Source organism: Arachis hypogaea, chromosome 3, assembly GCF_003086295.3.
Source record: "Arachis hypogaea cultivar Tifrunner chromosome 3, arahy.Tifrunner.gnm2.J5K5, whole genome shotgun sequence".
Classification (NCBI taxonomy): Eukaryota; Viridiplantae; Streptophyta; class Magnoliopsida; order Fabales; family Fabaceae; genus Arachis; species Arachis hypogaea.
This window is the reverse complement of record NC_092038.1, coordinates 122,052,794-122,124,882: the sequence shown is the minus strand read 5'-3', so window position 1 is coordinate 122,124,882 and position 72,089 is coordinate 122,052,794. Positions and strand designations below refer to the sequence as shown.

At 35.8% G+C, this 72,089-nt stretch overlaps 4 protein-coding genes and 1 long non-coding RNA gene across 6 annotated transcripts; 3 read left to right on the top strand and 2 right to left on the bottom strand.

Annotated features, from left to right (window-relative positions):
* The first annotated feature begins 16,454 nt into the window (after window positions 1-16,454).
* LOC112771232 (uncharacterized) lies at window positions 16,455-17,228 on the top strand. The gene is made up of 2 exons (XR_011878852.1): window positions 16,455-16,730; window positions 16,835-17,228. It is a non-coding gene; the product is annotated as an uncharacterized lncRNA (long non-coding RNA).
* Window positions 17,229-28,360: 11,132 nt separating this feature from the next.
* On the top strand, window positions 28,361-28,993 carry LOC140183854 (uncharacterized). Its single transcript, XM_072233424.1, has 2 exons — window positions 28,361-28,590; window positions 28,690-28,993. The coding sequence occupies exons 1-2, from the start codon at window positions 28,515-28,517 to the stop codon at window positions 28,866-28,868; spliced, it is 255 nt and encodes an 84-aa protein (XP_072089525.1). The 5' UTR covers window positions 28,361-28,514; the 3' UTR covers window positions 28,869-28,993.
* A 981-nt stretch (window positions 28,994-29,974) lies between these two features.
* On the bottom strand, window positions 29,975-33,933 carry LOC112791191 (ubiquitin carboxyl-terminal hydrolase 27). Its single transcript, XM_025833920.3, has 11 exons — window positions 33,690-33,933; window positions 33,279-33,541; window positions 33,039-33,156; window positions 32,740-32,840; window positions 32,425-32,655; window positions 32,028-32,093; window positions 31,778-31,906; window positions 31,534-31,671; window positions 31,370-31,432; window positions 30,889-31,209; window positions 29,975-30,746 (listed from the first exon to the last, which is right to left on the bottom strand). The coding sequence occupies exons 2-11, from the start codon at window positions 33,537-33,539 to the stop codon at window positions 30,474-30,476; spliced, it is 1,701 nt and encodes a 566-aa protein (XP_025689705.1). The 5' UTR covers window positions 33,540-33,541; window positions 33,690-33,933; the 3' UTR covers window positions 29,975-30,473.
* A 234-nt stretch (window positions 33,934-34,167) lies between these two features.
* On the top strand, window positions 34,168-39,144 carry LOC112791192 (26S proteasome non-ATPase regulatory subunit 12 homolog A). The gene is made up of 12 exons (XM_025833921.3): window positions 34,168-34,293; window positions 34,554-34,748; window positions 35,311-35,418; window positions 35,513-35,617; window positions 35,716-35,772; window positions 35,882-36,078; window positions 36,805-36,904; window positions 36,999-37,111; window positions 37,197-37,347; window positions 37,444-37,521; window positions 38,457-38,710; window positions 38,819-39,144. The coding sequence occupies exons 1-11, from the start codon at window positions 34,291-34,293 to the stop codon at window positions 38,673-38,675; spliced, it is 1,326 nt and encodes a 441-aa protein (XP_025689706.1). The 5' UTR covers window positions 34,168-34,290; the 3' UTR covers window positions 38,676-38,710; window positions 38,819-39,144.
* An 851-nt stretch (window positions 39,145-39,995) lies between these two features.
* Window positions 39,996-42,126, bottom strand: LOC112791193 (ethylene-responsive transcription factor ABR1). Of its 2 annotated transcripts, XM_072233426.1 has the most exons (4): window positions 41,829-42,126; window positions 41,418-41,723; window positions 40,348-41,007; window positions 39,996-40,238 (listed from the first exon to the last, which is right to left on the bottom strand). In XM_072233426.1, exons 2-4 carry the CDS (start codon window positions 41,668-41,670, stop codon window positions 40,219-40,221), a joined length of 933 nt encoding a protein of 310 aa, XP_072089527.1. In that variant the 5' UTR covers window positions 41,671-41,723; window positions 41,829-42,126; the 3' UTR covers window positions 39,996-40,218. The 2 variants fall into 2 exon arrangements, with proteins under 2 accessions (XP_072089527.1, XP_025689707.1); XM_025833922.2 differs by having other exon boundaries at window positions 40,106-41,007.
* Window positions 42,127-72,089: the final 29,963 nt, after the last annotated feature.

Here is a 72,089-nt window from a genome sequence, read left to right as displayed (position 1 = left end):
CGCGTTCTATTGAATCTTTTTTTGGGGCAGATAAACCCGAAAAAATCTACGGAAGAGTTCCAAGCAGCTAGTCAAAAACTTGGTGATGGCGTGAGTGTAAAGTCTTTAATGCAACTTGTGTTAGTGATTAGATAAATAAAATAAAATAGAATAAAAATTACTCACATAAATGTTTGATAAGAAATAAGCAATAAGCTACTTTAGACCTGTCTCAGCTGCCAATAAGGTTAGAAATCAGTATCGTTTGTCCATATATGTATTTGTTGCTACAAATCAATGGCTTATTGAATTCTATTTTTGGCTGCATTTTTTCTCATCAAATGGTTTTCCTTGCCCAAGTCTCCAGAATCCTCCTGATCACTTTGTAAAAATTATTAACAAGGATTTTGAACAGGTAGGTAGAATATGAATCACTCTAAGATCTTTACTGAACAACAATTTATTTTAAAGATTACAATGATAGATTACAAATAAACTTAACCAATTTATCTCTTTGTTTTAGGAGGATGATCCTGAGAAAGGATTAACTACAGGGCTAACCACAGAATAAGCAATTCATATACTTGTTGAATCATATGATTCATCTAAAATTAGTCACCAAGTTCATAAAGAAATAGCTTAAATGAATAAAAGGGCGAGTACAAATTTTTTGAAAATTGATCTGATGTCCATATGCAGTACAAATTGTACAAGTGCTGAAAGTCTTAATAATGGATGCAGGACTCAGATGCAATGGAGAGGAAAAGTCATGCTGATTTTTTAACACAGTGCATGGTCCTTACTAGGAGATCTTTTGTGAACATGTATCGTGAAGTAGGCTACCACTGGTTGCGCCTACTTATCTATGGTGGTCTGGCTTTAAGTCTTGGCACTATGTTTTTTGACATTGGCTCAAGCAGTGAATCATTTCAGGTACACAAATCTAACATTTATTAGTGTAAATGTTTTCTTCTTGAAGATTTTTAACAATTCAGGTACACAAATCTAACAAAAAATTGGCTAACAAGCAGTATATTATTGACCAAAAGCATACAGAAGTTGTTCTTCCTTGTGGAGCGCTGCTTTCAATTACATGAACCTGTATTGCTTGTTGGTGAAACGGGTGGTTCTGGTATTTTTTTGTTATTGTTAACCACTTGGCCTAGATGATAAATTTTAAGGTTTTGTTTTAATTATGTAGTAAGAAACATGAGACCTAGTTTTGCTGTATTCACATTGTTTTCTGCAATAATTTTATTTTCTGTACCCATTTTCTTAATCCAAGTCATTTGTAGCATAAATACTGGTTTCTTGTTCTCTTCTATAATTAGTTTCTTTTGACATAGAGCAAGCTGCCTCAACCCTTGATATGCTTAATGGCATGATAAGGAAATATAAAAAAGGTCAAATTCAGATTCCTGATGTTAGCAGGGATGATCTTTGTGCTTTTGAGCAGTTAAAGTTTGAGCTCGATGTCTTGCACAAGAAGTGGCAGAGCATATTTGAATGGCAGGATGGTCCCCTTGTAAAAGCAATGAGATGCACAAATTTAGATATGCAGATATTAATATTTGGTTTATTTGATTTATTTACAGAATTTTCAAGCTTAAAAATGTTGGAAACGTAAAGGAAGATTATCGTGAAAGGCTCCTGGAAGTTGTTAATGCTATGATAAGTTTTTTTGAGGTATATTATCTTGATATATGCAGTTAATTTTGTTAACGGTGTTTATGCCTTTTTTTTTCTCCAATCAATTCCATCAGATCAAACTTATATATAGTGTTATTTAACTTTTATTCATTACATAACTTTTCTTTTCAGTGGTTCAACCAATCACATCCTAGCAAAAGACTTACTGTGAGAGATCTCATTTATTGGATTGACTTTTTGGATGTAATGGAAGAAACCTTAGGTCCTGAATATGCACTTCTTCATGGAATCTTTCTTGTTTTGCTTGATGGATTAAGTCTAGGTATAGCTTGCCACTTATTTTATGCCTTCAACTTTCTCTGATTTCTCATTCAAATATATTATTGCCATATTGAATATTTTTGTGTTGCTTCTTTTCTTTTATTGCCATTATTCACGGAATGGCAAGAATGGCTGCTTTGATGGCTTCCACCTACAAGGCATATTTGGGTGTTGGTCTTGGTCCTTTAAAGGTAGGAATTTCTTACTAACGAGATAAGTCAGAATTCAGAGAAGTTGGCAGTTCAAATTGATATATATGCGTGCCACTTCTATCTCATTATCGATTTCAGTTCTTGACCAAGTTCTGGATACCACATCCTGGAAAGGTTGGAGGAAGATTTTTTGTCGACATCATGATGCCTACTATGTTGAGCTAGGTCTTAAGGGGCAACAGGTAATGCCAAGAGTTCATTATCCTTTTTCAAATAACCTTCACTTGGCGAAATCAGCATAACTACATGTTAGGTATACGAGCCAATTGAAAAACTTTATGGAATTACTTTATACAGTTCTTGAAGGGAGACCATTAAGCTATAGGCTTTCAGACAAAGTACGTTGCTCAAAATTTACTTTTGTACTTTTTCTACTTAGAAGTTTTTTTTATCTGGTAATTTATATAGTCATATCTATTAGGTTTGTTGCGATCTGGATTCTAAAGTGTCATTTGATTATCATGCAGGCAATTGGCTGTATCACCAACTGTTCCACAATTTTCTTTATATAGATTGGAGGAAAAATTTTCCAATTCAGAGTCTGAAAATCAAGTTCTTCGCCAGCAAGCATTGGCTGTATCACCAACTGGAAAAGCTTTGACTACAAGATTAATACCTAAGGCATTACTTCTACTTCAACAACTAACACATAATTTGATAATACTTTTAACTTTATTGTTCCAATTCATGTGAGTAAGTTAGTTTTATAAAGTAATTAGATTAATTTGATGAATGAAGTTGTATGAGACTAGAATAATGTAAATGATATTCATTACTTCTGCTTCAACTTTTTTTAATTATATGACGTAAATGAATTATATTGACTTGCTTGTTTATAGTATTTCTTTTTTCGCTTGATAATATGATGAACTTGTTTAAATTTATATTTTATTTGTATGAAAACAAGTTTATTTTGCAATGGAAAAATCTAAAAAAAATTATTTTACCTTATTGACAGATTTACAGACGAATTCTCTATCTGTATTTAGAGTGTGTGATGATTTTCCAAGGTTCTAATTACAGACAGAAAATCTATCAAAAAATCTATTGCCAATTACCGATGGAAAATCCGTCGAAAAGTTTGACGTTTCTGGGAAATAGAGTGGAGAATTTACCGAGGGAAAATTCCTCGATAACTGGTAAAAATTCGCCGATAATTTTCTGACGGAAAAAATCCGTCGGTAAATAATTTCTGACGAGGCTTTTATAGAGGGACAAAATCTGTCGATAACCAAAAATTCGTCTATAATAAAGACCAAATCTGTCTGTAAATCTGTCTGTATTAAGCAATTTTCTAGTTGTGAATTAAAATGTGTAGTTTAATGTATAAAATATACTTGTAATAGAATAGATAGCAATTTGAACTAATTATTGTCATAATCTAAATAATTAAGTTATTAAAGATAATTATTAATTAGGTTTTGCGTTAAAATATAATTAATTAGGACCATTTTGTTTATGCATGTGTGTAGGGTAAAGGCTCATTTATTAATTATATTTGTTAGTAGGTGTTATAAATAAGATGAATATGTTTGTCTAGATATTATTGATAAGAAACTTAGTTATGATGACAATTAAGTAAAAATTGGTTGTTCGAGTAAATTTAATGTTAATTATAAGTGTTTTAACTTATAAATGATTAATTAAATAAGACAACTTGAGTTATTATTTGTCTATATTTTGTAGGGTACAAGAACTTTGAGGTGTGTCCACATGAATCCACCGAATTCATACAATCTGATTGTCGAGCCTCTTGTGCGGGTCACTGGATTTTATCATGTATCCCAAATTGGAGTGATCTAAAGTCAGTCGGCTTTGGTAATAGCTCTAGTAGAGAGATGACACCCAGATACTCATACATTCCATCATCCGACTGGCGAGTGCACCGTTACGTTGGAAGATATGGCTCTAATCCTAAGTATTCCGATAAATGGTCTTCCCGTAACAGGAACAACCATGACTAGTCAGGAGGCCATGGAAGCTAAATGCTTACATCAATTTGGAGTTGTTCCTAGGACCAGTGATTGCAGAGAAAGTTACATCAAGATGACCTGGATTAGAAATGTGAAAGATGGATTGATTTTGAATGATCGAGTTACCATGGATAAGTATGTGAAATGGCATATATTGTTGTTTTTGGGTTAATCTTGTTTGCTGATAACTCTGAGTCAGTGATTCACTAAAAATTTATGTCATTGCTTCGTGAGCACGAATTCATGAAATCAGCTGGGGATCGACTTCCCTGGCTACACTTGTACAAAGCATTGTGTATAGCATCTCGCTTTTACTGTAAAGAGATTGATGATCCACTGATATTGTTGCATATCCAAGCTTGAATTCGTATGCCATTTTTTGTTCCGATTCTTGGTGCCCCACGACACTTCACACTGGCTAACCAGTAATATGAATTGTTATATGACTTTGAATAATGTTTTACTTTGTATTTCAATATCTGGAGAGAAATTTTGGTCATGAAAAAAATTGTAAACACATGGCGTAATTGGGAGCGTGCTAATCAGCCATATAGATATCACACTGTTCCTTATTTTAGGGGATTGCTAGATGAGGTTCAGAAAGGCCAGGTGTGTTCTCATCCATTGATATAGAAACATCTCGATATGCAGGTATGTTGATGCCTTCGTATTATGTAGTGTTTAATTCTCTCTTTTTTATTTCTATCCAATTTGTTTAGGAAGCTTACGGTATTGATCAAATAGAGGCAGATGTCACTCTAAAAGATATCTGTAGTCATTCCGAAATTTGGAGTGCAACAGTACCATTGATATCGTTTGAGACTCTTAAATGGCATACAACTGACAGGTGCAAGAGACAATTTGAATTTGTACAATGTGTCCCATATCAGGAGAGGTCTCTGGATGACCAACATGGTGAGGTTTTGACCGGACCTAAAAATTTGGATTAGTCCGTCACACACAGATTTTGGATAATGCAGTAGATCAACTGATATAGTCACGTCCTAATTCAGGAGCCGGTGCCTTTGCATCATCTATTATATCTTTACATGTATTGGTATCGAGAAAAATATGGGACTCATTTACACTTGTCAGATCTGGTCTTGCAAGAACATGTGAAAAGCTTTTGGAGATATGGTGCCTTAAATTTTTTAAAGAAGTTAAACTCTCGGAAGTGGCCAAGCCCCATTACTACGAGTCATGTTGTCGCAAGTTACTAAGAAAAAAACTGTCATACATTAGAAGTCTCACCCTTAACAATGGCAAATGCAATGGGCACGATATTATTGTTTCCATCTTGTAAAACTGCAACCAATAGTCAAGCCTGGTATTTTCATATAAATGAGTCATGTCTACCTGTATAACTGGTTTGTAGTGCCTGAATGATCTAATGCAAGAGTAATAACTCTAGAAGACCCGATGTAATACCTGAATATCAGAAACCAAGTCATTCTCCTCATATGCAGGCATGGTTTCAAAGTGGACGGCTACTGATGACTCCTTGTCACACATGATTTCAAACCATCTAGGCAAAGCTTCATAGGAAGCCTCCCAACCTCCAAATATTTTTTCGACTGGCTTCTATTTTACCAACCATGCTTTGCGATAACTATAGTGTAATTAAACTTATTGAACTTTAGCAATGATAGATTTTACTTTTATGGATGGGTCAGCTTCTACCAATGGCTTAATGGCTTCTGCAATTGTGATGGAATCTACCTTGGAATAGTCTTGAGAAATACTGAATCTAGTGCAAGTGTGACTACCATTATATCTCCTTATCTCCTAACAATACTTTATCTGGATCATGCTAACCATAATTAACCAATCACAACTTGTGCCACACTGTGTGCATTTGTCATAAAATGTTTGGGGTTCCGATTCATACACCCAATCGTCACGCCTCTGCGGATAGCATAATCTTTGACTGTCGCAATCACAGCTTTCCGAGAACTAAATTCTATCCCCACGATGAATACATCATTTGCCACAAATAGAAGACTCTGCTACAACAATATCATGACATAAACTTAAACGAGTACATATACAAGTATACATAAAAGACATAAAATTTAATTAAACGAATTATACATATATAATAATGTATTAATATAATAATACATTAATATATCCACGTAAATATATAATTTATATGTTAACAAAAGAATATAAATTATATATTTTGATAAACGTATAAAATTATATACGTATGTCATATATGGTTATCTAATAATATTAACATATTATCTAAATTTATTAAAATATATAATATAAACACATAAATAAATATATAAATATTTATAATATAAATAATATAAATATATAAAATATAAATAATATACACATATAATTTTTAAATACAATTTAATTTTAATATATATACTATAAATACTATAAATACATACATTTTAAATACATTTTAAATATACAACATATACAATAAAAATATATACATTTTAAATATATAAATATACAATATAATATCAACGACTTAGCCGTCGATTTTGCCGTCGATTTTAACGATGTTTCTTGTAGTAATAATAATATATAATCTAAATATATAAATTATATATTCATAATTTTTAATTTTTAATTTTTAATTACACACGCACACATATGTATGTATGTATTTTAAATACAACAAAAAGTTTTACAACTTTAAAAAATTACACATACAAAATAACAAAATAAACAAACACATAAAATCTAAAAAATAATCTGATTTATACTCGATATCTAAATAAATAATAGCAATTTTATTTTAATTCTACAAATTTAGTTAGACATCACTAATTGCATACAAAACCTAATAATAATTGTACTATTTTACGTCAAATTTAATTGTTTATATCATAAAATTACTATATAGTTATCTAAACTACGTACCTGCATTCAAGTATTTAGGATATTCTAGTGCATGTATAGCCTTCAGATCGTCCAATGCGCACATAATGAATCTTCGAATGGATGCTGGTTTGCTAGTACATTTACCACTTCTGTCACATTTGTCTCTATAGTGTCAACAATTCATCATCATCTTCATTTGGATCAACAACCTCATAGTTGCTTTTGAACTCATCATTGCTGTCACTGTTGTAATCTTTTCATTTGAAATTCGATCGGCTTCAAATTGTTGGAACTCAATGTACAGCTCGATAAACGACACGTGTGATCAAGTTTTGTAATAGATTGAAACATCTCTTGCACATGCTCACTTTATCGGTGACATACTTCGTTTGAAAATGAACGAACCCATTAAACACTGATACTGAATACCGATACAAAATACTCGATGCTGTCTTCGGTATATGCGGATCTACTCTTTCACAAATAACACTTTTTAATTCTTCAAATGGTATTGTAAAATGAATAATAACATCACATAGATTTTTGCATACAAATCTTACTTCCCTCAAGTTTTTATAATAATATCTGATCATGATAATATAATTTTAACATAATTCTATCCTCTATTTTTTAAAAAAATAATGTCTCTCCTCTCAGCATTAGTTTAAAACTGCAAAAATGAAAAGGGAACAAAGTAAAAACGATTGAGAGAACGAAAAAGAAGGAGATAAATTGAAGAAGATGTAGTTTGCGTAAGTGATCCACAAAGAGTGTGTGTGTCTATATATATATATATATATATATATATATATATATATATATATATATATATATCACAAATCTCACTTTTAGATTTGAATTTCTATGAATTAATTTTTTTTAAAATTCAGAAAATCGACAAACCAATTTGGATTTTTATTTTATGATTTATTTTTGCAAAACTTACCTTCCAATTTACTCCTAATAAAAAAATGTTTTTTTTTAATTCACACAAATCGAAGACTTTAATATGTGTACCTTTGAATTTAAATTTCACATAACTCAAATCAGACCATCCATTTTTGGATTTTTTTCATTTATAAAATAAAATAAATAATTATTTCCTCCAAACCGATTTTTCAGCTTTATTTTCATAAATACGATTTTTTTTTGGGATTTACAGCAAGTTTGCCGCACCCTCGGCGAACTCTATGCTAAGTTCGGAGATAAAAACAGGCCTATTGGAGATCAAGCATTCACAACTTCTCTAATTACTTTCTTCTTCCTCACTATTAACGTTATCGCTACGATGTTAGGAAATCCATTATTATCCATTCATTACGATGGTGAAATAGTATATGATGAAAAAGGTTCAATTGTCTTTAGATCGGGGCAATCGATAATTACGTATATGATAGCGGAAGTCAACAGTTTAACAGCTTTGAAAAATTTGATATTGTATGCCCTCAGACAGCAGGAATTTAAAAGGGTGAAAAAAATTTACTACAAATATCCGACCGAGTTAGATGGCAATTTGTTTTATAAAAGGTATATTATAGTTGTGTTGTCTTTGTCTTTGTTACTAGTATATTTATCAGACCATCGTTGTGAGCGATATTTCTATTGTTTTGAATTAGGTACTGGTTGCGCGACGACGAGGACGTACGGCTTATAAGGTCGTGACACAACCGATGGACCAATATTCATCTGTTGGAGTTATACGTGTTTCTTGTTGACTTTGGTGGCCGAGGATCATTTGTAGATACTGTCGATGATAGTCCGACGAGTGGCGTTGTTAGACGAACTATCAGAAGAACGATGGTGAATCTGAATATGCCACTTGAGGGTAGTCAGAAGGGGTCTAATGTTGAAGTTCGTAAAGTTGACTTAATGGATGACGGTCTTGAAAGTCATGACGGTTCTGCTATCAGAGATCCAATGATGGAGCAGTATGAAGTCAACCACGATGATGGAGACGATGTTGATGATGGTGATGAGGAAGAGGAGATGAACTACTACGGTGACACACAGATCGCTCTGACACAGCCTGCCATTTCTTAACCATATAACCGGCCGGATTATTTCACTAGGTTGAATCTCGATACAATGACTTCGGATTGGTCGTTTACCCAAGGAGGTCCTGAAGAAAACCCAAGGATGATGTATGGGCAGGTCCTCTGGCACCACCCCAGCAGGCACTAAGTGCTGGTCACCCAGACCGAATAACTCTGTGTGCGCCTACTACAGGTACCATGTCATATACGAAAGGGACGGACGCAGGTCTATATGATGATATATCGGCAGGCGATGGTCGGCCCGAGCATCCCACATCTCATGCCAGCCACCAAGCAGATGTGGGAACCACTCGCCGTGATCGAATCTCCCATCCAGCCTGTCCATGTCGTCAATGTTTAGTGGCCTAGTGGAAATGTGCTACAGGCCACCGAATTGACGTACTACCCGGTCCACCTAATGCCACTCGACGATAGCGAAGCATAGCAGTGGACAAACAACCGCTACCGAGGCATCCTCCTCTGCTATCGCCGGTGGAACAAGCCCAAACAGCTGCAGGTCAGCATATGGAATCCACTCAACTTGTTCACAGAACACAGAAGCACGCGAAATTTAGATTATCATATGCAATAGGTACAACAGTTAACTAAACTTTGATTTCTTAAAATTAAACATTAATAACTTACATTCAGCATCTCAATCTCGTTCAGCGTACGCCTGTACTGCCTCAGCCTGTGCTCGCCTGTGGCATTGTCCGACCGGTACTGAACTCACCTACACAACCAACAACCATAATATTTTAGCCTTTATTATTAATAAACAACTTAATAATGAGTTGAATAACTTTGGTAAGTCTTTATAATATCTCTCGACCAGGGAAAAACAACGAGCATCAAACCCATCGAGCCGTACTAATGGAATACGGTGGTAGGCCCAAGAAAGCATCAGGCTGACGCAACCTCCCAAGTTGCGCTAACCATGCTCCGTAGCCCAGCACATCTGGCGGTACAGTCATGTCAGCACTGCCGAACCCCACGACAACTGGCCACATGCATCTAGATCCTCCAACAGGGGAAGCCACCTGATATGCACCCGAGAGTCAGATGCATCGGGAAAGAGGATACCGCCTATCAACTGCATGATGTATCCTCTCGTATACCTCATCAGCCGCTCCTCTGTGGGCATCCTGCTCTAGCTCTCCACAAACCATGTTGTGGAACCAAGTGAGCTTGACAGTTCACTTCATCTGTGACTGTTTGTCCTCTGGGCCAGGAACAACACCCAGTAGCTGCTCACTTAACTCCTCAATAGTCTGTCCTTGGTGATGCTGCTCCCACCCACCTATGCATCCACTCACAGGATCACCATCAATCCTGAGTCCCAACTGATATGCTACATCCTGCAAGGTGATAGTCATCTCCCCACACGGTATATGAAACGTATAGGACTCAGGCCTCCACCTCTCTATCAACGCTGAGGCAAGCGACCAATCATGCTCGAACTCGACCATGTATGCGACGTACTCAAACCCGACTCGTCTTAGATATGGCCTAATCTGCTCCGGCGGTCGTGTCATCAAGTTCCATCTGGTGCGCAAGATCTGAGGCGCCTAACAAATGGTAAATTTTTTTTAATAAAAAACGTTACCGTGAATAAATACAATAGCAAGTTGACTTTTTCTTTAGTACAATAAAATTAAAAAAAAGGTTAAAAAACTATACCACTCAATCAAGCCTCCCAGCGATGTGCTCAACCTGATCCAATCTATGTATCTCATGTTCATAACCCAATAACTACTGCTCCATCGAAACACAATCTAGTAAAATAAAATCACATACTAGATTATTAAAAAATAAACTAAATGAAAAATGGCTTATAAACCTACTAATTTTAATCTTACCCTATTTAACTGACATCGTCATGTAAGTAATTAATTTATAACTAACTCAACCATAAATTTTATTGCTCATGTAATTACCTTCTAATTCACAATGCGATGTTATACATCTAACTAAATTATCTAATAATATACTTTCCTATATTCTTTAATATGTTGATAGACAGCCACTATACTAAAAAACGGTGATATCAAATAATATATCTAACATAACAACACTATAAAGTACGTCTAACTAACTAACATGTAAACAATAAATCTCTTATTCTAACTAACAAACGATCTATACCTAAGAATTTTATCTAACATGTAAACAGTAAACCAAGTTAACATAAAAAAATAGACTATTATTTACTAACCTGGAACTGAGACAAGCGTCCACATTAAACTTCACAGATGTCAAAAAGGCAGAAAAAAGTAACAAAGAAAATTTGGAGGAGTGAATGGAGGAAGAAAGCGACAAATCAAAATGGTCCCACCCATATATATACTCTGCCGAACTCATCATAGAGTTCGCTGGGGGTGGCGAACTCTAAATAAATTATAGAGTTCGTCGGGGGCAACGAACTTACTATAAATCCCAAAAAAAAATTCGTATTTCTGAAAATAAAGTTAAAAATTGTTTTAGAGGAAATAATTATTTATTTTATTTTATAAATAAAAAATCCTCAATTTTCTATCCCATCTAAAACTGAAATTTCGATTTGTATTTTTGAATTAAAAAAAATATTTTCATATTATTCAAAAACACACCAACTGGAGTATATACATAACACATCTTCCAAATTCATAACTAAAAAATGAGCCCTAAGTTAAAAAGTACAACTCATCAATCCCTTTTGGAGTATAATGTCTTATCAAAATCAAAGTCATGTTTTAATATAAGTTCTTATTCTTCCAAAATTATAATTACACAATGATTTATAGACTTATAAGGGGGTCAAAACTCAAAAGCCACAGTAACGTGTAAAGTGGCGCACCATTCTGTACTTGCATTTAGTCTAAGGTATTACACATGTTAAATGCTGTGATGATATGATTAACGTATGATTAGGTAAGGATAATCATAGAAAACGAAAAGAAAATGACCTCAATAATTAGCATGACACATGTCAAGTGATGTGATCTACATACATTGTTTCTGGTAATAGAACAAAGATCCTCCTCTTCAGATACATAATACAAGCTTCAAGCGTGATTTATAATAGTATTTATGAATATCTAATTAACTATCAAATTATTTCTTTTGATATAATATATGCATCCATTGGTAGAGTTGTGGACGCCACGTAGACGTAGGTGGAAGTAATGAGTTTGATGAGAAGCAAAATCACGTGACTTTGTGCCCTCGATGGCCTATTAGTCTCATTCAAGCGTGATTATGTCTTCCTAATCAACACGCTAATACGCAATCGCTTTGGGAAGCACGTGACGGCCCGAGGGCCTCCAAGAAAAGTTCTGATGGGCCCATGGCCCATACCATTTGAGACCATTCTGTTTATCAATCCCAACCATGGACCCTTTTTGTTTTGACGTGACTCCAGTCTACGCACATTGATTAGACCAATGCAAGGTCATTATGACCAACCAAAAATTACCTGCGTCTCCCACAATAATTACGTTAGATTTGGCAAAATCACGTGCTATACAATGCGGCCTAGTTTATTATTTCTTAAATTTATTTTTCACTCATAGGACTATAAAATCATTTGACTATCTCCAAAATTATGTACAGAACATATATATGATTCAATTACATACCTAGAGATATGAAGAATATAATACGCTAAATAATTCCTTTGGACATTATTTTAGGGTCTGAAGTCTGAACTGTACGAGTGAGGGGGAATTCTCTTTGACAAATGGCAGACTTACCTGTTTCATTGAGAGTTGCGCTAAGGTTCGAATTTTGAGTGAAGAAATAGAGCTCATATACTAACTGTGGTAGTGTATGTGAGGGTGAGTGTTATGTAAGACCAAAAAAAAAAAAAAACTCTCCATGTATGATATATAGATATGAAAAGAAGATACATCAAGAAAAATGTGTTTTTTCATGAATTTTTTTAATTTGGAAAATGGATATATTTAGTCGGGAAAAAATATCTCATATTATTACAGTATTTTCTGTGTAGACTTTAATTATTCAGACTCATCTTTATTTTTATTTATTAAAATTTATAATAATTAAAATTTGTACTAACTTTTAACACATAGTTAAATATAAAAAAATTATCTGGTCTTTTTTAGATTTAGATCTTAATAGTTATAGTTAATACTTTTTTGTTTATATCTGCAAGTGCCGTTGGACTTCTACATAAAAAAAAAAATTCTTCCGTCAAAAGAAAAATGTAAGTATGGATATGCTAAAGTTCACTTGCGACAAAAAAAACTTTTATTTAGTGACTAGTTATTATATGTTTTTATGCGTATTATTTTTTGATGATTATTAATTATTATAAATGAAATAAAAAAAAACCAAGTGATCATAACTATTCTAAAATGTTGAGGCATCTCTGAAAATTTATAGAAAAGTTGCAAATCAATGAACGGGACCCACCCCGTGATGAGTTCTCAGTTCTCACCCCTCCAAAAGGGCTGAATTTTCCGAAACAGGGGAAACAGCAATATGAGAAGAAAGAGGAGGGAAGGAGCAAAAAAAGAGGGGGAAAGGGGGGGGGGGGGTTGTTCTTTAACGATTTTGAAGCTGCTTTCACTTTGTCCTGTATCTGAATTCATCGGCCATTGTCCTCCACTACTATGCAGTATATTTTAGTATTTTGGATAAAGCTACACGCTTCTACCATCACCAATGATGAGTGATCACACAATTCGCAAATCTTGTACATTTAGTAGCTATTCCGTACAAGATTAGAAGATCAATAACATATCTTATTGAAAAAGTATAAAGAGACAACGAGTTTAGTGTACAATTGTATATAACAGAAATAAAAAGAAAATTAAGATTAGATGATAATTAATTTAATTAATTTTTAATAATTACTCATTTTAAATTTAAAATAAAATAAAAATTTGTCTCAGAGACTGTTACGGAGACCGTAACTCTTTTTTCCGCATGTGATTTCACTTTTTCTCGTCTATTTTCTTTTTTTTCTTACTAGTCTGTCGCCGCAAACAACACAAGCCATTGCCGCATAGAGCAATAGCCAACGCGGCCCTGCTCACCGCAGATGGCCGAGCACCCCCTTCGCGCACAAAAAGTGATTTGAACAGCCCTCAACACGGCAGTCGTGCAGCTCCCCCAACAGCCGGCGGGTTTCACCATCCCAGTGTCTTCATCCGCGATGTATACGGTGATTTGGAGTTCATTGAGTTGCATCCGGTGAATGTGGTGCATTTGATTGAAAAGATATCAAGAAGGGGAGTGCTTTGTTTTATGGTGTTGCGAAGGTTCCAGCCAACTTGGCTTTTTTGGATTTCGCTCCCCTTATATCTTTAAGGTATATACATTAACGGACGAATTTAGATGTTGGATATTCAATTCACTAAGTATGTAGATAGTTATTTTAATTCTTAATTGGATGGTTATTTTGTTTGATTGAGTTTAATTATATACAATTAATAAATGTTGGATAGTCATTTCACTAGGTAGTCGGATGATTATTTTAATAATTACGTGGATAGTTGTTTGATAGCCGATGAAAAAACTTCTAACGCCGGAGAGGTGGGATGATTGATGAGGATGGGGTAGTAAACGCCAGACGGTTCAGGAGGGAGAGAAAGAGGGTGTTTGGATAAATTTCTTTGATAAATTAGGATTATTTTTTGAAATAACTTTTTAGGTTTCTTTTTTATTCCTTGTATTGGGCCAAATTTAAAACTCATTATTTATATTGTTTAGATTTTTCATTGTCTTTTTAGCGGAGTTTTTTAAAATAACTTTTTGAATTTTTTTTCCCTTATATTAGGCCAAATTCAAAGTCTATTGTTTATATTGTTTAAGTTTCTCATTGTCTCTCTAACGAAATTCTATTTTATTTTATACCTTTAAATATTGATAATTAACTAATGAATAAAAATAATAAATTTTAATAATTTTTTATTATTTTTATATTATATTGTTTGTTTTTAATTTTTTATTTATTTAAAATTAATATATTTTTATCAATCATATTAGATGTATATTAAAATCAACTATTAATATAAAATATTTGTTAATAAATACAAAATATATATATTAAAAATTAGTTAGACAATCTATATAGGGAGTGATTTCAATGTATAAATAATATTTTTATATTTTTAAATGGTGCTACACTGCTACCTAATTTTCTTTTACGATTGCTTTTGTCTCGAGACTTTAGCATCACTCATCAGCCATAAGGCGTGAAAATTAAATCAATAATGTTTCGATAACAATGAGAGATTAAGGGAGAGGGACAAAGCAGCCCCACAATTAGATAGATCATGTGATTTTTTCCATACACAACATTGTTGAAGGCCTTATCTGAAAACGATCGAAGCCCCATCACTGTCGGTTATTAGCTACTTAGCTACATTCGTTCATTAATTAAATGCATGGTTTTCCATACGATATATATAACCCCTTGAAGTTTTATAACCAAGAAATTAAAGTTGCTATGATTAAGAGCGGCACATACAGGATGCATGCAACTCCTCCGATCCGATCCTAGTTAATTAATTAATTAATTAATACGCTAAATTTAGGATTTATTTTGGAATTCAGATGTTGATCGATCGAATCTATATATATCTGACCAAAATAACAATATGATGACATGCATGCATACATACTGTAAACTAGTACATACAATAATAGAGATGCATAATATAATGTGTCATTATTCTGTAAATACATACATAGCGAATGGATGAAAGAGATGTGTCACAAATGATGTGTGTAAGAATTAATGCCTGTTAGTATATACATGCAGGGAAAACTGAAATTCACCCTATCTTGTGTAAGGAATTAATTAAAAGAGGGTAAGGTTCTTCTTTCCATTCCCTCCTCCCATCATTATTATATGTAAACCATTATGTGCGTAGGGTATCTCCACAAAAAATGGACGGAGCCCCCCTCCCCCTCTGATCTTCACACATGTTCTTTAATAAGTTTGCCTTTTCATTATCATCAATTTATTATATAATATATATGATTACTTATACGAAGATAATAGTTAAAAATTATTAGATAAATAACAATTTAGTCCAACATATCAAATTATTTAATAATTTTATTTTTATCTATCATCTTAGTACGAAGACAACTTCATATCAACTTTATATCAGTGATCATCAAGATTCGAATGTTAAAAGAATAGTATATTTTTGTTGGGCTAGAAGGGTTTGCTTTTGGTTGCAGACGAGTTTAGGGCAGACCGGCAGAGTGAAAAGGGACAAATTGTGGCAAGTAATTAAGTAACCTTGAGAATGGAACCATTTGTATGTGGTGCTTAATTAAATTTAAGTTGAATCCGCATTCCAAGCAAGTGTTGTCATTTTCAGGGGATAATACAGCCACGAGACACTGATTTGAACCAAAATCAAAACAATAGCTTTTTTTGTCTGGATATATATGAGTAAAACACTAACGCATATATTTCCAACTTATACTATTAACCTCCTTTACCTATATAAAGAGCATATATAACTATACACACGCAACCATGTTTTGTATGTATTACTTAGTTTACACCATAGAGATATAATAATAATAGCAAAACAATAATAGTAGTAATAAGAGGGTATATATTATTTATTATTATTATTAATTAAGTAAGAATTATATATATAACATGGCTATGTTGTTACCAATAATGAATCGGCATCTTCTTCTTGTTGCTTTTCTTTTGCTTTGTTTCATGTCCATGACAGCTAGAGGTGAGAGTAATTTAATTTATTATTATTATTATGTTCATACATGATTAGTGTGTATGTAGTATAGTATCATTTATGTGTTGGTTCTTTTGGTATGGTTATTGCAGGAAGAAGTTTGCGAGAGATTGCTACTACCAAGAATGGAGTTAATAATGGTGGGAGGGGTCATCAAAGTAATGTGTTCAAGCGGAACCATGAAGGAACACAAGAGATTATTAGTGGTGACATAGATACAATGGACTACACGCCTGCAAAGAAGAATCCTCCAATCCATAATTAGATTTCCATCCCAATTAAGTTTCTTCTTTTCTCTTTTTCTCGTTTTAGAAAATCTTTTAGGTATAGACAAAGATTATTATTGTTCAATTCTGATGCGCCTCCCTGGTTGAGAAAACACTGCTGCGCCTTATCATATATGTCCCCACCATTCAATTCCTTTTATGTAGTAATTTTTTGTACATCTATTCTTAATCAATGCATTTTGATACAAATTAAAATACAGTATGTATGTTTAGCTAGATACATGTACATTATATATGCATTATATTGATTCCTATATTTATATATGAAAAAGTATAAGTAGACAATGAAAATATTAAACAATGTGAACAATGAATATATCGGATGTTCAATTCATTAGGTGTGCAGATAGTTATTCTAATATTAAGATTTAGGTGAGTAATTTGGAAATGTAGTGTATTTTTACTTTATTGGATTAATTTTAGAGTTCATTATTCATATTGTTCACAAAAACTATATCTAGCAAAGTCCATTATACATATAGCTTTTGAAGTTGGCTAGGTATAAGAGGAGTATAGATATATACCTCCATCGACAGGAATTTTCACCATCAGGTATTGAAATTTGATGTCACCAGAAACAGATGCTTAATTAATATGTATTTTGCAAGTCTTGTAATATATTTTTTTTTTCTAAAAAATAAAGAAGCAGGTGTTGTGGAAATATAAAATAGGACGGCTTTGAACTACCAAGAATGGATTTTCAGTGATCCTGGTAGGTATTGATGGCAGTACTTGGAGGCTAAGGAAGTTGATGTCTTTTCTGTAGCAGTTTTTTTTTTTGTGTTGAGATTTCTTTTATTTTCTGTTATTTATGCTCTACTCTATTGTATTGAGTTTTCTTTATTTCAAAAAAATTAAATTTTTCTTTTCTCAAAAATGTTAAATCCTTTTCATGCACCGCCGGCTTCGTACATGATTCATATATTATGCATATGAACTTTGAACTTTAATAAATGATAAACAATCAATAATTCAGCTAACATCTATCAATTTTTATATATATATTTTTTAATCTTTCTTTTAGAAAGTTTAAGATTTAGGGTTTAATAAATGTTCTTCTGCCAATGATTGATTGATTAAAAGATTGCACACTTATCTCTAAGATTTTGAGTTCAGACAACATCAGGAGTTGTATTTTAGTAGGAAAAAGCTAGAAGGTTGAATAATATTGCCTTAATTTCAAGATAAATATTAAAAAATATTGGTAACATAATCTTTATTATGATAAAGATATATTTTTGAATTTGTACATACACTTTTTTTATTATTTATTTAATTAACAAACCTTATTTATATTTTAGTCAATTCTATTTAATATCTAATTTTTGTTTCACTTATTTTTTATAATAAATTTTAAATATTTAAAAATTATTTATTTTTATATTTTAAATTAAATATTAATTTTTAATTTATTTAACAAGTAAGATAACATCTTTAAAAATTACTAAAATATTAATAAAAGTTATTATTTTTGACTAATAGTTAATAAAAAATATTTAAAAATATAGACTAAAAATATATTAGTGAACATTAAACTAAAAATATTAAGTTGATAGCTAAAAATATTAGTCAAATACAATAAATCTTACTAATCCTTAAAATTTTTCATCATCTTTTAGGTATTATATCAATTTTTTTACATTTTATTGAAGTAGCTGGTATTATAGAGGAGTGTTAAGAGACCAACAGATTTTATAATTTGTAGTCATTAATTAGCTATTATTAATATTTTTTAGGTTTAATTACTCTACAAGTCCCTATAGTTTCACCAAATTTTCAATTAGGTCCCTATACTTTTTTTCTTTTCAATTAGGTCCTTGTACCTTATTTTTTTTTTCAATTAAGTCTCTATCGTCGGTGTACCGTTTGAGATAACAGAATATTCTTCATAAAAAAAGAATATTCTTGGCAATTAGCTGTAGAGGCTTGGTGAAGTAATCTGAATTTTTTCCTAATACCCAAATAACCCCTCACATTTCATTCCTAAGAAAAAAAGAAACCCTAAGTTTCTCCTGTATTCTCCGTCTCCTGCCTCCATCGACGGCGTGTGTGTCTGCCATCGACTGCGACAGACGGTTGCTGGTGTCCCTTCCGTTGCCTTCTCTCTGCGCTGGGCCCTTGATCGTTGTTCTTCTCTGAGGTATTCTCCACGATTTGTCCGGCCAAGGCGTCTTCCTTCCGTCGCGGTGAAGGCCCTTGCCTGGAGTCACCGTGCCGCACGGTGCCGAGCCTCCAACCATGCCTCTGCTCCATCTCCCTGCAGTCGAAGTTTTTGTAAGTAAGTGACAAAGAAAAAACCCTAATTTTTTCAATGTTAAAAGTTGATATTTATGTTAATTTTTTGCAAAAAAAAAATATGGCATTGTTTGACTGTTGTTGCTGTGATGGTGGTGCTTTGAATTGATTCTATTTCTATTTTTATTAAATAGATTTTGCTTTCAATGGGAGATTTGTAAAAGTGTAATGTATGCTGATGGTTTCAGCTTATGAAAGTCTCGACCTTTTTTTCAAATTATGTGATTGAATGGAGCTACTATGGCATTGGATGATGAATTTTGTTTATTCTTGAATGTTGATTATTGTGGCTGTGCCAATGTTGCTTTAAATAGATTATGTTTCTGTTTTTAATACCTGTAGGGATGGGAAGGAGGATTTTACCATAGACATACACCATGGTGGCAAGTTTCATGATTTAGGAAATGGGCTAGAATATTTGGGGGGAAAGGTGTTGGAAGATATGCATTATGAGCTCGATGAATGGAGTTTGCAAGAAATAGTTAGTGAGTTGCAAAAGTTAGGGTACAAAGGAAATGCCAGGATCTGGTACTGTGAACCAGGCTGTCAATTGAGCTCGGGTTTCAGAGAGTTGATGAGTGATGGAGATGCCATGAGAATGGGTAGGTTATTAGTGTCGCAAACTGTTAAGCATTACTCGGTGTATGTTGTTGATGGCTGTAGGGAAGGTAACAGTGTTGAGATATGTTCGAATGATAAGGACTATGTGCCAACTGAAGCTGAGTACAATGAGAGTGGTTTCGTAGAAGTAGAGGTTGAATGTGTATCAGAAGCGTCTAGTGAGGAGGATAGATTTGATGACAGTGTAGACGATGGAGACCACGAGGATCATTTTGGATTTGACGTTGAAGATGGAAATGATGGTGGAGTTGGAAATGCTTTTGGGGGATTTGATGGCCCTTTAAATGAACATGACAATGCTCAAACTGGTGGTGTTGATGCTGCTGTGAAAGACGCAGCCGTTAGGGATGATGTTGAGGTTGGAGAGATTTCCGAGGGTTATGAAACTGAAGATATTGATAGCTATGAGGGAGATTCGGATGATATGATTAAGAAGAGAAGATATCTTAAATACAATGAGGTTGAGATGAGTAGGGAATATGTGTTTAAGGTGGGATTGGAGTTCAAGTCATTTGGTCAGTTTAAGGATGCTATTAGGGAGCATGCTCTGTTGAATGGAAGGGATATTAGGTATATCAAGAATGATAGGATTAGATGTAGAGTGGGCTGTAGAAGAAGGAAAGGGAAGTGTAGGTGGATGGCGTTTGCATCCAAAGTTGGTGGTTCCGATTGCTTTCGGCTGAAGACCTTTAACAGAAAGCACACTTGTGGACGAGATTACAGCGGTAGGCTTGCATCAAGTAGTTGGATGTCTCAGAAGATTGTTACCAATATTAGTAGGGGGAGGAGATGAAGATTGCAACAGTAATTCAGACTATTCAGGATAAATACATGGCTAATATTTCAGTCACAAAGGCTTATTGGGCGAGGAGAATAATGCATAGTGTAGACCTCATTGGCCACACAATAAATATTGCTGTTAAAATATATCTATAGTGTAGACCTCATTAAGCACCAGAATAATGCATGTCACTTTTCTTATCAAGTTTCTTTATTTGATTTTTGAGATTATTGAAATGTTCTGTCAGTTATCATGGTGGACCCTTAAATCATAGATGCACAAGTCTCATTTCTTTTGCATCGATTCATCATTTGATTATGTCTAAATTTGAAAAGTTATTTTTATGGGGAAAAACAAAAACAGTGATATAAGAATTTACCTTTTTTATTTATTTATTAATTTATTTACTTTTAATATGATATGTTGTAGCTACTGAAAATTGAAATTTAGCTCATATGTTGCTGCGTTTTATAACTGAATTATATATGCTATGTTGCAGCTCTATAAAAAGTTATTATATATGATATGATGCAGCTATATGAATCTGAATTATATATGCTGTGCTGTAGGGTTTGATGCAAGTTATTCAAGAGATGATGCCGGCGTTAGAGCATCGACTATGCTTGAGACATCTGTATGCGAATTGCAAGAAAGCATATGGAGGTGGGACTGTTTTGCGGGATCTAATTCTATCAATAGCTAAAGCTATATATGTTGAGGAATGGGAGAGGAGGATGACTCAACTAATGAACATCAACCGTCAATGCTATGAAAAGTTATTATCATTGGATCCAAAGCTCTGGTGCAAGAGCCATTTCACGTTTCTTGCTAAGAGCGACATGTTGATGAATAACATATCTGAAGCTTTCAATGGTAGGATCTTGGAGGCAAGAGACAAGCCCATACTTACTATGTTCGAGTGGATTCGATGTTATTGGATGTCTCGGTTTGCTGAAGAAAAGAAGAAGGCCGAAAAATATGAGGGTACAATCATGCCTAAACCCAAAAAGAGGCTTGATATCATTGCTACGCGAGCTATGGAGTGGCAAGCAAGATGGGCTGGAGGACTGAAATACGAAGTTTCTCATAAGAACCGGATGATTGTTGAGAGGTTTGTGGTTGACTTGTTGGCTGGAATGTGTAGCTGCAGATTTTGGGGGTTATGTGGAATGCCCTGCCCGCATGCTTGTTGTGCCATATTCGAGAAAGGGGACAGTCTAGAAGATTATTGCAGCAACTTTTATAGCCCAGCAGCCTATGTTGCAACTTATGGTAACTTAGTTTCTCCAATCAATGGAGAAAATATGTGGCCGAAGGTTGAGTGTGACACCATCATACCTCCCATCTTTAGGGTGAAGCCAGGAAGACCACGGATGGTGAGGATCAGAGAACCTGATGAGAACCATTCTCAGACAAAGCTAAGGAGGACGGGTTCATCTGTTACATGTAGCAACTGCGGCCAATATGGACATAATAGAAGGCATTGTCCCAATCCAATAGTGTCAGGTATCATGCAAATCTGAACCTACAAACTGTTGTTTTACTGTTTTAAATTCGAAATTATAGGGTATTTGAGGTGTATGAAAATTTATTATGCTGTGTTATAAATTGTTGTGAATTGATTTGGATTGCAAACAGATTATGCTGCCTTATAAATAGACTATAAGATGATTATCAATTGATTATGCTGTGTTATAAATAAATTGTAAATGGATTATAAATTCATTGAAAAAAGAGCTGAATATTCATGTTGTAATCTGCTGTTTACCTGATTTCAGAACCTGGTGTTGCTGCTGCCGCCAACGGAGAAGGTTCGAACGCTGCTGACACTGTGCCTACTGCTGCTGCTGCTGATCCTGCAGCTGCTGTTGACACTGATCCTGCTGCCGACAACAGATCCGGTGTGAATATCCGCAAATCTGAGCGAATAAGGCAAACAGGGGTAGGCAGGGGAAGAGGAAGGGGCAGGGGAAGGGGTAGAGGAAGGGGTAGAGCTACATCTTCACAACCACTCCCCACCACACTTGCATCTTCCCAACAGCTACCTGCCACACCTGCTGTTGCTGCCTCCACTCAACCACTTCCCATATTTGCAACTTCAGCTTCTCAGGCTCCAACCACATCCACCGGTGCATTGGCTCCAACTACAGCCACCTCACAACAAGCCTTACCTCTTGAAGGGCCAGCCTCCCAGCCTCTCCTAGCTGTGGCAACTGCAAAATCTGACCAAGCACCTAAAGCATCTTCTCAACCTTTACCAAAGACAAAGGTGTTTGGTGTGAGGAGAAGTGGGCGGCTGAAGTTAGGAGTGATGAAGCAAAAAGGAGCACCTAGTCTACATATAGACCTAAGTGATGACTGAAGTCTCTTTATATTTATAGTTAGGGTTGTTGGGGTTTCTGTTAAATAGTATATCTTGTGATGAATTGTGTCTATGTGGCCACTGTTTATTATGTGGATAGGACCACTATTTTGATATTTTGTAATCAGGTTGGACCACTTTTAATTGTTGCACTTTTTGAATCTTTATTTTGGCTTAACTATATGTGGCATATTATATGACCACTTATGTTATGATATTTTGTGTAAGTATGGTTTACAGGAATACTTAATGAAAATATATGTAGCATATTTTCTAGCCACTTCTTGCTGTAAGTTGTTGTCAATTGTGAAAATTTAACTATTCAGATTGATAAAGTTGCTTCCCAACTATCATTTGTTATACACACAAAATACATCAAAGTGTAAAATTGATTCAAACTAAACTTAATTAACTTTAATTGGATTGAAGCCATACAATCTCTTATATTACAACTTCATAGCACACATAACTCTAAACTCTTGCAAACCACATTCCAATTATTAAGACTAGCAAAAACATAAATAGCATATATTGCATTTTACATTGAATTTTCATATTGTCATCCAACCTCCCAACTTGTTCTTGGAGAATATTCAACTCATCACATAATCTACCCACACAAGCATCTATTTCTTTGCCTTCAACAATTAATCTCTCCATCTCCACGTTTAGCCTCTCTATATTTCTTTCTTGTGCATCCAATTTCCACATTTCAGCTTCCAGCTTAGCAGAATTTTGTGTTCCAACAACTCCAACAGCAGCAGCAGACACGTTACTTCTTGCACCAACTTCATCAACCCACTCAAAAAATTTGCATCTTCTATTAGGGCAAGAAACAAATCTTCTATTAGGATTCTTTGTTGTTCCTGAAATTTGAAGACTCAGAGTGTCACCACACAAACAGTGAACCCGCCTTTCCTTTTCCTTTGGCCACCCATTCTTTGCACCATCATCAACCTCAATCCAATCAAAATCATCAATCCACTCAAAAAAGTTGCATTTTGGTATCTTCCCACAAGTAACATACCTTCTACCATGGTCAGAAACGGCTGAGGAACGGCGGACGGTTACTGCCTCTCCACAGAAACACAGGTGTCTTCTTTCCTTCGAGTACGAGCTCCTGGAAACACAGCTTCCCAAAGATAGAATGAATGAGGTTCCTTGACTATGAGCCATAAAGTTGGAGAATATGAAAACTGAAATTGAAGAAGGGAGAAGAAGAGAAACCTCAGATACTGCGATGCGAGTGTTTATAGGGAGAAGACATGGGTAAATAAGTCATTCCACAGCTCACTAACGTTTTTTTTTTAACGTCAAACGTTAATAGAGACTTAATTGAAAAAAAGAGGTATAGGAACCCAATTGAAAAGAAAAAAAATATAGGAACCTAATTGAAAATTCGGTAAAATTATAGGGACATGCAAAATAATTAAACCTATTTTTTATAGTGTGAAATTATATCTAATGATATGAGATTACTCATTTTTTTTACTAGTCGAATTTTAATAAAATTACTCACCCTAGATTATATCGATATTATATTATGGATGATTGTGGTAAATAGAAGAGTGACATATTTAGAATAAAAATAAGTGCTTCTTTAGCCGTCAACCACTATAGACACTGTAGACTAGGATATGGACTGAGACAAGACATGTCACAAAAGTTCAATAATATAAATCTGATTATAAGAATGCTTTAAAATCAACAAGGCATGCATAAACAATTCTATAACTAAATTATTATAGCCTAGATGTATGTCCCATGCATGATTCATGCTACTATTTCAGGTTTAATTTAATAATAATCCAACCAAGAAGCTTGTCGCCTGAATGGTAATAATTATATATAAGAGATGACTGGATGCTATATTAGTGTATATCCAACAGATTCTGTTAGTGAAGACTTAGGAGAATAGAGAAGGGGTTGAAGAAGAAACTACAAAGTGTGTTGTGTATTCTCATTGCTGGTTTATATATATTGCTAACTATCTTAACAGAATTTCTATTTTAACTAAACAGATAATTACTTCTTACAGGAAGGGGAAAGACAGTTGTTCTATTAAGTAGTTAAATTGCTTAGTAACAGAAGATTCTGTTGTGTGTAACAGACCTGTTTTGAGTATTTTTGGTTCGGGAATACTACATGATCAAATGATTAATTTGATAAGGGTAATCAATAATTTTCTTGAACAACATGAACAACTATCAATTAAATTAAAACACATTATACCTCCAAATTAAACACCTAAATCTTAATAGAATAATCATCCGCATACTTAGTGAAATTATGCTAAGTAACCAATAATTTAAAAATTGATAATAAAAAAATCCTAGTTAAAGAAGGAGAAAGAGAAAGAAGAAAAATAAAGAAAAAAAAAAAGACTTTGTTGGATTTGATTATAAAATTAACTTATTCATCTAATTTTTTTTTATTTTTCACGTTATTTTTAATTTGAGAGATCAAGAGTTAATTCACTGCAAATTAAAATTTTATTTAAAAATTTGTTGTTAACTAATAAACTACCGTATATATTCTAATCTCTTATCAATATATATAGAAAAAATATAGGTAAATAACTTTTAATTAATTAATTTTAAATAACTGTAATTAATAATTATTAATTTTATATTTAAAAAAATAAAATTTAAATAATCACTAATTAATAATAATTACTTATTAGTATAAAGTGTAATTTAAAAATACTTATTAACTTATTATTGACTAGACCTGTTGGTTACTTATATATATAAAACAGAAAAAAGGTTCTAACAGGAATATATTATTGGTTTGAAGTTTCTTTCATGATTCCAAACAAGTCAGTTTCGTAATTCAATTATTTATTAATCAAAAACTCAATTGAATATCCATCCAGCCATTACGGACTAATAAGTACAAGCAGCTGGAGTATATATTTGATAAAAACATATGGGGGAAATCCGAATAGAAGAAGTGATTAAAGATTAACTTTTTAGATTCTTTGTACTTTGAATAGGTTGGGATTCTTTATATTTTAATTTGGAATAGACTAGAGAGATCCTTGAGCAACCGGGACCGCAATACTGGGGGTTATCCGATCTATAAACATACATTCCCAAACAAAAGTGTGCATCAACAAACTTGCATAGAATCATATGGAATTGGTTCAAGTGCAAAAACCTCAGTATTAGTCAAGTCCAGTTAGTTAAATTTCAGCTAAAAATCTAAATAAGTTGGCGGTTTTGAATAACAAGATCTGGCAGAGGTCTACTGAGAGAAGGGAAAAAAAAATACTTGCATTGCATAGATACAAGACCAAATGAAAAAAATAAGAAAAATGGAAAATGGAAAACAAGACCAAATGAAAAAAATAAGAAAAATGGAAAATGGAAAACAAAAATGAAAAAACGTGTTCCGTTGAAAAAGAATAAACAAACAAAGAATTCTCTAAACACAACTGAATCAAGTAATACTCAAATGTTTTGCACAATTATTTTTTAAAAATATATTAAATTAGTCCATAAAAATTTTAATTATATATTTTAGTTTTTAACAAATTTTAGTTATCAAATCAATTCTCAATATTATTAAGCAAATTAGTCTTACGTCATATTCTGGCAAAAAATTGTCACAAATCAATTTTCATCATTATTTTAATAAAGACACAAAAATTGTAAAGAGCTAAAGATACAAATTTAGGTTAGATCATATATATCAGCCTTAATTAGCCCAATGCAATTTGATTGATGATTGCTTAACTAGTTTTATTTTTTTTTTTTTCTGACGATAACCCGACAGACAAGGATTAATCTATCGTAGATCTAAGCTCTATTTAAGAGTTTGTTATTAGTTAATGAATTGTTGCATGCATAAGATGAGATTCAAATTTCCGACATTTATTTAAGCAGACAAGTGAACTGACTAGTCGACTAACTCAAGTTGGTTGATTGCTTAACTAGTTAACTGTAGCATTCTCCTTAGCCCTTAGGTTACCGTTACTGTGTCCATGTCATAGCCTTAAATATATCCTTCCAAATCATTAATCATGTGCAATTTGTGAGGGACACAGGCAGCCCTACCTAGTAGATCGTCCCATGTGACCCAAAGAACACTGTCTATTGTCTTACTCCTCCAAACAAACAAATAACATTGTCCATCGTCCGATCTGAAAACGATGCTACTCTCACCAATGTCGGTTTTACTCCCTCCATTCATTAATATTAATGCCTAGCTACCCCTCCTCCATCCATCCATCATTAACTAATTAATCAAATCTCCTTCCTAATGCACTCTAACTTCTTGAGGCCACGCAAGAATACAACCACAACACAACAAAACAACCACCATTATTATTATATTATTATGACAAAGCAATAGTGTTAATTAAGCCATGATTGGCATCCTCTTAAATACCAAGCCATTTGAATGATTGCCACTTGCTCTCAAATAATTCACCAAATTTAAGCTTTATTTCTTAATTAACAAATATGCATGCATTAGTGAAAAATAACCATATCTTCCTACCAAGTGGGATCCGCTATACAAATCAAATAAATTTGGATAAACAATTAAAAATGTTGACTCTAGCATTTTTTGCTTACATAAGTGAGTACAAGGGCATGCAGCAACTGAATTCGAAAGAAGGGTATTGTCGATAACTAACTGCCAAAAAACAATATAATGTACATACATGGTAGGTGGCAGCATAAACACTAATGTTTCACTAAACCTTTTCACATCACATTGTATGTGTTTGTGGGTATCGACAAGGCAAGCTTTCATGCTTCACATTAGCAGGCCTTAGAGATGCATATATGGCTCTGCATAAATAATCTTGCATTCTCAAAGGTATTGCTTTGTCTGCAAATTGAGGCACATGTTTAATTGTCCCAGCTCAACATTGTAGACATTTCCTCAATCAAATTTCAAATATGATAACGACAGTAACAAGAATTTAACCATCAAAGGATTAAATTGAAATCTTTGTGGAATATAGAATTAACAAGTTTATTATATACTGAAAATGTATGTGGGGTCGTAATAATGTTAATGATATTACTATAGAGGAAGCAGTTGACATAAAAGGGAAACTAAGATGGCCCAAATTACACTTAATAGTGCAGGTTGACATTCATTGAGAGGATAGTGGGATTTCTGGTTTTCTCGGTTCAAGTCTTTCCCAATTAGAGTCACATACATAGATGTCTATTTCAAGGCAGACATAAAAAAACAGTGATGTGACCCTCGTAGACCACCATGCTTAGCTACCACTACTATAGCATTATAGCAATATATGCATACCCAATAAATCTTTGCCACCATTGGCTCTCCTATAATCTTGTTTCTATATAAAGGCCTATAATATAAGCACATGCATAGCTATATTCAGATCATCAAGAATTCAAGATCTTCTTCTTATACAGCACACACAAATTTTAAGATCAGAGATGGCTGGTGTACAAAAGAATTGCACTCTAATTGTGGTTCTCATCCTCCTCTGCTTCATCACAATACAAGCTAGAGGTACTTTATTGTTGGTTATCATAGGATCATATGAAATTAACATTTCTTCCATGATTTTCAATTTTATTAATTTGTTTGTTTGTTTGTTGGCATGTGCAGCAAGAACACTTAAAGAAAGAAGCAACATGGGTGGCACTACTAAGGATGCAAATATAGATCATGATCATCATGGTGATGATAAATTTAAGCCAAAAGAAGATGAAGGAAATGGCAGCAGTGGCGAAGTTTTCGCAATGGATTACACTCCAGCTAGTAGGAAGCCCCCGATTCATAATTGAACTCTTTTGTTTTACAATTTTGTGTTATATTTAGGTTAGTTTACACAACTAAAATTGTTTTAGCATTGTAAATTATCTGCTATAGACAATAATAAAATATTCCACTTTCCTATATCATAAACAAACGTCTTTCGCTAGGGGTGGTTATTAGTCGGATTGGTTAGGAATAAGATGAGAATCGATCCAATTAAATTGTAATTACTTTGGATTGGTTTGATATTTTTTTTATATATATATATTGTGTACTCATAAATTAAACGGATTAAAAATGGATTCCATTCGGATAATTAAGTATCCGATAAAATAGAAATTAAAAAAAATATTTAAAAATAAATTTTTTTTGAAAAATTATGTAAATATAGTATATATGTAATATCAACTAACAAGTTAGTAATATTTTAACAATAAAAAAAATACTCATTAACTCACAATTATAATAGAGTTAGGTTAATTAGTGTAAAAGTTATATATATTATTAGAATTTATATTTTTTATTTAATAAAAGGACAATGGCTTTTGTGGGTAGTTTGGATTCCGTTTTTTCAAAACCAATATCCGAACCAATCATGATCGGGTTTCATCGAGTCGGGTTCAATTATACCCAATTACTCATTGGTTCTAGAACCAATTTAATCGGTTTGATTTGAATTCAGACAGATAATCGAGTTACTCGAACCCGTGAACACCCTATCTTTTGCTACAGGAATTAATTATATATTAGAGATACCAAAAGATTAAACTTTGGCTGAGATATATGTGTGGCTGTGTAGAGAAATGATGGTCATTTTTATGCACCTCAACAGATGGAACTTTTTTATTTAAATTGTTTCGTACAACTTTTTCTTTCTTTGAAAGTTAATCTGTATCCATCCTTATTTTATTTTCATCATGTAGAAAAGAATTCCATTCTACTTATGAAAATAACACAATTTATGTTTAATTTGTATCTAATTTAAAATAAAACCAATCCAAACTTTTTACGTAGTGATGCAGGTGTATGAGTATATTCTCCACTTTCACAGTACAAGTTATTCAAAAAAGCTCATGAAAATCGCAGTTTAAATAGTAATAAATCAATAATGATACACACTGTTGCGTCAATAATATGAAAAATCTGCAAACTCCTTTTTTTATTTCAAAGCATTTGGCTGTCGTTTGATTCAAGTACATCACCACGTAAAAGATTGCAGCAGCTAGCTAGCATTTAGCTTGAGCTCTAAGATCTAAGTTACATGAATCCATTTATATAATTTCAGTGAGAACTTAAGCACCCCTCTTACAGTTATGTAACAATTGAATAACAAAGATTAGTTTCATGCAAGCAATAATTTACACTGCAACTGTTGCTGTTTGTATCTTCATTTTCTTTAGATGAAAGCAAATAACCACTCTCGAGGGATCATGCTTGGATTCCATCCTTGTAAATTACACTTCTCAAACCTTCAAATATAGGCTTCCATTTTTTAAGGTCTTGCATTTTGGACCACAAGTCCCTTATGCTGCTCCTAGTCAGGATAAATGACACACCATAAGTTCTTTTGACTTGGAACACAGGTCATTGCACTCCCCCAATAAAAAACTGTTCAACTGAAATTATCTAAGCTTTCAGTTTGTTGGAATTCTCTCATAGAAAAGCATGCTGGCCTCAGAGGAAAGAACATCCAACTCTGAAACAGCATTCACTTGAGAATCCGAAACACAATACCAGCGCATTGGAGTTTGATTTGAGGAATCATTGGAGACATCTCCTGAGGATTCCGCCCTTGCACATCTATAAACAGTGTAATGCCCACTTCCAGCTTTTCCAAAGTGTTCCACGACAGAAACAAGTCGATACAAACATGTTTCTTGAGAAACTGAACTTTGAGAAGTGTTCACCTGCATATAGCCTTAGACAATGAGCAGATGAAAGTAACTGCAAATGCCAACTCAACCTTCCATTTTAGCATTATTTAAGAAGAAAATAGAGGTACATTTAAAAAAATAAATCACACACGAGTGCGCGCAACATTGGACCAACCTTGTTAATGGGCTGCATATGTGTGTCCAGCCAAATCCCTTCCGAAGAGCCTTCAGAGCAGGGAAACAACGTGTCACTAGGAAGTTCCTGTCTATTTGAGACAAATCCAACATCACTAATATCATTTGAACTGATTTGTTCTGTTGCTTCCTCACAATCTCCACTGAAACTCAACATCTTCCCCTCTGATGGTAGAGGGATTCTTCTGCTATGCCGTAGATTTAATGGCAGACTTTGTCCATATTTATCTGGTATCTTTACTCCCAGCCTAGTTGTCATGAATGGAGACAGATCCAAAATCAATGGAAAAGAAATATGACCCTGTAACACCATCAATCCATCATCATAACACAAAAACTCTTTCATGACCATTTATATGCTATTTTTTGTTTTTGTATCCTGTAAATTTCTGCAGATTTAAACAATAGGAAAGGATATTTCCAGCCCGTAAACATCATGATTCACTGAACATTAAAAATACCTGCAGTTTGATAGGTTCTCCAAAGTTATTCATATGAACTCTTTTCAACTGAATGCATAAAATCTGCAAACAGAGATCCAAACATTTCAAGCAACTGGGAAATCCAAAGCTAACTGTATCATTGAACAAGTATGTCTAGCTGATCGAAGAAACGGAACACATACCCTTGGACATCGAGCAATACTTAGCTGCTTCAGAGTATGAGAAAACCTATTTGACCAAGGTAGGTTTCCAAGATTACACATCTCCCGGCAGTCACATAATTCTTGGTCAGAGCATCTCCTAAGCTTTTCAAGTTCTACCTGATTAATAAAGCCACAAATTTACAACACGAAAAGCAGTCAATTGCAAGATTCTGACCACTGTTTATGCATCCCGAAGCTGCCTGTACCCTCTCAAAACAATTACCTCATTTCGTTCCATTAATGAAAGATACTTGATCGCAGCATTATGCCAACAGTAGTGGCAGTGATAGTTCTCAACATGCTCAGCAACAATGAATTGCTTCAGGCAATCCAGCAATGCACATCCAAATATCTGAAGCGAGAGACATCAACTAATCAGAGAGCTCATGAAGGCTTGCAGAATTTCAGTTACCCAAGAAATAATATTGAAATTAAAACAACAATATAATTGGCACTGAATTTTTGAAACTCACCAGGGTGGAACCACTAAGTACAGGTGAAAGAGGCAAACAATCAAATTGTTCTAAGTTAATTGAGATCTGCAAAACAAACAAATATACAGTTTGAAATTAAATTAAAATTTCAGACAGATACAAGAAAACGTTTACATTAGAAATAAAGGTTAGGAGTACCATTATCTTTAGATAGAGCTACAACTGAGTCTTTTCTTAGCTTCTCAAATCTAACCCATGTCATCATACAAAATCAATTAGTTAATTCTAACATTTCTCCTATTTTAGCCATTTCGATTACCTTGGAACCTTTCTCCTCCTAATGCAACAGTGTCAAATCAAAACTGTTGGACAATACATAAAGTGTACACACAATTAATAGCAAAGGTAAGAGAACTGCATTGAAAGCCTTCTATACCTGGGATGAGCAACTCTGACAGGTCAAGCTGCTACTAAGAATCCCATCAAAGGGTCCAAGGTAGAGTTGGTGCCATCTTTCATGCTCACTCTGCCAGTCCCTATGTATTCGAGTAAGAATTCTATTATTAGAAGCAAAAATGTCTGCTAAAGAACTCATCTTTGGAGCATAACAACCTCCGATTTCTTCTCTCAATGAGCACAACAGATGTAGAAATGCTTCAGCGGCATCCTACAAGACACACAACTAAGAATAAATCAACAGAAACCTAAAGCATCATTCAGTCATTACAGCATCTAAGAATCAAAATTCTACCTGCTGGTTTGTCAGATTAAAGTTTGGAATGTAATGAGCCATGGTAAGCATCACCTTTCGTGGACTAAGAGTAACCTTTTCTTCACACACTGAACCAAGCTCTGCAAATACATAACATGGACAAGCTATACAATGGTGCTTGATGCAAAAATCGTATAAAATATCTTACTAGGTAAAATCAATATTAAAAAACCTTGACCAAACATCTACCAGTCATTTAGGCATTCAGGTTATTTCAATTTGCATAAAATACAAAATGAAATACAATGGGCTGAGAAATAAACTTAACATGGTGCTACCTTGTAATAAAGAAGCTAAAGAAAGTGCAAGAGGCATGCTTTCATCCAAGTCCCGAGTCCCACATTCTGAAATCACCCTATGAAGAAAACTCTGAAAGCAAAAACAGCTAGCAAGAGCCTGCAACAAATTCAACTATTCAACTCAAATTCATAGAAGAAAAAATGCAACATTTGCATCTAGGACATTTTACTCTATGGAACACCACGAGTTCCAACAACCCAATAAGAACAAGACTTTACCTGCAAAACCACATTGAGGAAACAATTGTTCTCGAGGTTCTGCAACCCAGGAACCAGCAGCGGTTTCTCCAAGCTATTATTATTGTTGTTATTAGTGGTAGTATCTGTACGGAAGGAATATGACCATGGTAGAGTAGCTGGAATGGCGAATTTGCCATCTTTAAGTGCCAAAACAGCACCAACAAGACCAGCAAGAACCGTAGAGGGTAGTGCCCAATACATGAGATAAGAAGCTTGGTTCCCATTACTTTGACCCAACATAGCTGAGCAAAAAAACAAACAACAAATCGGAACTAATGTTAAGTGTGAGGAAAGAAGAACGAAAGGTGGGGTTCAGTGGGTATGTGGGAACCCTTTTAGATTAACGGTTAAGACCCGTTTGGGTTGGTGATGTGGTTGCTGCAACTTTACCTTTCAAAGAAGTGGATTCAAAATTGGTTCTTCGTGGGAATTGAACCCTTTCGGTGATGTTTCAGACTTTCAGTTCCTCCCGCTACTTGCTTAGAAAAACGAAGGTGGACATGGGGAGCCGACAAAGATAGAGCGCAATCGGCATGGGGCAACTTCCAAGTTCGAACTACAAAATCGTGAAAAGCCCATTTCTCTTTCTATGTTTTTGGTCTGAAACCCATCCTATTTATAAAAGCCTTGACACAACAGAGAAAAAGGAAAAGGAAATTATTTTATTTAAATTAAGCATTTTTTTTACATATATTTTTAACATTTGTTTGTCAGAAAAAAAAGCCCTTCTAAGAAAGGAATGTGGTCCTGTCGGGCCGGCTAGGGCAGTAAAATTTCGGGCCACGAAAGGCAGTGGTGGTTACTAGGCCCATGAAACTCGCTGCAGGCCTACGTACACAATGAAAAAGAGGGCCCTATTTAACTCCTGCACTCTTAATCGGCACTGCAGTTATACCTCCTCCTCCTCCAACTTTTTTTAATTCAATTTTCAATAATCGAACGACTCATTCGAAGAGATCTCTCTCTCTCCCTCGTCCCCAAACCCCAAACCATGGTATGCATCTTTCTGTCACTGCTTCATTCACTAATCTTCGTTCATAATAATCGATCTACGCCCTTTCAGATCTCCCTTTTTTTATCTGCATGTCTTCTCTACTTCCACTTTTAATTTCCAATTCTAAGTATTTCTTGCTGTTTTTTTTGTCCCCCCTCCCCCCCAAAAAATACTAAAAATGACTATACCGTAGGGTTTTTAATTTCTTGCCATGTTTTGAGTTGGAATTTGGTCATTTTTCTGAATTCGGTTTTTTGTAGGCGAATACGGGGAATTTAGACGCCTCGATAGAGCAGTTGCTGAATGTGGAGAAGCAGATGAGGCTCGCCGGTGACGTCGCCGGTACCAGAAAGGCCGTCACCGACATTTTGCAGCTCTGCTTTGAAGCTCGAGCATGGAAAACCCTCAACGACCAGATTGTCGTTCTATCCAAACGACGCGGCCAGCTTAAGCAGGTAATTGCTCAACAATTTCCTTTTATTTTATTTTATTTTTTTTTAAATGTATGCGGAAGAAACCCTTTGGTTACGTGGTTCTCTCTATTTCAGTGTGGTTTATACAGAGGTTTAGGGTTTTAGCTTGCTTATAAACTAACTTGTTGCTGTTTGTTTGTAATGGAAATTCAGTATATGATAATGTTCTATGATGTAGTTTGGTATCCAATGTTCCGGTTAAAGACTGTCCTTGTGCCTGTTAAAGAAAGACTATTTTAGGTTATTTGATCTTCAACGATATAATGTTGCTTTTGATCAGCATATTAGGAACATGAGAATTCTAATTCCAGTCCATGGAGTTAAATGCAAGCGTGCTATTAGCCTAACATGTGCAACATTTTGTAAATCGTTGCTGCTATACAAGAACAAAAGTTCCTTGACCTGTAGAATTGTTGTTGATTTAGCCTCTATATAATAACTTTTGCCTATGATAGCTAATATTTACATTCCTCTCTTGCAATTTGTAAGTAGTACAAGAGACACGATGTGGCCTGTTGTTAACAAGCTTAAATTATGCTCACAGGCTGTAACAGCTATGGTCCAGCAGGCTATGCAATTTATTGACAAGACACCTGACATTGAAACTCGTATAGAGCTCATCAAAACATTGAACAGTGTATCTGCAGGGAAGGTAAGCGTACAGTATATCTGCTTTCCATTCTGTTGATCTATGATATCCATCTTATAAGATGTATGTATACTTAATATGTTGTACCTTTTAATAGATATACGTTGAGATTGAGAGAGCTCGATTGATCAAGAAACTTGCAAAGATTAAGGAAGAACAAGGCCTTATAGCTGAAGCTGCTGATTTGATGCAAGAAATTGCGGTTGGTGTTTGACTTGTTTTAATTTGATGGATTTTTTATGACTATTTATTCATTTTGTACTTCAATTCACTTGTCTGATCTGATGGTTATACGATCAGGTTGAAACTTTTGGTGCGATGGCCAAAACTGAGAAAATTGCATTTATTCTCGAGCAAGTATGAGATACTATACCTTCTTACATTTGTGATATCAGTATTAGCTAAATATTTCATGTGTTTCAATTCATTTGCCTGAGTTTATAGTCTTATATATTGAATTATGTAGGTACGATTGTGCCTAGACCGGCAGGATTATGTTCGTGCTCAAATTCTCTCAAGAAAGATTAGTCCAAGAGTATTTGATGTTGATCCATCTAAAGAAAAGAAGAAGCCTAAAGAAGGTGATAATGTTGTTGAAGAGGCTCCTGCAGATATACCATCTCTGTTGGAGTTAAAGCGAATCTATTATGAATTGATGATTCGGTAAATAAGTTCCTACTTGTTGCCTTGTCTTGTTTTACCCTGATATAGTTGTAAATGCTGTTGTTGAACCTTGCATCTTTCATCTCTTCATCCATAATCCATTTGATTTTGAATGAATTTACTATCAACTAAATTCTTGTATTAATTCTTGATTTTGAATTTCCCAGAATAAGGCATAGTGGTACTAGTCTCCATAAATTAATTGTGTGTACTGACTATCTATCTTTGTCTATCCTGTAGGATTTCCTCAGGTTCTCTTAATTATACTTGTGACTATAGATGCACCTTAATCTCTTTAGTTGTATAATTGATCAATATCGGAATTTAATTATTTAGTATTTTATTTGGCAATCACTTGTATATTCGTCCTAATTTTATGGCAATCATCATTTTTTTTTAAAAAAATTGCTTTCTTCTTTCATTAATGTTTGCAAAATGCTATTTCTAATATTTTGAAGTCAATAGCCTTGTGCAAAATTGATGGTTCATGCAGTCTGACATCGAAACTGTGCCAATCGATATAGGATGATCTAGGATACTAAAATTATATGGACCATGCTGGAATCTAACAGTGGATTATATCACTTTAGTAATGTAGAGTGGTGTTGATAAGTGGTTTTTTATTTTACTATGTTGCAACAATTTTTTAAAAATACCTATATCTGTTGTTTTCTGCTGATCTTAAAACATTAATTTTCTTATGATGTTTTATGTTTGTGTGTGAAGGTATTATTCCCATAACAATGACTATCTTGAAATTTGCCGTTGCTATAAGGCTATATATGAGATACCATCTGTCAAAGAAAACCCAGCTGACTGGACTCCTGTAGGCTCTTCTTTCTTTTGGCTACTTTTTTACTGTGAGAAATTTTATTATGTTACATGACATTACTTTCTTCTGACAAATATCTTTATTATAGATCTTGAGAAAAATATGTTGGTACTTGGTTTTGGCACCACATGATCCCATGCAGTCAAGCCTTCTCAATTCCACCTTGGAAGACAAGAATCTATCTGAAATTCCAAGCTTTAAGTATGTTACCTAATGCTGCTCTCATGTCTTCTTATTCATGTTCAAATATTTTGTTGTGATTTCATTGTTAAATGTTGTGCCATAGGCACCTATTGAAACAGCTGGTCACCATGGAGGTTATCCAATGGAACACTTTATGGGAGACATATAAGAATGACTTTGAGAATGAAAATATCTCTGGGTCATCTTTGGGTGAAAAAGCAGCAGAGGACCTGAAGCAAAGGATAATTGAACACGTAATCACCCGATGTTATATTAATTTCTTAATCCCATTAATTTGGTTGGTTGATATCATGGAATTGTTGATTTGGTGTACTTCCATTATCTTGCAGAATATTCTTGTTGTATCAAAATACTACGCAAGAATTACTTTGAAGAGACTTGCTGAGCTTCTGTGCCTCAGTGTACAGGTTTGTAATGCTATTTATGATTATGTGCTATTTTGGAGTGTTCAAAAATATCTCACTGGATGCTAGTGTTGGTTCCAGCACGTGGTTAGTGTCCATGGACACTGGTATTGTTTGCTGAGACAAATGATTTTAGGACATGGTTACACACAAATGTACATTGAGACACAATTTGTATACTACCAAATAGCCGAGACACTGAGACGCAAAAAGTGATACACGAATTTTTGCAACTTTATCCTTGTAGAAAGTTAATTCGAAGACCACCCTCCTCTTCATAACATCATCATCTCCCCAAGTCTTCTTCATAGAGACAGCACCATCCTTCTCTCTCACATACTACCCTTCTCTCTCCCTCACCAGCTTCCTTCTGTGTCTCTCAATACCCTTTTCTCTCACCACCGTCATTCTCTCTCTCTCTCTCTCTCTCTCTCTCTCTCTCTCTCTGCCTTGTGCCTCCATCTTCTCCATCTACTTTGTGAATCTGATTTTTTTTTAATTGATTTTTTTGGTTTCTTTTATGTTTTATTTCAATTTGTTTGGCTGGAGGTTGTTGGAAGGAAAAGAAAGAACATGGAAGATGAAGGAAATGGGGAGGGGGACAGTGAGGTGGACACAGAAGACGAGAAATTTTGTTTAGAAAAAATAAATAAATAAAAGGGGTAATATAGACTTTTTAAAGTTGTGTATTGTCTATCTATTTTGTCAAACACAATGCACAAATATTGTGTCCATATCTTTAGTGTCTATGTCAAACACAGCCAAAGTTCACGACATCATGTCAATCTGGTTCTTCTACAGTTGCATGCTGAGCTGCTATGTGCATTTTAAAATTTTAATATGGGTATTTTGAAACCAAAGTGACTTACAAGAATTTAGCATTTGTAATGATATCTTTCGGTGTGATGACCCCAACAAATTTTCCTGTCAAAATTCAGGAAGCTGAGAAGCATCTCTCGGATATGGTTGTGTCAAAAGCACTGATCGCTAAGATTGATAGACCAATGGGAATAGTTTGTTTCCAAACAGAAAAAGATAGCAATGATATTCTTAACTCATGGGCAGCAAACTTGGAGAAACTGCTTGATCTTGTGGAGAAGAGCTGTCATCAAATACACAAGGAAACCATGGTGCACAAAGCTGCTTTGAAGGTTTAACAGAGTCATGTTCCATATCACAATTATAGTCACTGGTAAAGCTTTTCACCTTCCTTTTCTCCAGTCTGTTGTTCCCTCAAATCTCGTTGTCATTTTTTGGTATTTCCTGTATTATCATAATGTTTGTTTCTGATGTATTGCAGGACAACTCCTATGTGATTTTGGACTGGAGTTTACCTTTCGTTTGAATTGTCACCGAATGGGTTGGTCAGGAACTGCAGTAAACAAGGATCCCTTTTTTCACTTTGCATTTTCTCATTCATGCGTTCAGGGGAGAGCCGGATATATGCATCTTAGTATTGAAAGTAGCTTTGTTGTATACTACTCGAACAATAGTACCTTACCGCTGACGTTTGACAGGATTCTAAATGGCCTTTGTTATGGCAGTGGTAAGAAATTGAGAAATTGAGTGCTTGTTCATTTATATTCTTTTGACCTGATAATGTTCTATTGTACTTTCCGGTCGCAATTTCTGTTTTTCTACTTATTGTTTGTCGTGCAATTTCGTATGGTGTTAATTTGTGTTTGCATCCAATACTATATGAAAGAAATGATTATAGGAACCGATCGCCAAATCCTTAAATACAAATCTTTAAATGGAATTTCGGATGAGTCTTTAGTTTATGGGATTGGGCAATATTCATGAGACAAAAAGCAAAAAGAAATAATTATAGGAAAGGGAAAAACTAGGAAAATACTTAATAAAAAATCGTTATTGTATTGTTGACTCGTTGGAATGTTGCACAATCAAAACAAAATGCTTGTTAGGTGAATGATGGAAAGTTGTTATCATATGTTAACAGTTTTTCTTTTAAAGAAATGTTGAATGATTAAATTATGATATTAAGAAATTTTTACATAAGTGATAAATTTGGTCTGAATCTTACAATTAATTTCTAGTTTTTAAGGTTGTCGTAGTTACCTTTTAAAGTACTAGCAACAAAACCTGTTGCATTTGCATTATCAGAGGATTGAGGTTGAGATATGATGAACAAACAACTGAAAATAATTACCATCTATGACATTTAAATGATTTTTTTAAACATGTCCAGAAAGCAATGTTTTTGGCAGAGAGCTCAATTAACAATAAAATGATGTTAATAAAAAAACAGACATGACTACATCCGATCCCTATATAACCCTCGACAATATGCCTTCCCTGTTGGCTGTTGACTGTTGGCCTACGCCACTGGCAATATTATGTATTTCCTTATTTATTTCCAATACAAATAAAATTAATTGCGAACGTGTAACTTAGATGTGCTTTTGGTTTTGTAGTTTTAAGGACGATGACTGCGAAGGAATGCTTGCAAGCAAGAATAACAAAGAATTAAATAAAATAATGTTACTTGTTTCAGACGGATGTAGAAATTTGATTGAGAAATTTATCAATTCGTTTCTTTGTTGGAAACCTGTCCAACCTTTTGAGATTTGTTTTTGTGAGTCGTTCCGTAATCGAGAAATGTCTTATTCCAGTAATTTTTTATGCTTGCGTGTTGCGTGACGTACGCTGATCTTACATAGTCAACCACTGCATCTTCGGTCAACCCTTGGACCCTCTCTCTTTCTCAAGAATAACAACACATGAGATCAACATACAAAATCTAATTCATAAATTCGCATTTTTGTGGTGCTCATGGAATAAATCATCTAGAAGGAGAGGAGCTATTACCAGAAGAAGACCATGGCGGCAGCTTAGCAGAATAAACAGAAGGAATTGGAGTTGCCTGTGGAGCAGAAGTTACAGAATAAGCAAACACTGAAGAAGAGGAAGAATTCGATGCCGCTGGCGATGAAGCCGAAGAAGCTTGAATATGAGAAGCCATTGCAGACGACACAAACATCTGATCATATAAACTGATGGGGAAGTCTGAAAACTCTGAGGAGAAGTCATAAAACTTGGGTGGTGAAGCCTCCACAGTGGAAGGTGGAAGGGGCACATATGCACCAGAAGAAGAAGAAGAAGCAGTATGAGAAATGGTGAAAGCGGTTGGTGGTGGTGGTTGCTTCACCCTAACATTTTCAGGGAAGTTGAGTTTGGCTTTGTTGCCTCTGAAGCGGAGAGAGGCTTGGTCGTAAGCAATGGCAGCAGCCTCTGCAGTGTTGAAGGTTCCTAACCACACTCTTGCTGCTTTGAATGGATCTCGGATCTCTGCAGCCCACTTCCCCCATGGCCTCTGCCTCACTCCTCTGTATTTTCTCTTCCCTTCATTGTTCTTCCTCTTCTCCTCATCATTCTTCTTTAGATCTGTTCTGTATTCGTACACTATTGCATCATCTCCCATTTCGCTTCTTTCGCTTCTTGTTTTCCCGTTGATTGCAAGCTCTGAAACTGTATAATGAAATCCCAATCATTTCCATGTTCTATCATGACTTTCTCTCTCAGTCAAAGTGTGTGTATATTGTCATGTCATTGCTATAAAAATAAAAGATATAAATTCTCATTCTCTAATATCTTTTTCCCAACAGGGGCATACTTGCTAATACATTTCATTTAATATTAATCTTCAAAAGAGGGTCCTACCCCAAACTCTAGCGGTTATGTTCTGTTTTTTTTTTTTTTTTTTTTTTTGAGTTCTGTTCAACTATTAGGTAAAAAAAAATGAAAAAAATATAAAAAAACACTTGAGGAACATTTATTCTTTATGCAGGGACCCATTAACATATCTAGCTATGACCCAAAATAAATTGGATATTTATAAAATATTAAGAATTATAAAGACTAATACATGTAGTACTTACTTGGTGGAATAGCAGCAGAGGATGAAGCAAGAAAGGGTATATCATCTTCCCTACTTCTTTTGAGATTAGAATTGAGTCCATAAGATGAGGAGGACGTAGATGGTGTTGCAGACACAGAAGCCATGTTAGATGTCACAGCAACATCAGCAGCTTCTTGAGGTATTTCTCCACGAACAACATGAGTCAAAGCCTCAACCATAGTATACATCTCCTCCTCTTTATTCAGACCGGGAAACATAATCATTGGTTGCATCCCCAAAACATCATCTATCTATCTCTGTATATCAAAATCACCTCTTGTTTCTTCTGCATGCAAATAAGTAACTTACTCAACTATATATTATGCAAAGATTCTAATCTGAACATAGAACTTAGAACTAGAACTCCCTCTGAACATTGATATAAATGTACCTATATATAAGCCGCACGGGGGAAAATGCTTTTCTTTTCCTTTGTCCCTTGCTCCTTATTATTATTATTATTATTATATGAAAGATGTAATATATATACATACCATCAAGTTGATGAAACAGATCAAATGCATGTAGCTTAGAAGAATAAATAATTGATAATTGATGGGTAATAAAGATAGGTCAAAACTCTTACACTATTAAGGTGTGAAAGGAGAGAAACATGGTGTGGAGGTAACCAACTTGAAGAACCAAACTAAGTCGGTGGTGAAAAGGAAGGAGCCGACATCAAAATATCCATCATCATCTTCTTAGTTTGATTTATTAATATTATAATAATATAAGATGAGATGTTTTTTAATTATGAAAATAAGGCCATAGATCCGTCCACTTGAGGTGTAAATCAAAACTCCACCTGAATAATTCTGTCACGTTATTCCCAAACCTTATGATTGTATAAATAAAAGGAGCTGTTGAGCATATTGGATAGGGTTGTATATTATTATTTTGTATCGACACGGGTTGATTTAATTAGGCAAGTTGCATTGCACCCACAAATTTGTATGTGTTTAATTTCAATTATTTTCGGTGTGACATTGGCAAGTTGCTTCAGCAAAAGAAAACTACTTTCAGTTCGATGCTTAATCCTTGGTGTGTATCAACAGTTAATAGGCAAGTCGCAGGTTGCAAGTTGCAGCCGCAACAATTCATCTGTCCAACTTTTTTTTAATAAAAAATTATAGGTAATCAACAACATATTTGAACAATGTATGAATAATGTGAATTAATAGGGTTAAAAGAATAAATTTAATTAGTAGCATTAAATAAATATATAGTATACTTTTATTTGATTAGTGGTTATTCATGTTATTCAAGATAGTTATTATTTACCTAGTACTCCCCTTTCTTAATTCACGCCCATTCATTATTATTAAAAAAAAAGGAAGAAGGCATAATTGAACTAGAATACAAATTTGTTTTAAAAAGGAACACAAATTTTAACGTCACATCTGAATATACTCAAAATAAATTTCGATTTACCAACTTTAATCAAGATACCTTACATAAGTTCCACTAACTATTAATGTATGTGGCAAATAAGAATTGTTAAACTAGTCACTATTTAGGAATTGTTTGTACGTAATAAACTTTTGAGGAGATAATATTTGTTCCTAAAAAAATATTACTCTAGAATTAATACTTTCATAGAATAGTAGAAAAACATCAGAGAAACTAAAAGATATGTCATGAGTAATTTATAGAATAAATCTAAGTCACTTGAACATTAATATTTTAGCTATTTTCTTAATATATATACATGTACAATTAAAATGAAACAGTTAATTCTAATAATTACGGGAAGTATAAAGTAAAAGTTTATATGTTTCATTTTTTTTTATTTCAGTATCTATTTAAGAGTTTGTTGTTAATTAATAAGTTACTGCATGCATGAAACAAGATTCGAATTTCCAACACTTATTTAAGCTGACTAGGGAGGTAATTACTAGACTAATCCAACTTAGTTTTATATGATTTTTTCTTTAATTAATAACTGTAATTAAAAAACCTATCTACAGATAAGAAGGGATTTTTATTCTATTTTATTACTAATAATAGAAGCGTATATACTCTCATATAAACATTGAAGATAAAAATATAAAATTCAACTAAGTTCTTTTCTTTTAGTTTTAAAATTGTAAAAAATATTGTTAAACAGAAATCATACGACCCAAACAGAATTAATGATGAAAACATTTATAATCTCTAAATAGTATAATTTGATATCTAATTGTTTATTTTTAAAAAGGAATGTTCCATACGTCCTGTTTTAACTCTAAAATATTGAGAATGATTTTTTTCAATTTTTTATTTTAATTGATGCTGTCAATTACAGTATTTTATTATATAATATCAATTTCCACATCTTTTTCTTTATTTTATTTTAAAAAATATATGATAAAATAATAGTTGATGTAAATACATTTCAGATAGAGTAAAGAAGGTACTATTTTTAAAAAATAAAATTTTATTAGAAGTAATAAATAAAATAAGAGGTTATGAGCTTTGAATTTTTGTTTTCCTTTTATTTAAATAATATATATAACCTATTTGGAATTTTTTAAAAAAGTATAGTTAACCTAATTATCAAGTTATTGTTTTAAATTTTAATTATTCATATAAACAAAATAAAATAGAGAACAAAAATTTATCTAATTAATAAAAGTATAATACCATTTATATAATATAAAAAAATATGTAAGGATGAATTGATAAAACAGCATACTTAAAAATATGAATTCAAAGAAAAACAAAGGAATTCATTTAAAAAATATTGGAGTCATTGTCTTTGACTCTTGGATGGAAGGGTTTGAGTAAGCAAAATGAAGGTGTGAGACTAAGTCAGCGCTAGTTTCAGTCAAACAGTTGAACCGTACACGCGCTATCTCTCGCGGATTGGATAAAATTGGGGGCCATGTGATCAAACGCTATTGGCGTATTGCTACGGGTTTTGTCAAGTAGCGTTGTTTAATAAATAACACATTTAACACAAAGTAAGGTGGGAAAGAATTAGCTGATTTTTTTTTTTTCAATAATAAAATGTAAAGAATACATGGATCTTATTCAATTTTTTTTGTTATACGCACGTCCTCCAATTTTTAAATTGTTTGTGATTCACGTACTTAATATAACGTAAATTTTGTATAATTTTTATTTAACATAAATCTGCTGTTATTACGTAAACCTTTTTTTCTGGTTGCGTTTTCTTTTTTTTATTTCTTTTTTTCTTTCTTCTTCTTCTTCTTTTTCTCTGCTCGCGTTATAGGCTTCGTCGTTCTCCTTTCTTGCGTTTTCTTTCTTGTTCTTCTTCTTTTTTACTTGTGTTTTTCGTGATAGATCTGGATTGACTTCAACGTAATAAGCTTGGTCGTTCTTGTTCTTCTTCATTTTTCTTCTTCGATCTGAACTTCTGAATTGAAACAATGAATGAATCAACTTCAAATCAGTTGAATGAAAATGATTTGGATTATTCTTCTAAAATGAATCAAGCTGATGAGGTTTGGATTATTCAATTTTGAATCGAATTCAATGTAATGCAACTGCTGATTTCATTTGAATTGAATTGAATGGACGGAAGTGTTCTGAATCTGAATTGAATTGAATTGAATTGATAATATCTAAATTGTAGACAGAGGTATTTTGAATTCGATTTTGTATAATGGATTATGTTTTGTTCACTCAGTACTATAGAATTGTTTCACCATAATGACATTTTCGGTTCATTATGCAGAAAGCTATTTGAATTTGAATTTATATAATGGATGATGTGTCATTCATCTAGTTTTATACTGTTGTTTCACCATAACAACATGTTCGGTTCACTTTGCAGACCAGGTGTGTTATGAATGAACAATTTGTGCCAAAAGTCGGGATGATTTTCAAGACATTAGAAGAAGCCGGAAAGTTCTACAAAAATTATTCCAAACTTGCCGATTTTTCTACGAAAATAAGGAACATGAATCGGGGCGGAGATAAGATTAAGAATCGACTAATTGTATGCAGCAGAGAGGAGAGATGGAAATCCAAGATATCTCCTATTCTGGAGACAAATCCCTCAGCCGGCATAAACTGTCCAGCCAGGATATATGTAACCATATTGAAGGACGTGGGTCTTTGGACGATTTCCAAAGTTGTTTTGAATCAGTCACACCCTTACTGTCCATACCGGATAGAGATGCTCAAACAACACAAGGAGCTAAGCATGTTCGTGCGTCGCACCATTGAAACCAACGAGGAAGCCATAATTAGACCTAGCAAAACTTACCAATCATTCATAGCAGCAGCCGGCAGTCACCGTGAACTAAGTTTTATAGAAAAAGATGTGAGGAATTACATCACACGGGAAGTACGGAATGTGTCTGAACAAGACGACGCCGAAGAATTCGGGATGTACCTATTAAGAATGAAAGAGAAGAACCAAAATTTCTTTTTCGAGCTCAACCTTAAAGGTGATCACTCCATCAAACATCCATTCTGGGCTGACGTAAGAAGCAGGGTGGCATGCGAGTATTTTGGAGATGTCGTTTCATTTGACACCACGTACAACACAAACAGGTATTCGATTCACCCAAAGTAAGTCTGTACGTTCACCCTATGTACACATTTCGGTTCACCAATTCGTGAGAGTGTCCATTTATGTAGGTACAATCTAGTTTTTGGTTCTTTTGTGGGCGTGAATCGCCACGGTCAGTTGACACTTTTGGGATGCGCGCTGATGAAAAATGAGGACATCCAATCCTTCAAATGGCTATTCGAGTGTTGGCTCCTTTGCATGGGAGCCAAGGCACCAAAAGGCATTCTCACTAACCAATGCGCATTGATGCAAAGGGCCATTGAGATGTGCATGCCAACAACAATTCACCGCTGGTGCATCTGGCACATCATGAAGAAGATTCCAAACAAACTAAACGGCTGATGAGCGGATATTTTATATGCTTTTTGGCATTATTTTCATAGTGTTTTTGTTATGTTTTGTTAAGTTTTAGTAGGTTTTTGTGCTAAAATCACTTTTTGTATGCTACTTTGAGTTTTTGTGTTTTTCTTATGTTTTTAGGTGATTTTTGGGTGATTCTGGCAAGTTTTAGAAAACCTTATTCAGAGACAGAGAAAGGGCTGCAGATGTTATCAGATTCTGACCTCTGTGCATTCAAACGAGCATTTCTGGAGCTATAGAGTTCCAATTGACGCACTCTCAATGATGTTGGAAAGCTAACATCCAGGGCTTTTCAGTAATATATAATGCTTTATACTTATTTTTGGAAATGAAGGCCCAAAACGGGCGTTGACGCCCATCTGACCCCCTTCCTGGCGTTTCAATGCCCCAGAAGAACCAAGATAGCGTTCGGACGCCCAAAAGGGAGCAAGCCTGGCATCCAACGCCCCAAGAGGAGTTCCAGCACATGGAATCACCCCAAATACTCACCAAGTGGGCCCAAGAAGTGGATTTTCGCACTAAGAGTCCAGTCTATCTTATTTCTATAATCTCTAGTTATTAGATTAGTATTTAAAAGAGAAGATCACCCATGTTTATGATCTTCTTCCAGACTATTTTCGAATTATATTACTATTTTCTGTAAGCTATGAGCAACTAAACCTCCTAAGTTAGGGTCAAGAGCTCTGCTGATTCTCATGGATTAATAATATTACTGTTTCTATTTCAATATGTCTTATTCTATTCTCTTATGCGTTCTCGTTCTTCAATCTCAATGAATTGGGGGTGAACTGTGACATTCATCCTTGTTCTACATGGATTTCGTGCGAGTCCAGACCCAGATAGCATTGAACTAAAGCTAGAGAATGCATTACGGATTTCAAGAGCGTGCCTGGGCAACTTTTGATACGTGACATCAAATTCCGTTGATCGTGGGTTACTGAGGTCTCTGTGGCGCTAATGCTAGAGTCAGATAAGCAGCACTCTCTGATCCGAAAGATCCAACGTTGTCTGTGACATTTTTAGTATGATCGCGAAGGAGAGTGAATTGCTTAGAGCTTCATCTTCGGCTACAGTGAGAAGCCACGAGTCAACTTGATGAAAGGACATAAGTTACTCGGATATGGTGGACTGCTGTGGTTTTAAAGAGATTAACTTGATGAGAGGACATGAGTTAGCCACTTACGACTGCCATTGAATGAATTATTCATTATTGAAGTAGACAGTAAGAAAAGATAATCCAGAAAGAATACACATCTCCGAAGCCTTAACTGAATCTTTATCATTATTTTCGCATCAATCTGGTATTTCGTTCTTTACTATTTCATTTATGCTTTCAAATAAACAACCATCTTTTCTAATCGCCTGACTAAGATTTACAAGATAGCCATTGCTTGCTCAATCCAACAACCTCCAAGGGATTCGATCCTCACTCACTGGAGGTATTACTTGGACGACCCGGTGCGCTTGCCGGTTCAGTTGTGAGGAGTTCAATTTCACGCACCAACAGCTACAAACGAGACGAAGAAATCAAACAAGAGATGAGCCATGTCGTTTGGAACTCTTTCACAAAAGATGCATTCGACAGAAACTGGAACGATTTTATCACAAAGTTCGGTCTTGGAGGCAACAAGTGGCTCTCAGGTAACCGACGCTTTAATTCAAATTATTTTCATGCCTTTACCTTTTATGTCAAAACATGCACAGAGTTCGGTTTAGTACAGCTAACCAGTTTGGTTCATTCTGTAAAGCTGTGAGGATTGACATATATGAATTCTAGTTTACCTGGATCACCACTTCTGGGCCGGGATGAGAAGCACACAAAGGAGCGAGAGCATGCACGCATTTTTCAATAATTTCATCATACGCAACAGCTCCCTGAGACAATTTGTGAAGCAATACGACAATTGCCTAGCAAGCAGAAAGCAAAAAGAGAGAGAATTCGACGCTGCAGATTTTCACACCGTGATACCGTGTGCAACAAAATCAGCAATAGAGGCCTAGTTTCAGCACGTGTATACCCACGAGAAGTTCAGGGAAGTTCAAGCACAATTCAGAGGTAAAGTGAATTGCATCACAAGTGCATTCCACCTTAGGATTCGCAACATACGAAGTCGTAGAGCAGGTTTCCAACTCCACATTCAACAAGTTTTTCATCACCTACGATGCAGTATCACGAGAGGTAAAGTGCCAGTGCCTGCTGTTCGAGTCAAGGGGCATACTGTGCTGCCATTCCCTGAGCGTCCTAAGATTCGAGCGAGTGGATAACGTGGCACCGAAATACATACTGGAACGATGGAGCAAGAACATAAAGAGGAGGCACACACACATCAAGAGCAGCCAAGACGAGCCTCGACTAGAGCCGAGAAGCAAGAGATTCAACGATTTGGTGTTTTGGTCGCAAAATATATGCGAATTTGCATCCAAGTCTGAGGAGCTGACCGGAATTCTGCACCGGAATTTTGACAAGGTCATGGCCGAGATGCAAGAATATCAAGAGAGAAGCAAAGGAAAAAGTTCGTTATCCCACGAAGAAGCGACGTTGAGTGACATGAACGACCTTCAAAGCCCGCCACGCATCAAAACAAGAGGCCGATCCAAGAACAGACCTGGATCAAACCTGGAAAAAAAGATCTCAAACGCCACGAAGAAAAAGAAAAAGACATCTCCAAGCGAGGTAAAATTGATTTTCTTTCGATTAGGGAAAAATTCATTTGTGCATTTTGCTAATATATGATTTATTATGTCTTTTGCAGTTGAACCTTTTAGACAGCAGATCAACTATTCAGACAAGCTCCAGCCTTTATAATGCACCGGATATGAATTATCCAAGAGAGGATTATACGAGTTTTACTTTTTATTAATATAAATTTCTTTTCATCCATGATCAAATTTCGGTTCACTGATGTTATAGGATGGTTAATTTTTTACTGTTATTAGTCTTTAATAAATAGTAACTTTTTTGTTTTTGATATTAGATTTTGTAAAATTCTTTATTCAAAAGTTACTTTTTTTTCTTTATTGAATAGTGAGTTTATTGTGCTATGTCAAAGAGTTCAGGTGTTTCTGAAACGGAATACTGATAGAAATATTTTTTTTATGGTTAGCTCTCTACTATATTGATATATGCAAATTTTCGGTTCATCCAGTGTATTAATTTTGGTTTACTGTATTTTTTGGGGTTCGTAATATCTTAATAAATACCCTGATTCCATTCACTGTGAATCTAGAACAAAACAGCAGCCAGACATATCCAACAGATATATAAATTAACATCTCAGACCAACGGGATAAGGGATAATCCATCTTGAATAAGATAAAAATACTAACATTAGATATGTACATTGATATTACGATTCGATATATAGATTAACATTTACATTAATATTCACATGAATACATTATATACATATATACATACATTGTTTGCTTTTTTAAGTTAAACAAAATATTGTTAATTACAACCAGTCAATCATAGTATATCCTATTACTCTTTAAATTCCCAGATGTGAATTCATAATAAGGGCTGGACAAGGCAGCAGATGGCTTTGGGAGTCTTATTGCTTCAGATGTCCGAATCACTTGGTTTTTTATTTTGTTCATTTCGTGCAAGAGAATATACGCACCATATTCGTACCTGAAGCCATCAATCTCTTCCTACATTTCAATTAAAAGGAATTAGTTACATAAGAAATGAACCCAACTGAAATGATAAACGTCCCAGCCCACTGAACCAAACACCCTTGATGCACTAAATAAAACATGATAAATAATAAAACAGTTAGAAAAGCATTGCTGCATGTAATCAGAATAACCCTAAACCCTGAACACATTAAATATCAAGTGAATGAAAATCACCAAACCCACCGAACTGAACAAAATTCATGTGGTGAATAAATCGTTATAAACTTTCAATCATCAAGAATAGTATTTCTCCATGAAAAAGAAGTCAACTGAATAGAGTAACAACCAAGTTCAAATTTACATACACTATTAATTTAGAAAGTACTTACTTGTGTCCAAGCTTTATATTGATACCTCTTCTCGGGTTTGATCTTTCGAGGATCAATTGTTTCAAGCCATGTCATGACGTGTATGCCACAATCACAGCTAAGCAAGAATTCAGTAAATTACAATTTATAGTATATAAAATAAAACACATTAAAAATAGTACTATAGAAGAGAAAGATTTTTACTCTGTACGTTGACCGTTCAGCATGATATACTCTGCTTCTTCTCCCTCTCCGTCCTCCATTAAGGGTTCTGTCCCAGCGTAAACCCTCATCTGGGAAATTATTAATCCCTAAAAGGGACATAAATGGTGAATAAAGAGAAGCAACAACAACGAACCGAACTCCTTTCATGTACTAAATAATTTGAATAATTTACAACAAATTTGTTCAGTTTTACTCTCGATTTAGGTATATCTTTTCTCTTTTTATTGATAGGGTCAAGCACATAGAATTTCTTTTTCTGGACATCGACAATCCACAACCACCAATCCCCTCCGTTGCAAATCGGTACAAACAGCTAAAGTTTGGAGAAATGATAGAATATTTCAGTCGAAACAATAGCAAACGAGAGAATTATCAAAGAATTTTTAGAAATGACAACTTACAAATGGATGCGATGCCATTTTTCCTTTGTCAAGGAAACGGCGGTGGTCGGCATTCTGATTGATATAAAACCGGTAGGCCTTCTTGGTCCTTGGATCAATGTAGTCCATACCATGGTTTTCTAACATAAACATCTACAAAATGAACATCAGTTAAATCAAAAACGACCAAACAAGTGAATCTAATTGGCCAACACCACTGAACCTAACACAATTCATATGCTAAATAAAATATGATAAACATTCAATCATATAGGGAATAAGAAATTTAGCTTACCACAATATCCATCGGCACAATGTATATTTGTTCCTAAAACCAGCAACCTTTTATTTCATTAAGAATCATGCTATGTATGGTGACGACCTATAGGAAGAAAATTTATGAGATATAATGTATAAGAGTCTTTGAAAAAATCATTAACGTTAACGTAATTGGTAAATAATTTACCGTGTTTTCCACTTGTTCTTTCGGCATTAGAGACATGAAATGTTATCTAACCCCCTCGTAACTTTCCTCATGCTTCAAGACGAATATGGCATCATATTCGTTGCTACTATCTTTGGTCTGTTTGACATGTGTCATCCAATGATAACACTTTTCGATCAACTCCTCTGTGATTTCCTTCTTTTTCTCCAGAGTTTTATAAACTTCAACAGCTGTGAAGGTTGGCTCGGCAATTGTTGCTTCAGCAAACTTCAATGCTGTCGTCACCCCAGCATCTACCACCGCCTCTTCTAGGATTTCAAGCTGTGAAATAGTCAGCTCAAAGGGCTGAGTTGGTTGAGAAGGGCAAGCTTGTTGAGATGCTGGAGGACTACTTATCCCAAGGCTAAAGGAAGGCACATAATCTTCCCATTGCCTAGGATGAGCAACACTGTAAGATGATAGAGATATTAAACAATGATATTAAACAAAAATGATATTAAATAATGTAGTGAACTAGAATTAATCAACGTGGTGAACCAAAAATATCCAGATATGAACAAGCATAAAACTTACAAATCAGGCTGTGCTTTTTCTAATTGACGTGCACCCAGAGCTTCTTGTTGTTGTTGTTGTTTGGGAGGACAGTTGCATTAAACAAAAAAGAGTTCAGTAATGACGCAGAATTCTTATGTTGTACCATTAAAACTAATAAAAAGAATTCTAATTACCAGCTAAACCAGAAGATTATAAAAAATGATATTAATTAAAACTTACACATTCAATGGAGGTTCTGGCTCTATATTCCTTGGGAAAAATTCCTCAGTAGCCTACTTTTGTTGTTCCGATTATTGTGCCGGTGCTCTGATAAACCCCAATTTGACGGTTTATCTTGTACTTGATTTAAGGGATTTTATAACCTTTTACCCACATTTATTCAATGAAATAGCATGGTTTTATAACTTCTCCCTTAATTGTGCTTAAGAGTGAAAACATGCTTTTTAGGACCTAAAATAGCTAAATCTAATTCTCCTTGATTCCATTAGATGCCTTGATATGTTTGTTAAGTGATTTAAGGTTTAGGAGGCAAAGATTGGATCAAGGGAATGAAGAAAGAAAGCATGAAAAGTTGGAGAACTCATGAAGAAATGAAAGAACCGGAAAGCTGTCAAGCCGACCTCTTCGCACTTAAACGACCATAACTTGAGCTACAGAGGTCCAAATGATGCGGTTCTAGTTGGGTTAGAAAGCTAACATCCGGGGCTTCGAAACGGTATAAGATTTGCCATAGTTGCTACACGTATGGTGGCGCACACGCGCATAGTACGCGCACGCGCCGTTGCTGCCACCTGGTTCACTTAAAGCAAAACGTGGCCAGCAATTTTAGAAGCCTTGTGGGCCCAATCCAACTCATTTCTGATGCTATTTAAGCCAAGGATTGAAGGGGGAATGAATATACTTTACATACTTTTGACCATTAGCATAGTTTAGTTTTAGAAGTAGTTTCTAGAGAGAGAAGCTCTCACTTCTCTCTAGGATTAGGATTAGGATTAGGATTAGGCTTAGTTCTTAGATCTAGATTTCAATTCACCTTCTTCTACTTCTATCTCTCAACTTTTTGTTGCTACATTCATCTTCTTCTATTCTTTTGTTGTAATTTCCTTTATGTTGTTCTTGTGTTTTTGTTGTAGATCTACTTTTATTTCTTCTACTTTCTTCCAATTCAATTCAAGGTCATTCATAATAGATGTGTTTCTTTTGATTGTTGTTATTAATTCTTTTCAATAATTGTTGTTAGATTCTACTCTTGTTATCAATTTACTATGCTTTTCTTTTGTACCCTCCAAGTGTTTGATGAAATGCTTGGTTGGATTTTAGAGTAGAATTTTATACTCTTGGCTTGGAAAGGTAACTTAGGAACTCTTGAGTTATAATGTCCAAGTAATTGATGATTGGGAGCCATTTACTCTAGTTCTCACTAATTGAATTAGTGGAGAGTTAGGACTTATGGACTAGGATTGATATAGCTCATTTGACTTTCCTTTACTACTAGTTAGAGGATGATTTAATGAGATTAATCCTTGCCAATTCTTATATTGTGGTTAGTGATTAGGATAGAGATCCTTGACCACCAACCCTTGCCAAGACCTTTTTAGGCCTTAGTTTACTTTCTTGCCATTTATCTTTCATGCTTCATATCAAAACCCCAAAATAACTCACAACCAATAACAAGACACTATTGTAATTCCTAGGGAGAACGACCCGAGGTTCAATACTTCGGTTTATAAATTTAGGGGTTTGTTTTAGTGACAAACAACTTTTTGTATGAAAAGATTATTGTTTGGTTTAGGAACTATACTTGCAACGAGAATTCATTTGTGAAATTCTAAACCATCAAAAATCCAATCATCATGCTCCTTCGCAGGGCTGCTGTTGCGTTTCCAAGGGGCTGCTACATCAAACAGAAAATAATTCAATAATTATCCTAAATTATTTTCGTATTCTATTAAAATTGATAAAAAGAATTTTATGTACAACTTACTCATTATTAGAAGTTTCTTGTGTTTGATCATCTTTCATAAAGTCTTCCTTAAGAGAACTTGGAAGAGACAACACAATAGGAGCTCTAAGGAATGAAACGGGGAAGAAGTTAATGTTGAATAATTAGAATTGGTTATGAGAAACGGAAATTTGCACATTGAAAAACTCGCATTTCCAAAGGTTCATAACGAGTTGCTTCTCGAACCTCAACGATTTGCAGCTCAAAATCAGGTGTAGCGCTAGTGACATTTAAACACGTTTTCCGTGTGATTAATTAAACAAAAATTATTACCTAAATCTAAAAGAGTAACATAAATATTTTTAACTTATACTGTTGGAGTTTTAGAACTCTTTCTTGGATGGATTTTCTTTTTTCTAAAATATTTTACCGGGCTTTTCGGGGTATTTTTCCTAAAAAATAGATAACAAATTAAAATTAGAAATCAAGATTAAAAACAGAGGTCTAGAAACACATGAAATTCATTTTTGGAAACCACTGAATCGAAAGTAAAGCCTGCAATGAACCAATTTACCTGGTATTGTCCAAGGCATTTACAGACGGTGTGGAGCTTGCCTGAGTCTGTAAGAGAGGTTCGCTACCCAGATTTACAGTCGGCAGTCTAAGCAAGATAAATAAATATTAGTAATTGAATCCAGAGGAATAAGAAAAGGTGCTAGCAAAAGTTAGCAAAGAAAGAAAAATAAATCGGTATAAGAAACAGAATCTTATGTCTCAGAGAAAATCATTTTGTGCCTCTGTTGAGTCAAACTGATCCGGAGAAACGTTTGCTATTTGAGCTCCACCGTTTCTTTTCTTTGATTTTTTTTTTCTCTTATCGTCTCCAACGCTTGTCTACTTCTTTCCGCAACACTGTCTTTTACTTGTTTAGTTCTGAAAGTTCATAAAATAAGTATCAAGGAACCTAAAACGAAAGCATCAATAAAAGAAAATATGATTCGAGAAACTTACTCATTGTCATATTTGGTTCGTTTTTTTGCCACCCTCTGTGGTTGTTTTCTATTTACTATGGGTGTTTTTTCGATTTCTTTTTCTCTGCAACACAAAAAAACACATGGAATTCATATCGGAGAAAAATATAAGCGAGAAAAAGACACTAACAATCAAGTGAACAAAACTGACAGACTCTACCGAACCGAACTCAATTAATGTGCTGAATAAAACATGATACACATTCAATCATCAAGAAAAATATTTCTGTATACAAAGGGAGAAGTGAAGACACAAACAATCAAGTGAATGAAAATTAGTAAGACTACTGAACCAAAAGCAATTCATGTGCTGAACAAAACGTGATACACATTCAATCATTAAAAAAATATTTCTGGATTAAAAAGAACTCAACTTGAGCAACTCCACTGAACAATATAACATTTGTAATTTACTTAACAAGCATACATAAACAATATTCAGCAAGGAAAAGCAAAACTAAACCAAATGAATATCATACAATCATATAAATGAACATCACCCAATACTTACTCGCTTTCAGAATTGCTTGTGCTCTATGAATCTGTCGGCACAGGCTTCCTTTTTTTGCTTTGTTTTTTAACCACCTTCTGTAGTTGTTTTATTTTCTTTGTGGCATTTTTCCCATTTTCTTCTTCTTTAAAATACATAAGAATATGCACAAAAGAACAACTTTAAGCAAATACAAGTTAAATAAAATCAATATGAAGATCAAACTTACTGATTTTTGGATTCACTTTTGCTTTCTGAATCTGTGGGAATTTTTTAGTTTGTCTTGTTGTTTCTGAATCTGTCACAACAAGCTTTTGTTTTTTAACCACCCTCTATTGTCTTGTTTTCTTTGCTGGTGGTGTTTTGTCGAATTCGGATTTAGATTCAGATTCGGAACATCTGTCTTCTTCCGAAGAAGAATTCAGATCAACAATTTTCTTTTTTCTTTCTTCTCTAACCTCTTTGTTTTTTGTTTTTTCCTTCTTTATTTGCTTTTTGTACAGAAGTCCCTAAAACAGAAACTTATTTAATGAGAAATACACTAACAATCGGTTGAATCAACATGAGCAACCCACTGAACCGAACGATACCAATGTGCTGAATAAAATGCCATAAAATGTGATAATTATTTAATCATCAAAAAATATTTTTGCATGCACAAGAACTCAATTGAGCATACAAAGAATCAGGTGAACCAAAGAGAGCATGACCACCGAACCGAACAAGATTCATATGGTGAATAAAACGTGACAAATATTTAATCATCAAGAAAAACATTTCTGCATGCACAAGGATTCAAATGAACACACTAACAATCAGGTGAACCAAAAGGAGCAAGCCCACCGAACCGAACAAGATTCATATGGTGAATAAAATGTGACAAACTTTAATCATCAAGAAAAACGTTTCTGCATGCATAAGGATTTAAATGAACACACTAACAATTGCAAGTAGGAGAAATAAATTAATTATAACCTAAAACACAAGCTTATTTAGTTAGCAGAGTATTTTAGAAGCATTTGAAACGTAATTTTAGGGGGAATTTTTTGTTTAATTTATCAATTTGTCCGTTGCTTCCTCCGAAATCTGGTCGAACATCATCTGCTTTGTCCAATGGGCCACTCACGGTGCCGGGGGAGCATCAGGTCCGAACGAGCAAGGAAACTTGATTTAATCGAAGTATATCAGCATCAAAACAAAAACACAACTGTCAACGGACTGTTTATTTCTCTTTTTCTTGTTTTCAATTCCTTTCCTCAAAAAACTTAGCACATATTTTGTCCAATCCATTTCTCGGATGTTGTCCACATGAAAGATAGGCGGCTTATAGATTGGGGAGGCCACGCTTACTGTCGTCGGCAGCAAGAAGCACTTTTGTACGAAGACGACAAAAGTCCTTTTGAATTTTTGCCGGTTCTCTTCCCCTTCAACACTCATATCCATCACAGACCTTGTCAAAGTCGTCAACGTAATTTTTTTGTTCTGTCAAATATTGCCATGTCTTCTGGATTCAGTTTGTTGTAATCAATCTTTTCAGTGAAATTATTCCCTACAATATTTTAATAGCAACAAATCTGCCAAAAATGATCAGTTTAATTTTTCGTACACTAATGAACCAAAAATAAGCAGGGAAGTGAAAAATGTATTACCGCCGTTGCTTATACCCAGTGCAGCTGCTACCTTGCGAGGAGTTATGTATATTTTCTCATGGAGATTTTTCAGGTATCCATGATGTAAAACCCGGTTAATTAACAGCTAATTAACCCATAAATGAGAATTTATTCTAGAAAGCCCAAAATGTGATTTTTATGGCTTAAAATGATAGAGGAGATTGGGACAAGAATTTCGGTACCAATTTTATAGAATTCGGACCAAGATTGAACCGAACGGGCCAAACCGGGCCAACTGGACCCAAAGTGGGCCCTTGGCCCAATATAACTAAACCAAAACCCTAGTTTTCAGCACTCTCTCTCCTCATTTGAGATACTAAACACGCTAAAATGGAGGCCATGGAGGGAAGAACACTCTCTCAAGTTCTATCTCTCCCTTGATCTTCAAACCACCATAACTTTTGATCTAGAGCTCCGATTGCCGCATCGTTTGTGGCCACGCGTTCACCGCAAAGAGCTCTACAAAACCCATACAATCAATCTTGAGGTAAGCTATGTTTTGCTCTTCGAATTTCCAGTTTTGTTTTTGAGTTTTATGAGCAAAAATATTAAGATTTTAGGCTCTTTGATGTTATAAGACCCAACTCTCTTGAAGGAGAAGGTTAATCTTGTCTCCTTGGACCTTGGGTGTGGTAAGATTCTCAACCCTAGTGTAATTTGTTGTTCTATGATGTTTGGGTATTGAGATGTTGTGTATGGGTATGATGATTGTGGCTTAGGTTGTGTATGTGTGAATATTGGAGCTTGATTGGTGACTTTGAAAAGCTTGAAAAGGGATTTGGTGGTGAAAAATCTGTTCTTGGAGGTGTTGAGGCCTTGAGAGCTTGAGGAAAAGTGGTTTAGAAGTGCTCCGGTTGGGCTTGGGAAATCGGCTAAGGTATGGTCTCGGTTTTCCGTATCTAATATGTAATGTGGTAGAAAATACTTAGGCTAGAGGCCCTAAGATAGGCATTGAATTGTTGATGTTGTTGAATGGTTGAAATATATGATGTGGTCATATATGTGATGATGATTATTGATGCCTTAATAGCATGATGTATGAGAAATATACATGTTGTGATATATGCTTGATGATTGGTTATGGTTGAATTGTGGGTTGAACCATGTTGATGGTGAGTATGATATTGATTGTGTACAATGATGATTTATTGGAATTGGTGTTGTTGAAAATTGGCATGAGAAAGAGTATATGATATGTCAATGTGTTTGGGTTTGAGCCACTTAGGTGAAGTGGGTTAAAATGATGGGATAGTGATTTTGTAAATTTGTGGTAAAGTGTCAATGTGTGAGTTGAGGAGACTTGATGTTGAATTTTAATATATTTTGATTGATTTCAAAGAAAAGGAATGAAATTGGCATGTTTTTATTGATTTTGAAAAGAGTTGAAAATGGCTTGTTTTGAAAATGGCACTTTGTGGTTTTGTATGAAAAACATGGTTTTTGGGCATACTTTGATGGGACATAACTTGCACTACGGATCTCTGTTTTATGCCAAATCTGTTTAGAAATGAAATTGGATCCGGGATGTCCATGCCGTTCGAAGAACGGGTGAAAAACGATTTAAAATGAGAAAGTTATGTCCGTTGGAAGATTGGGGGTTGAATCTGTGAATTCTGCAGCTTTTAACTTAGAAAATTTTTAGCAGAATGACCCCCCGCGCGTAGGCGCACTTGGCGCGTACGCGCCGTTCTTCTAGAAAGCACCATCCACGCGTGCGCGTGGTGTGCACGGGTGCGCTGACGTGCTGCACCCAATGCCCAGCCATTTGCCATCTCTGAATTATGACTTAAGCATAAGACTCTGCATGGTAGGGTGTTACATTATGGTATCAGAGCAGTTCGTTCCTGTAGAGCCTGAGGGACGGACTGACTATGCTTCTGTGCATTCTCTGTATGTGTGTTATGTGCTATTAGTATATCTGCTTGATATAATTGGCATAAACCTTCATGAGCATGCATTTGGGACTTTGAAACACTAGACTTCCGATATTGAGACTGATCAACTTAATATCGATTGTTTGGTGTGTATAGGGACCAGATGGCGCCTCGTGGACGCAGTAGAGGCCGTGGAAGAGGTCGTACGAATGCTCGTGCGCCGAAGAATAACTCTAATGACCCGGTGAACTTTATGACTGCGTTGGAGAACATGGTTACTGCTATGCAAGCCACTGCTGAGGCTCTTGGTCAACAGATGAACAACCATGGTAATGATGGAGGTAGAGTTCAGAGCCCGATAACACTGGCAAAATTTTTTAAGGTTAATCCACCTAAGTTCAAGGGAACTACTAGCTCGACAGAGGCTGATACATGGTTTCAGGCTATGGAGCGAGCACTACAAGCGCAAGTGGTACCTGAAGGACAGCGTGTCGAGTTCGCTACCTATTTGCTCACTAGTGAAGCGTCACATTGGTGGCAAGGTATCCGACGTTTTCTACAGCAGGGTGATGACTATATCACCTGGAATGTCTTTCACGAGGAGTTCTATAAGAAGTACTTTCTGACTTCTGCCAGGACGGCTAAGGAACTTGAGTTACTACAGCTGAAGCAGGGTACCATGTCCGTATCCGAGTATACTGACAAGTTTGAAGAGCTGTTCAGGTTCTCTCGTATGTGTCAAGGGACTCCGGTGAAATATGAGGAATGGAAGTGTGTTAAGTATGAAGGAGGACTCTGGAGCAATATCTTCAGCTCAGTGGGACCAATGGAGATCAGAACTTTCTCCGAGTTGGTAAACAAGTGTAGAGATGCTGAAGAGTGTGTAAAAAGGGCAACCGCTGAGAAAGGGAGTCACAAAGGATCATTCCCACAAAACCGAGGGAAGAACTTTGCACCTAGAGGTCCGCCTTTCAAGAGGGGAAGCTCTTTCAGGAGGCCCAACAACAACAACTCCCAAGGGAAGAAGTTTGGGAAGCAGCCTCAGAATGATCCAGCTTGTACTAGATGTGGGAGTCACCATCCGGGAGCACCATGCAAGGCCAGATGGGGGTTTTGCTACAGTTGTGGAAAGGCGGGGCATAAAGCCGCAAGCTGTCCGGAGAAGCAGAAGCAAGGTACTGGGAAGGCATAACAGACTGGTCGGGTGTTCACCACTTCAGCTATAGGTACTGAGGGATCTGAGGCACTTATTCGAGGTAACTGTGAAATGGCTGGTAAAACTTTAAATGCTTTATTTGATTCGAGAGCATCGTATTCATTCATTGCATTTGAGAAAGCCCATGAGTTAGGATTGAAGATTGTAACTTTAGGTTATGACCTAAAAGTGTATAATGCTACCCATGAAGCCATGGTAACTAGGCTAGGATGCCCGAAAGTTTCCTTTAGATTCAAGCAGCGTGATTTTATTCATAATTTAATCTGCTTACCGATGATCGGTCTTGATCTTATCTTGGGATTAGACTGGTTATCTGAGAACCATGTCCTGCTTGATTGTTCTACAAAGTCGGTGTACTTTATGTCGGAGGATACAAAAGGGCCGGTCGTGATGAATAATTATTACTTGAATTCGATGATGGTGAACTGTTCCGGAATCGAATGTCAGGGTATCCTGTTGTTAACCGCGGGTGTCTCGGGTGATGATCAAAGGTTGGATCAGATTCCGGTAGTGTGTGAGTTTCCGGAAGTGTTTCCCGATGATATTGATGAATTTTCACCTAACCGAGAGGTCGAGTTTGCTGTTGAATTGGTGCCTGGGGCGGGACCAATCTCAAGTGTTCCTTATAGGATGTCACCGTTAGAGATGGCCAAGCTAAAGTCTCAGTTAGAAGATTTGTTGGGTAAGAATTTTATACGACCAAGTGTCTCTCCGTGGGGTGCGCCAGTGCTACTGGTAAAGAAGAAAGATGGGAGTATGCGGCTCTGTGTGGATTATAGGCAGCTGAACAAGGTCACAATAAAGAATAAGTACCCATTGCCGAGAATTGATGATCTCATGGATCAGTTACAAGGAGCTGGAGTTTTCTCCAAGATCGATTTGCGATCCGGTTATCACCAGATAAGAGTGAGGGGTGAGGATATCCCTAAGACCGCTTTCAGGACTCGTTATGGTCATTACGAGTACACTGTGATGTCTTTTGGATTGATGAACGCTCCTGCAGTGTTTATGGATTACATGAATAGAGTTTTCCGTCCGTTTCTGGATAAATTCGTTGTTGTATTCATTGATGACATACTGATTTATTCCAAAACTGAAGAAGAGCATGCGAAACACTTGAGAACCGTGTTGCAGATTCTAAAGGAGAAAAAACTCTATGCAAAACTGTCTAAGTGTGAGTTTTAGAAGAGTGAGGTGAAGTTTTTGGGTCACGTGGTGAGTAAGAAGGGAATAGCCGTAGACCCAATTAAGGTGGAGGCTGTGATGGATTGGAAGCAACCAACCACCATAACGGAGATAAGGAGTTTTCTGGGCTTAGCTGGCTATTACCGAAGGTTTATCAAGGGATTTTCACAGATAGCCTTGCCAATGACAAAGTTAACCCGCAAAGACACTCCGTTTGTTTGGACTCCTGAGTGCAAGGAGAACTTTCAGGCATTGAAGAAAAAGTTGACCACTGCACCTGTGTTAGTGTTACCTGAGCCGAACAAACCGTTTGAGGTGTACTGTGATGCCTAATTAAAGGGTCTAGGGTGCGTGCTGATGCAGCATCATAATGTGGTGGCGTATGCCTCACGCCAGTTGAGGCCACATGAAGCTAATTATCCTATGCACGACTTGGAGCTTGCTGCGGTCGTGTTTGTGCTAAAGGTGTGGAGGCATTACCTCTATGGGGTTAAGTTCCAAGTTTTCTCTAATCATAAGAGCTTGAAGTACCTATTTGATCAGAAAGAGCTTAATATGTGGCAGATGAGGTGGATGGAATTGTTGAAGGACTACGACTTTAAGTTGCATTACCATCCGGGAAAGGCGAATGTAGTGGCGGATGCGTTAAGTTAGAAGTCATTATATGCGGCTTGGATGATGCTTCAAGAGGAGAAGTTGCTCAAGGGATTCGAGAGTCTGAAAGTTGGTACTCGAGAAGTATCCGGAACTTTGTATTTGAGCCGATTTGAAATCTCAAGTGACTTTAAGTCCGAACTCCTAAAGGCTCATCAAAATGATGAAGCGTTATGGAAGGTGTTACCGGCCATTGAGCAAGGAAAACAGTGGAGAGTGTCAGAAGAAAAAGATGGGTTATGAAAATTCAAGGGTAGGATCATTGTACCAGATGTTAGCACTTTGAGGTAGGATATCTTAAAGGAGGCACATAAAAGCGGATTCTCCATTCACCCGGGAAGTACTAAGATGTACCATGATTTAAAGGCGATGTTTTGGTGGCCGGGTATGAAGAATGATGTGGCAGAATATGTTTCAAAGTGCTTAACTTGTCAAAAGGTAAAGATTGAACATAAAAGACCTTCTGGGATGTTGCAACCTTTAGAGGTTTCGCAATGGAAGTGGGAAAGTATTGCAATGGACTTTGTGTCGGGATTGCCAAGGACTAGAGCTGGTTTTGATGCTATTTGGGTGATTGTGGACCGACTGACGAAGTCAGCTCACTTTTTACCCATTCGTATGACTTACACCCTTGAGGAGCTAGCTGGTGGACGAAATTGTGATCACTACAACTCAAATAATCCCCGGTGATGAATCCAAAAACTTGGTGTTCAATACCATGGCATAAACACAACTTCGCACAACTAACCAGCAAGTGTACTGGGTCGTCCAAGTAATAAACCTTACGCGAGTAAGGGTCGATCCCACAGAGATTGTTGGTATGAAGCAAGCTATGGTCACCTTGTAAATCTTAGTCAGGCAAACTCAAACTCAAATGATAATGAATGATGAATAAAACATAAAGATAAAGATAGAGATACTTATGCAATCCACTGGTAGGAATTTCAGATAAGCGTATGAAGATGCTTGGTCCCTTCCGTCTCTCTGCTTTCCTACTGTCTTCATCCAATCCTTCTTACTCCTTTCCACGGCAAGCTGTATGCAAGGGTTTCACCGTTGTCAGTGGCTACCTCCCATCCTCTCAGTGAAAATGTTCAACGCACCCTGTCACGGCACGGCTATTCATCTGTCGGTTCTCAATCAGGTCGGAATAGAATCTAGTGATTCTTTTGCGTCTGTCACTAACGCCCAGCCTTCAGGAGTTTGAAGCTCATCACAGTCATTCAATCATTGAATCCTACTCAGAATACCATAGACAAGGTTTAGACCTTCCGGATTCTCTTGAATGCCGCCATCAATTCTAGCTTATACCACGAAGATTCCGGTTAAAGAATCCAAGAGATATCCACCCAATCTAAGGTAGAACGGAGGTGGTTGTCAGGCACACGTTCATAGGTGAGAATGATGATGAGTGTCACGGATCATCACATTCATCAAGTTGAAGAACAAGTGATATCTTAGAACAAGAACAAGCGGAATTGAATAGAAGAACAATAGTAATTGCATTAATACTCGAGGTACAGCAGAGCTCCACACCTTAATCTATGGTGTGTAGAAACTCCACCATTAAAAATACATAAGAAGAGGCCAGCCTCCCAAAGAGGGTTCAATCATAAAAACATGATTGAAAGATGAAAATACAATAGCAAAAGGTCCTATATATAGATAACTAGTAGCCTAGGATTTACAGAGATGAGTAAATAACATAAAAATCCACTTCCGGGCCCACTTGGTGTGTGCTTGGGCTGAGCATTGAAGCATTTTCGTGTAGAGACTCTTCTTGGAGTTAAACGCCAGCTTTTGTGCCAGTTTGGGCGTTTAACTCCCACTTTGGTGCCAGTTCCGGCGTTAAACACTGGGAATTCTTATGGTGACTTTGAACGCCGGTTTGGGCCATCAAATCTTGGGCAAAGTATGAACTATCATATATTTCTGGAAAGCCCAGGATGTCTACTTTCCAACGCCATTGAGAGCGCGCCAATTGGGCTTCTGTAGCTCCAGAAAATCCATTTCGAGTGCAGGGAGGTCAGAATCCAACAGCATCTGTAGTCCTTTTTAGTCTCTGAATCAGATTTTTGCTCAGGTCCCTCAATTTCAGCCAGAAAATACCTGAAATCACAGAAAAACACACAAACTCATAGTAAAGTCCAGAAAAGTGAATTTTAACTAAAAACTAATAAAAATATACTAAAAACTAACTAGATCATACTAAAAACATACTAAAAACAATGCCAAAAAGCGTACAAATTATCCGCTCATCACAACACCAAACTTAAATTGTTGCTTGTCCCCAAGCAACTGAAAATCAAATAAGATAAAAAGAAGAGAATATACAATGAATTCCAAAAACATCTATGAAGATCAGTATTAATCAGATGAGCGGGACTTTTAACTTTTTGCCTCTGAACAGTTTTGGCATCTCACTCTATCCTTTGAAATTCAGAATGATTGGCTTCTTTAGGAACTCAGAATCCAGATAGTGTCATTGATTCTCCTAGTTAAGTATGATGATTCTTGAACACAGCTACTTATTGAGTCTTGGCCGTGGCCCAAAGCACTCTGTCTTCCAGTATTACCATCGGATACATACATGCCACAGACACATAATTAGGTGAACCTTTTCAGATTGTGACTCAGCTTTGCTAAAGTCCCCAATTAGAGGTGTCCAGGGTTCTTAAGCACACTCTTTTTGCCTTGGATCACAACTTTATTTCTTTTTCTCTCTTTTTTTTCTCCTTCTTTTTTTTCTTTTTCTTTCGTTTTCTTTTTCTCTTTTTTTTTCTCATTTTTCTCCTTCTTCTTTTTTTGTATTCACTGCTTTTTCTTGCTTCAAGAATCATTTTTATGATTTTTCAGATCCTCAGTAACATGTCTCCTTTTTCATCATTCTTTCAAGAGCCAACATTCATGAACCACAAATTCAGAAGACATATGCACTGTTTAAGCATACATTCAGAAAACAAAAGTATTGCCACCACATCAAAATAATTAAACTGTTATAAAATTCAAAATTCATGCAATTCTTCTCTTTTTCAATTAAGAACATTTTTTATTTCAAGAAAGGTGATGGATTCATAGGACATTCATAACTTTAAGGCATGGACACTAAGACACTAATGATCATAACAAACATAGATAAACATAATTTTCGAAAAACAGACAAATAAAGAACAAGGAGATTAAAGAATGGGTCCACCTTAGTGATGGCGGCTTGTTCTTCCTCTTGAAGATCTTATGGAGTGCTTGAGCTCCTCAATGTCTCTTCCTTGCCTTTGTTACTCCTCTCTCATGATTCTTTGATCTTCTCTAATTTCATGGAGGAGGATGGAGTGTTCTTGGTGCTCCACCCTTAGTTGTCCCATGTTGGAACTCAATTCTCCTAGGGAGGTGTTTAGTTGCTCCCAATAGTTTTGTGGAGGAAAGTGCATCCCCTGAGGCATCTCAGGGATTTGATGATGAGAGGGGTCTCTTGTTTGCTCCATCCTCTTCTTAGTAATGGGCTTGTCCTCATCAATGGGGATGTCTCCCTCTATGTCAACTCCAACTGAATAACAGAGATGACAAATGAGATGAGGAAAGGCTAACCTTGCCAAGGTAGAGGACTTGTCCGCCACCTTATAAAGTTCTTGGGATATCACCTCATGAACTTCTATTTCTTCTCCGATCATGATGCTATGAATCATGATAGCCCGGTCTATAGTAACTTCGGACCGGTTGTTAGTGGGAATGATTGAGCGTTGGATAAACTCCAACCATCCTCTAGCCACGGGCTTGAGGTCATGCCTTCTCAATTGAACCGGCTTTCCTCTTGAATTTCTCTTCCATTGGGCGCCCTCTTCACAAATGACTGTGAGGACTTGGTCCAACCTTTGATCAAAGTTGACCCTTCTAGTGTAAGGATGTTCATCTCCTTGCATCATGGGCAAGTTGAATGCCAACCTTACATTTTCCGGACTAAAATCCAAGTATTTCCCCCGAACCATAGTAAGCCAATTCTTTGGGTCCGGGTTCACACTTTGATCATGGTTCTTGGTGATCCATGCATTGGCATAGAACTCTTGAACCATTAAGATTCCGACTTGTTGAATAGGGTTGGTAAGAACTTCCCAACCTCTTCTTCGGATCTCATGTCGGATCTCCGGATATTCACTCTTTTTGAGTTTGAAAGGGACCTCGGGGATCACCTTCTTCAAGGCCACAACTTCATAAAAGTGGTCTTGATGCACCCTTGAGATGAATCTCTCCATCTCCCATGACTCGGAGGTGGAAGCTTTTGCCTTCCCTTTCCTCTTTCTAGAGGTTTCTCCAGCCTTGGATGCCATAAATGGTTATGGAAAAACAAAAAGCAATGCTTTTACCACACTAAACTTAAAAGGTTTGCTCGTCCTCGAGCAAAATAAGAAAGAAGAGAGTAGAAGAAGAAATAGAGGAGATGGAGATGGCTTTGTGGTTCGGCCAAAGGGGGAGAAGTAGTGTTTAGGTTGTGTGAAAATGAAGGAGTGAAGATGGGTTTATATAGGGGTGGGGGGAGGGTTATGGTTCGGTTATGGGAGGGGGGTTTGGGAGGGAAAGTGGTTTAAATTTGAATGGTGGGGTAGGTGGGGTTTTATGAAGGATGGATGTGAGTGGTGAAGAGAAAGATGGGATTTGATAGGTGAAGGGTTTTTGGGGAAGAGGTGTTGAGGTGATTGGTGAATGGGTGAAGAAGAAGAGAGAGAGTGGTGGGGTAGGTGGGGATCCTGTGGGGTCCACAGATCCTGACGTGTCAAGGAAAAGTCATCCCTGCACCAAGTGGCGAGCAAAATTGCTCCCTGTGCCAATTCTGGCGTTAAACGCCGGGCTGGTGCCCATTTCTGGCGTTTAACGCCAAGTTCTTGCCCTTTTCTGGCATTTAACGCCAGTCTGGTGCCCCTTTCTGGCGTTAAACGCCCAGAATGGTGCCAGATTGAGCGTTAAACGCCTATCTGCTAGCCTTACTGGCGTTTAAATGCCAACAGGATCTTCCTCCAGGGTGTGCTGTTTTTCTTTCTGTTTTTCATTCTGTTTTTGCTTTTTCAATTGATTTTGTGACTTCTCATGATCATCAACCTACAGAAAACATAAAATAACAAAGAAAAATAGATAAAATATAACATTGGGTTGCCTCCCAACAAGCGCTTCTTTAATGTCAGTAGCTTGATAGAGGGCTCTCATGGAGCCTCACAGATGCTCAGAGCAATGTTGGAACCTCCCAACACCAAACTTAGAGTTTGAATGTGGGGGTTCAACACCAAACTTAGAAGTTGGTTGTGGCCTCCCAACACCAAACTTAGAGTTTGACTGTGGGGGCTCTGTTTGGCTCTGTTTTGAGAGAAGCTCTTCATGCTTCCTCTCCATGGTGACAGAGGGATGTCCTTGAGCCTTAAACACCAAGGATTCTTCATTCACTTGAATGATCAATTCTCCTCTATCAACATCAATCACAGCCTTTGCTGTGGCTAGGAAGGGTCTGCCAAGGATGATGGATTCATCCATGCACTTCCCAGTCTCTAGGACTATGAAATCAGCAGGGATGTAATGGTCTTCAACTTTTACCAGAACATCCTCTACAAGTCCATAAGCTTGTTTTCTTGAGTTGTCTGCCATCTCTAGTGAGATTTTTGCAGCTTGCACCTCAAAGATCCCTAGCTTCTCCATTACCGAAAGAGGCATGAGGTTTACACTTGACCCTAGGTCACACAAGGCCTTCTTGAAGGTCATGGTGCCTATGGCACAAGGTATTGAGAACTTCCCAGGATCTTGTCTCTTTTGAGGTAATTTCTGCCTAGACAAGTCATCCAGTTCTTTGGTGAGCAAAGGGGGTTCATCCTCTCAAGTCTCATTACCAAATAACTTGTCATTTAGCTTCATGATTGCTCCAAGGTATTTAGCAACTTGCTCTTCAGTGACATACTCATCCTCTTCAGAGGAAGAATACTCATCAGAGCTCATGAATGGCAGAAGTAATTCCAATGGAATCTCTATGGTCTCAGTGGGAGCCTCAGATTCCCATGGTTCCTCATTGGGGAACTCATTGGAGGTCAGTGGACATCCATTGAGGTCTTCCTCAGTGGCGTTCACTGCCTCTCCCTCCTCTCTAAATTTGGCCATGTTGATGGCCTTGCACTTTCCTTTTGGATTTTCTTCTGTATTGCTTGGAAGAGTACTAGGAGGGAGTTCAATAATTTTCTTGCTCAGCTGTCCCACTTGTGCCTCCAAGTTTCTAATGGAGGACCTTGTTTCAGTCATGAAACTTTGAGTGGTTTTGATTAGATCAGAGACCATGGTTGCTAAGTCAGAGTTGTTCTGCTTAGAACTCTCTGTCTGTTGCTGAGAAGATGATGGAAAAGGCTTGCCATTGCTAAACCTGTTTCTTCCACCATTATTGTTGTTGAAACCTTGTTGAGGTCTCTGTTGATCCTTCCATGAGAGATTTGGATGATTTCTCCATGAAGGATTATAGGTGTTTCCATAGGGTTCTCCCATGTAATTCACCTCTTCCATTGAAGGGTTCTCAGGATCATCAGCTTCTTCTTCAGATGAAGCCTCCTTAGTACTACCTGGTGCATTTTGCATTCCAGACAGACTTTGAGAAATCATATTGACTTTCTGAGTCAATATTTTGTTCTGAGCCAATATGGCATTCAGAGTATCAATCTCAAGAACTCCTTTCTTCTGATTAGCCTCATTGTTCACAGGATTCCTTTCAGAAGTGTACATGAATTGGTTATTTGCAACCATTTCAATCAGCTCTTGAGCTTCTGTAGGCGTCTTCTTCAGATGAAGAGATCCTCCAGCAGAGCTATCCAAATACATCTTGGACAGTTCAGACAGACCATCATAGAAAATACCTATGATGCTCCATTCAGAAAGAATATCAGAGAGACACTTTCTGATTAATTGTTTGTATCTTTCCCAAGCTTCATAGAGGGATTCTCCTTCCTTCTATCTGAAGGTTTGGACTTTCACTCTAAGCTTACTCAATTTTTGAGGTGGAAAGAACTTTGCCAAGAAGGCATTGACTAGCTTTTCCCAAGAGTTCAGGCTTTCTTTAGGTTGTGAGTCCAACCATATTCTAGCTCTGTCTCTTACAGCAAAAGGGAATAGCATAAGTCTGTAGACCTCAGGGTCAACCCCATTAGTCTTGACAGTGTCACAGATTTGCAAGAATTCAGCTAAAAACTGATGAGGATCTTCCAATGGAAGTCCATGGAACTTGCAATTCTGTTGCATTAGAGAAACTAATTGAGGCTTAAGCTCAAAGTTGTTTGCTCCAATGGTAGGGATAGAGATGTTTCTCCCATAGAAGTCGGGAGTAGGTGCAGTAAAGTCACCCAGCACCTTCCTTGCATTGTTGGCATTGTTGTTGTTTTCGGCTGCCATGTGTTCTTCTTCTTTGAAGATTTCTGTTAGGTCCTCTACAGAGAATTGTGCCTTAGCTTCTCTTAGCTTTCACTTCAAGATCCTTTCAGGTTCAGGGTCAGCCTCAACAAGAATGCTTTTGGCTTTGCTCCTACTCATATGAAAGAGAAGAAAACAAGAAAATATGGAATCCTCTATGTCACAGTATAGAGATTCCTTGAGGTGTCAGAGGAAAAGAAAAATGGAAGGAAGAGTTAGAAAATTCGAACTTATCAAGAAAGATGGAGTTCGAATTGTGCATTAAGGAATAGTGTTAGTCCATAAATAAAAGGATGTGAGAAGAGGGGAAGAAATTTTCGAAAATAGTTTTAAAAGATTTTAAAAACATTTTGAAAAACTTTAATTGATTTTCGAAAACCAAGATTGAGAAAGAAGTAAAGTGATTTTTGAAAAAGATTTTGAAATTAGAAATCAAAAAGATTTGATTGAAAACTATTTTGAAAAAGATGTGGTTAAGAAGATATGATCGGTTTTAAAAAGATTTGATTTTAAAAATTAATAACTTGGCTAACAAGAAAAGATATGATTCAAACATTAAACCTTTCTCAACAGAAAAGGCAACATACTTGAAATGTTGAATCAAATCATTAGTTGATAGCAAGTATTTTTGAAAATGGAAAGAAATTGATTTTGAAAAAGATTTGATTGAAAAGATATGATTTGAAAAAGATTTGATTTTGAAAAATTTTGAAAACCTGAAAAAAATTTGAATTAAAAACAGAATCTTCCCTCTTGTGCCATCCTGGCGTTAAACGCCCAGAATGGTGCACATTCTGGCGTTTAACGCCCAAAGCACTACCCTTTTGGGCGTTAAACGCCCAGCCAGGCACCCTGGCTGGCGTTTAAATGCCAGTTTGCCTTCTTCACTGGGCGTTTTGAACGCCCAGCTTTTTCTGTGTAATTCCTCTGCAGAATGTTCTGAATTCTCAATTCTCTGTATTATTGACTTGAAAAGACACAAATTAAAAATTTTTTTGGATTTTTAATAATGAGGAATAATCAAAATGCAACTAAAAAATCAAATAACAATGCATGCAAGACACCAAACTTAGCAGTTTGTATACTGCTGACACTAAAAATGAGAATGCATATGAGACACATAAACACTCAAGTCAAGAGAATTTAAAAATAAGAGCAATGTAATCATCAAGAACAACTTGAAGATTAATGAAGACACATGCATGAAGGCAAAAAGAACAGAAACATGCAATTGACACCAAACTCAAAATGAGACACTAGACTCAACAAGAAACATAAAATATTTTGGTTTTTATGATTTTGTAACTTTTTTGGATTTTTTTCGAAAATTTAGTGGAAAAAGAAAATAAAGATATCAAAATTCTTAATGAGAATTCCAGGAATCATGCAATGTTAGTCTAAAGCTTTAGTCTAAAGAAATTAGACATGGCTAGCCAAGCTTCAGCAGGACATTGCATTCAAGAGCTAAATTGATGATGATCAATCAGCTTTGGTGATGATAAGAACATCACCTTGAAACACTAGAATTCATTCTTAAGAACTCTGAAGAAAAAATACCTAATCTAAGCAACAAGATGAACCGTCAGTTGTCCATACTCGAAACAATCCCCGGCAACGGCGCCAAAAACTTGGTGGACGAAATTGTGATCACTACAACTCAAATAATCCCCGGTGATGAATCCAAAAACTTGGTGTTCAATACCATGGCATAAACACAACTTCGCACAACTAACCAGCAAGTGTACTGGGTCGTCCAAGTAATAAAAACTTACGCGAGTAACGGTCGATCCCACAGAGATTGTTGGTATGAAGCAAGCTATGGTCACCTTGTAAATCTTAGTCAGGCAAACTCAAACTCAAATGATAATGAATGATGAATAAAACATAAAGATAAAGATAGAGATACTTATGCAATCCACTGGTAGGAATTTCAGATAAGCGTATAAAGATGCTTGGTCCCTTCCGTCTCTCTGCTTTCCTACTGTCTTCATCCAATCCTTCTTACTCCTTTCCACGGCAAGCTGTATGCAAGGGTTTCACCGTTGTCAGTGGCTACCTCCCATCCTCTCAGTGAAAATGTTCAACGCACCCTGTCACGGCACGGCTATTCATCTGTTGGTTCTCAATCAGGTCGGAATAGAATCCAGTGATTCTTTTGCGTCTGTCACTAACGCCCAGCCTTCAGGTGTTTGAAGCTTGTCACAGTCATTCAATCATTGAATCCTACTCAGAATACCACAGACAAGGTTTAGACCTTCCGGATTCTCTTGAATGCCGCCATCAATTCTAGCTTATACCATGAAGATTCCGGTTAAAGAATCTAAGAGATATCCACCCAATCTAAGGTAGAACGGAGGTGGTTGTCAGGCACACGTTCATAGGTGAGAATGATGATGAGTGTCACGGATCATCACATTCATCAAGTTGAAGAACAAGTGATATCTTAGAACAAGAACAAGCGGAATTGAATAGAAGAACAATAGTAATTGCATTAATACTCGAGGTACAGCAGAGCTCCACACCTTAATCTATGGTGTGTAGAAACTCCACCGTTGAAAATACATAAGAACAAGGTCTAGGCATGGCCGAGAGGCCAGCCTCCCAAAGAGGGTTCAATCATAAAAACATGATCGAAAGATGAAAATACAATAGCAAAAGGTCCTATATATAGATAACTAGTAGCCTAGGGTTTACA

Excerpts from the sequence above, each read along its gene's own strand:
- LOC140183854 (XM_072233424.1), top strand. The coding sequence starts at position 28,515 with ATGGCTGGTGTACAAAAGAATTGCACTCTAATTGTGGTTCTCATCCTC. Across the intron at positions 28,591-28,689 it reads CATCACAATACAAGCTAGAG|CAAGAACACTTAAAGAAAGA; the intron begins GTACTTTATTGT and ends TGGCATGTGCAG.
- LOC112791191 (XM_025833920.3), bottom strand. The coding sequence starts at position 33,539 with ATGTTGGGTCAAAGTAATGGGAACCAAGCTTCTTATCTCATGTATTGG. Across the intron at positions 31,433-31,533 it reads GTATTGCTCGATGTCCAAGG|ATTTTATGCATTCAGTTGAA; the intron begins GTATGTGTTCCG and ends CTCTGTTTGCAG. Across the intron at positions 31,210-31,369 it reads GAGAACCTATCAAACTGCAG|GGTCATATTTCTTTTCCATT; the intron begins GTATTTTTAATG and ends ATGGTGTTACAG.
- LOC112791192 (XM_025833921.3), top strand. Across the intron at positions 35,419-35,512 it reads ACAGTGTATCTGCAGGGAAG|ATATACGTTGAGATTGAGAG; the intron begins GTAAGCGTACAG and ends ACCTTTTAATAG. Across the intron at positions 36,905-36,998 it reads ACCCAGCTGACTGGACTCCT|ATCTTGAGAAAAATATGTTG; the intron begins GTAGGCTCTTCT and ends TCTTTATTATAG.
- LOC112791193 (XM_025833922.2), bottom strand. The coding sequence starts at position 41,670 with ATGCAACCAATGATTATGTTTCCCGGTCTGAATAAAGAGGAGGAGATG. Across the intron at positions 41,008-41,417 it reads CTCTGCTGCTATTCCACCAA|TTTCAGAGCTTGCAATCAAC; the intron begins GTAAGTACTACA and ends TTCATTATACAG.